At 59.4% G+C, this 66,388-nt stretch overlaps 1 protein-coding gene across 2 annotated transcripts; it reads right to left on the bottom strand.

Annotated features, from left to right (window-relative positions):
* Positions 1-8,234: 8,234 nt before the first annotated feature.
* PDGFB (platelet derived growth factor subunit B) lies at positions 8,235-27,153 on the bottom strand. Of its 2 annotated transcripts, none has more exons than XM_042993301.1 (7): positions 26,015-27,153; positions 18,081-18,177; positions 15,645-15,734; positions 14,015-14,220; positions 12,516-12,660; positions 10,050-10,200; positions 8,235-9,673 (listed from the first exon to the last, which is right to left on the bottom strand). In XM_042993301.1, exons 1-6 carry the CDS (start codon positions 26,075-26,077, stop codon positions 10,076-10,078), a joined length of 726 nt encoding a protein of 241 aa, XP_042849235.1. In that variant the 5' UTR covers positions 26,078-27,153; the 3' UTR covers positions 8,235-9,673; positions 10,050-10,075. The 2 variants fall into 2 exon arrangements, with proteins under 2 accessions (XP_042849235.1, XP_042849234.1); XM_042993300.1 differs by having other exon boundaries at positions 15,633-15,734.
* Positions 27,154-66,388: the final 39,235 nt, after the last annotated feature.

Raw genomic sequence — 66,388 nt, forward strand, 5'->3', positions numbered from 1 at the left:
GTCAGGGCTGGGGTTTCTTTCCTGCAAGATGGCCACTGACCCGCCAAGCATCTAAGGGAGAAGAGGGAAGGGCTCGGTCCCTGTAAGTCTCTGTCCTTTTATTGAGAAGGCGCCTCCAGAGTCGCCCTCCTTCCATGCCCGACAGATTCCCGCTTACATCCCATTAGTCACAACAGGGTCACATGGCCACCCTTGGGCCAACCACGGGTCCAAGGGCACCAGGTGTTCACGGCCAACCGCAGCCCGTCTTCCGATGCTGCCGTCACAGCACTTCGGCTGCCTCCATACACAGATCGGGGTCCCCCTTATCAGGAAAAGGGACTGCCACCGGTCAGGCGAGGCGACAGGCGAGGGGAGACTCCCCCAGACACCATGCCTAGCGGTTGACACACGTCGCCTTTGGCCCTCACACAACTTTGTCAAGCCGGGACTGCTTAAAGCCAGTTTGTCAAAGCCGGTGAGCCCAGAGCTCACGGCTCATGTTCCTAACCATTCTACCAGACTCCCAGGTCGTGAAGGACTCGGACACCAGGAGGGCAGGAAACTGTTGAGTGGGACCACTGGCAGGTCCCGCTCACTACCAGCCCCTCCCACCACACACCTGGCTTCCCTTGGCTTTGAATGTGCAGAGTAGGGGTACCTGCCTGGAAAGGGTGGGCGTGCGTCCCCCCACCCCGCCGTGCTCACTGTGGCCTCTGCGTTCTGGGAAGCTCTGGCCAGAGGCATGGGCTGCCCCCCTACGTCTTTTTTCCTTCATCCATCCCATGTCTGCCTGTGCCAGGCACCCAGTCAGGCCTCAGGGGGATTAGATTGGTGCCTCAGGCACAGATCCTGCCCTCGAGGACAGATCTTGCCACCCAGTGCCCTGGGTGGCTCGGTCAGTTAAGCGTCTGACTCTTGATCTCAGCTCACGTCTTCATTTCAGGGTCGTGGGTTCAGGCCCCGCGTTGGGCTCCACGCCGGGCGTGAAGCCTACTTAAAAAAAAAAAAAAAAAAAAAATGACCATCTTAACCATTTTCAAGCGCGCAGTTCAGCAGTTTTCAGTGCAATATGGTTGTATAGCCATCACCACCGTCCAGCTCCGGAACGCTTTTCGTCTTGCGAAACTAAAACCCTGTGCCCTTTAAACACTTACTCCCCGTCGTCCCCTCCCCCAGCCCCCGGGGAACCACCGTGCTACTTTCTGTCTCTGTGAATGTGACCATACTAGGCACCTCATGTAACTGGCACCGAGCAGGATGTGTCCTTTTGTGTCTGACTTATTTCACTGAGCACGATGTTTCCAAGGGTCATCCGTGTGGTAGCAGGTGCCGGAACATCCTTCCCATTTTAAGGCCATTGCAGGGAGACATTGTGTTTATCCATTCCGCCTTCCGTGGCCCCTTGCGTTTCCACCTTTTGGCTACTGTGAGTTACACGGCTATGAACACAGGGCAGGCAAATAAATCTTTGCCCCTAGGATTTCAGTTACTTTGTGTCTATACCCCCAAGCTGAACTGCTGGGTCATATGGTAATTGTGTTTCATTTTTTGAGGAACTGTTGTACTGTTTTCCCCAGCAGCACCATTTTATATTCCTGCGGGGGAGCAGGGCAGTTTTACAGCAAATATGAGGTCGACTTTCACCGGGGGGGTCAGAGACTTGAGCAGGTCGACCCACCCTGTGCCAGCCTAGAAGAGCTGAACGAAGTGTGTTACAGGATGAGACAGACATTTGGCTTTTTTATTTTTTTGGTTCATTGTTTTGTCCACCCCCTCTAGGTTCCCCACCCCCCCCCCACTTCCTACATCTTGAACCCATGGACCCACCCTCCTGTATAAAAGCTAGAAATATCAGGGGTGCTTGGGTGGCTCAGTTGGATAAGCATCCGACTCTGGCTCAGGTCATGATCTCACGGTTCGTGAGTTCGAGCCCCACGTCAGGCTCCGTGCTGACAGCTCAGAGCCTGGAGCCTGCTTCGGATTCTGTGTCTCCCTCTCTCTCTCTCTCTCTGCCCCTCTCCTGCTCGTACTGTCTCTCTCAAAAATAAATAAACATTCAGCTCCTTGCTGAGCGCCTGGGACCGTGGTGCCCAGAGCAGGGTGTCTGTCGCATGTGGGTCATGCCGTCAGTGGCATCCACAAGTGTTCAGAGTGCTGAACTCATGGGTGAGGGTATTGGTCCCGTTTGCAGACCACAAGCCCAGGTCTTCAGCTCACTTATGATTTACGAGTCCAACATCCTTTAAATAGCCTTGTGAATATCTGTTCTTTAAACATCCTTTTCTGCTTACGTTGACCCAGAGTCAGTTTCTGTTGCCCACAACTGAGTACAGCGTCCCGTAGAGAAATTGGTGCCTGGAGTGGTTGCAGGCAATCGATGTTGAAGGAAATTCAGGGAAGCTGGGGGTGGTTATCTGGACTGCTTGGGACTGAAGACAGTAGAAATTCGGCTGGTCGTTACGAAGGGCCCCTTTAACGACCCTCCCCCCATGCTCCCCAACCCCCGTGTTTTCAGGCCACAGTGGGGTCCCCAGATGTCCAGTGGCACAGGGCAAGACTGAATATCAACCCCAGACCAAAATCTGGGCAAAACCTCGCTATTTCATACGATCAAAACCCTGGAGGCAACGTGTGAGTGGATCAGTTGAGCCGAACTTACTGATACGGCCGTGCCAACCGGCAATTCTGGCTTCAGGGTGCCGGTCTCATCAGCGGGGGGTGGCTCCAATTGCTTCCAGGCTGGTTTACGGCCTGGCAGGTGTGCTGCCGAAGCCTGACTCGGCGGCGGCCCGTGCTCACGGAGGTGGTGATGAGAGAAACGCCGGGGTATAATGCAGAGTCGTGGATTAACTGTGGGTGACCCACTGTGCCTTGACCACCGCCCTTTCACCCGGGACAGCGGGAACCACCTTGTTGATGCAGTTCCAGCAGCTTTCAGAAGGGCCCAGTGTCCCGGTGGGGTCCTGCCGGTGGCCTGACTCCTGATGTCTAGGGTGGAAACCAAGCTGGGAGGCACGGGACCCGTGGCGGCAATGGCTGCCAGGGGCAGAGTGGACACTTTCCGTAAGAGCAGCAGGACCAAGCGGTCATCTCATTGGTCTGACCGGCGGGGGCGGGGGCGGAACTCGTGGGGCTAATGGACCACAGGGTCCCCAAAGCAAGAATGGATCAGCGACCCACAAGGACACGTGGCTTTTATAACCACAGAGGTCTGGGTCCAGTAAACAGAAAAGGGACATGAACCCCTCCCCCCCAACACCACTCCCACTGGGGACAGGGACATGTGATCCCGCCTTCACCCCCAGACTGAGTCTGTTCATAGACCCAGGGCTCCCCTGGATGAGGGAAGAACCTGACATTATGTTCCAAGTCTGTCCACCAATCTCCCTCCCCCTCCCCCCTAGGGGACTGTGGCCATTTGCAGAAGAACCAGGCACTAGAGGGCAGGGGGAGGGGTTTGAACCTCGCTGAGTCCTTGGTTCCTCATCTGTAACACGCGGACAATAACATCTGCCTGAAAGGATTGTCGGGTTAATTGAGCAGAGTAAGGGGACGGTGGCTGGAATATAAACTCGCATTGCCTGCAGCTGAATTCTAATCCCTCTGTCAGTGTGTGTTCATTCTCCCATTTGCCACCACCTTCACTCCGCTGCATGGTCACCAGCCCTTTGCTGGGCACTGAGAGTTCAAAAACATCAACCCCTCTACCATTGACAGAAGGTGAAGTACATGCCAGGGGCAGTGCTTGGCCTCTGTGTCCCAAACCCAGGCCCCAGCTGTGCAAGGTCATGCAGGAGGTAGCAATACTGGGACGGGGACCTACTTGTGTTCCGTTGCCAAACCTGGGTTCTCTCCATGGTGGCACTGAGCTCCTCAGAAGTTAATAAAATGAGGTGGCAGATATGGAGCTTGGGACATGGTGAAAGTGATAAGGAAGGAGATAAATAGTGATGGATGGATGGATGGATGGATGGATGGGGGGGTGGATGGGTGGGTGGATGGATGGATGGATGGGTCGGTGGGTGGGTGGATGGATGGATGGATGGGTGGGTGGATGGATGGATAGGTGGACAAGTGGGTGGATGGATGGATGGATGGATGGATGGATAGGTGGACAAGTGGGTGGATGGATGGATGGATGGATGGGGGGGTGGATGGGTGGGTGGATGGTTGGATGGATGGATGGGTAGGTGGGTGGGTGGATGGATGGATGGATGGATGGGTGGGTGGATGGATGGATAGGTGGACAAGTGGGTGGATGGATGGATGGATGGATGGGGGGGGTGGATGGGTGGATGGATGGATGGATGGATGGGTAGGTGGGTGGGTGGATGGATGGGTGGGTGGATGGATGGATAGGTGGACAAGTGGGTGGATGGATGGATGGATGGATGGGGGGGGTGGATGGGTGGATGGATGGATGGATGGATGGGTAGGTGGGTGGGTGGATGGATGGATGGATGGGTGGGTGGATGGATGGATAGGTGGACAAGTGGGTGGATGGATGGATGGATGGAGGGGGGGTGGATGGATGGATGGATGGATGGGTAGGTGGGTGGGTGGATGGATGGATGGATGGGTGGGTGGATGGATGGATAGGTGGACAAGTGGGTGGATGGATGGATGGATGGATGGGGGGTGGATGGATGGATGGATGGATGGATAGGTGGGTGGGTGGATGGATGGATGGATGGATGGGTGGGTGGATGGATGGATGGATGAGAGAGGGGTAGTGGGATGGATGGATGGGTGGATGGATGGACGGACAGGTAGGTGAGTGGATGAATGGGTAGATGGATGAACAGAGGGATGGGTGGGTGGACAGATGGACAGGTGGGTGAATGGATGGATGGGTAGGGGGTGGAGGGGTGGATGGACAAATGGATGGGCAGGTGAGTGAGTGGATGGAGGGATGGAAGGATGGATGGAGAAGTACAGACACACAGACAGATAATGGCTAGATGGACTTAGAAGATGGATTTGACATGACCTCTAACCCTCAAGGATCTTCCAACAAGGAAGATGCAAAGCCAAGCATGGAGTTAGCTGGGAAATCGGAATATCTTATCTGCAGTTAGTGACACTGCCAGAATCTGCAATTTTCCAGCCACAACCCAGTGTGTGATAAAGATCAGCCAGGCAAGCCGTGACTTGGGGCAGACACGCTTGATCGCCCCAGTCACAGACCTTTATGTTCATTTGTTCAACAGGCATTTATTGAGCACCTAGGTAGCAGGCCACATCCTAGGCTCTGGGTCTAGAGCAGTGAACGAAATACCTCCAGGTGGAGACTCCAGGGAGGGGAGGGGACAAGGAAAGACGGACATGTCGAGTGAGCCAGCCAGCTGAGGATAATCACTATGAAGATAAACGAAGCAGGGTAAGAAAGAGGGGCTCGGGGGGCCGGGGGGCGGCTCTTCCAGAAAGGCTAACACCTGCACGCAGGCCCAGATCTGGAAGGAGCAGGGCTCCACCAGCATCACAGTAACTACGCGGCTGAATCGGGACTACAACCCAGGCGATGCACAGGGGTTGGGGTTCTGGGGCTCCTGATCCGACGCTACACGATGCTGGAAACACACCAGCCATGCTGTTGGCAGAGGAAGGTGTTGTTGGGATCCAGCCAGTCGGGAGCTGCTGTGTGTCACAGATATTTTACTTCGTACCCTGCCAACGTTCACGATTTTGTGATTTTATGGAGGCAGTGAACGCTAAGCCTCTAAAGAGGGCTCCAGTTCTGCTCTGGTTGAGGGAGGCGGGCTGCTGGCAGGGACAGAGAGGGCTCCTTAGAGGAAGCGAGATCTGAGCTGGCCTCAAAGGGAGGAGAAGCGTTCACAAGGTGAGGCCGAGTGCCGGATGCCCAGACCAGCCTGGTGGCCACATCTCCTCTTTCCCAGAAAGAAGGGGGCTGTGTATCAGGATTAGGTTCAATTACAAAGGACAGAAAACCTAAGATAAGAGTAGATCAAACAGAGGGGCGCCTGGGTGGCTCAGCCAGTTCAGCGTCTGACTTCAGCTCAGGTCATGATCTCACAGTTCATGAGTTCAAGCCCCGCATGGGGCTCTGTGCTGACAGTTCAGAGCCTGGAGCCTGGTTCCGATTCTGTGTCTCCCTCTCCCTGCCCTTCCCCCACTTGCACTCTGTCTCTCGCTCTGTCTCAAAAATAAATAAAAGCATTAAAAAAAAAAAAAAGAGGTCAAACAGAAAGAAATGTTTTCCTATCTTATGTAAAAACTCCTGGGGTGCCTGGCTGGCTCAGTCAGTAGAGCAAGCAACTCTTGATCTCAGGGTCATGAGTTCAAGGCCCAGCGGGGCGTTGGGCACAGAGCTTACTTGGAAAAAAAAAAAAAAGAATAAAAACTTCTAAGCTAGGTCGTCAGGTGGCAGGGACCAGACCCCTCTGTCTTCCTCCTCCAATCTCAGTATTTGGCTTGAATCTCATGGCTCAAGATGGCTGCCTGAGTACCGGGCATCACGACTGTATTACAGCCAACAGGGCAGAGGAAGGGATCAAGAAGGGAATGTCATCTCCTCAGCAGAGGGGTTTCTAGAAGAATGCCATCTAACTTGGCAGTTCTAAGACCCACGTCAAATTGCTATAAAAGCCCTTGCTAGACACAGACACATGGTAGGGGCTCAAGAAGGTAAGAACATGAACGAACGAATGAATGAATGAATGGAGTCGGTCAGTCAACCGATCACGCAACCATGGTGTCATTCAGCCTAACCTCTGCCGAGTTGTCACCCAGCTTTCACTTACATACTCCCAGTGACAGGGAGATCACTACTTCCAGGGCAAAATGGTTTTAGTTTTAGACTGTCCTGAGGGTAAGTCAGGTTCCCCACCTCCCGGGTTTCCCCATCAACCCCATCCAGTCTACCTAAATGTGGGACCTAGAGCACATTTAGAATCTTTTTTATGGGATGGTACCCAAGTCTCCGTAGGCAAGGGAAGGCACAGAACCCCACAGCTGGACCTTGGAGACCACAAATCTCCAGGTCATCTTCTTGTGTTTCAGATGAGGCTCTGACCAGAGAAGGGCTATGGCTCAACTAAGGCCACACAGCTGGCTAAGGGCTGAGCCCAGGTCAGACCCCAGATCCACCTCTCAGCTGTGTTCCTTCTGTGTGTTTTTGTTTTTTAATTAATTTTTTTTTTTCTGGGGCGCCTGGGTGGCTCAGTCAGTTAAGCCTCCAACTCGGCTCAGGTCGTGATCTCGCGCTTCGTGGGTTCGAGCCCCGCGTCGGGCTCTGTGCCGACAGCTGGGAGCCTGGAGCCTGCTTCGGATTCTGTGTCTCCCTCTCTCTCTCTGTCCCTCCCCCACTCATGCTCTGGCTCTCCGTCTCTCAAAAACAAATAAACATGAAAAAAGAAAGTTTAAATAAAAATAAATAAATAAATACTTTTTTTCCTCATGTTTATTTATTTTTGAAAGAGAGGGAGAGACAGAATGTGAGCAGGGGGAGGGCAGAGAGAGAGGGAGACACAGAATCCGAAGCAGGCTCCAGGCTCCAAGCCGTCGGCACAGAGCCCGACTCGGGGTCCGAACTCGTTGAGCCGTGAAATCGCGACCGGAGCTGAAGGCGGATGCTTAACCCGCTGAGCCACCCAGGAGCACCTCGGCTGCGTTCCTTCTGAATTAATTCCACGTCTCTTCCAGGACCTCCTCCGGCCTTCCCCACCCTGGGTGTCCCCTCCCCACAGCCAACCCCAGCCTACGATGCAAAGGACCCGGTTCCCTTGCGCGGATGCTCACGCTGGAGAAAACCACCTCTCATCACTGCCAGTGACAGGCACAGGGCTGGGACCTGTGGTCCGCCTGTCAGGGGCTGCCGCAGGACCCAGACCTGCAGGGTGGGCCGAATGGCTCTTACCCACCCCCCAGACGGGGGGCCTCCCTCAGAGCGGCAGACCCACATGTGTATGCACCCGTGCGTGAGTGTGTGCGTAGTGTGTGCCTGAACTTCCCAGAGCGAGAGGAACACAGAACAAGCTGTCCGTAAATCCTGCCGATGCGGGAAGGGTTAACCGTCACGCCCCATGCCAACAGACAGAACGCCGGTGGATTCATTCGTTTGGTTTTGTTTGTGGTTATTTTTTTTTTTTACAACTTTAAATACGGAATATAAATAAATTTACATTTAAAAAATAAAAGGAAAGCCCCCAAAAATATAATCACCAACTTTACAAACTGAAGAGAGCAGATTTTGGAGGGGGGGGGGTAAGGGGGAAAGTGCAGTGGGGTGGAGGGGAGGGAGGTGGGAGCTCAGACCCCACCCCAGGGACCCCTGGGGATCTTTTCCCTTTTCTCCCCCACTCCCAGCCCATGAGCTGGTTTCCTGGGAGGAGCCACCACGGGTGGATCTCAGAAGAATCTACTCTGGGGGGTAGCGTGCCCGGGGAGAGCGAGGGCTACCCCCTCCCTTGGAGATTCTCTCTTGGGTTTTTCACGCCCGCCTGGAAGGGGAACTGCTTGAGCTGAGGACTCAGGAAAACAGAGGCCAGCTGGACAACGCGTGGCCTCCCCACCCAACGTGGGCTCACTCTCCTGTCCAACCACCCCAAGCCATTGGCTGGGTCGGGACACAGCCAGTCCACATGGAACCATCATGTCGATTAGGAACAGGATCCCTTTCCTCAAGACATTTTAGCTCCATCTGCCAGAAAACTGTCCTAACAAATACACCAACGGGCCATGTTCTACGGCGTGAACAACGACCCCTGCACGCGGTGCCCTTGCACAGTGCACACCCTGCACGAACCTACACGGCAGTCTCGGCCGGGCTGGGATCCGAAGCTCAGCCCCCTGCTGCCCTGACCCCTGGTCTTCGGCCTAATGGAGCAGTGAGTGGGGTTATTTACGGTCTCAGCATGGGGTCCAAGGAGTCCCTCGGTGGAGCAGAGGAAGACGCAGGGTGGAGGTAGAGAGATGAAACAGAGGAGGTGAAGGCAGGGGAGTGGAAGGAGGCAGTGAGTGCCCAGATCACCATCCATGGTGGCTCCAGAGCAAACTTCATCTCTAACCCATCTGACGGGGCACTTGGCTGCCGGGTACTCGGGCCACGCCCACCCAGAGGAGTCCACGTCTTCGAAGATTTCATATATAGAAAACGAAAGGAAGCCACTATAAGCAGAGGTGACCGGGGAGAAAGAAGTGACTGGGCCTGGGCGCCGTGGGAGGATTTCTCTCCAGTCTACGGTCCAACGCGTGGTCTCAGCCACAGGAGGACGAGGCACCCTGGCCTGCCTGGGGGTGCTCCCTTCAGAGCGGGCCAGGGGTCCTGGGACCGGGCAGGCCATCCATGCCTAGAGGGCCTCAGGGCCACGCGCAGGGTTTCAGGCCAGTCCACGGCGCTCAGGTGTGACCCGGGCCAGGAGCTGGGGAAGGGAAGCTCCTCCGGTCCCCGAACGGCGATCCCGTGGGTCTCTCTTACACTTCTATGCCAGATTCTCGGGGTCAGCGGAGGAAGACAGCAATGGAGTTCAGGTCCTTCGTGTCCTTCTCGAGCTCCCGGGCAAGGCGCTGGAGGCCAATGAGGGGACCCGCTGGTGGGTGGACAGGCGCGTGGGAGGGGGGGAAGCACCATTGGCCGTCCGAATCAGGCATCGAGACAGACGGACGAGGGGAACAATATTATCACTCCAAGGACCCCATGGGGGCGATACAGCAAATACCATATTAAATAACCCTGTAGGCCAAGCAGAGGGAGACAGGGGGTCAGAGACAGCCTGGGGGCTCTGGCCCATACTCACACGCCTCCCTTGCCAGGGGCAGGGAGCTGAGGCTGACCAGCCATCCCTGGTTTCCAGCAGCGCTCAGGGCTGGGGGAGTTGAAGTTTAGACTTCCCGTTCTCTTAGGGCATGTAGGGACACAGCTGGGCTGGGGTCCCCAAAGACCCTCACCCACCTGCCCCATGAGAAGAGTCAGTCGAAGTTGGGCGGAGGGGATCCAGGCTTAGAGCTCAGATTTTTGTATGGGGAAATACCTCTCTGCAGCCCAAGCCACAGGCCAGGGGAGAAGAAATCCCAGGGGCCTGGACCTCAGGTTCCCCACCTGGCCTCACCTGCCCGCACGCTCTTGCAGATCCCCCTAGGCTCCGAGGGTCTCCTTCAGTGCCTTCTTGTCATGCGTGTGCTTGAACTTCCGGTGCTTCCCCTTGGGGGGCCGGCGGACTCGCACCGTCCGAATGGTCACCCGAGTCTGGGGTGTCCTGGCTGCTCGAGAGAAAGAAAGGGCTTGTCAGCAGGTGGACAGCCTCTGGAGGGAGCCATCTTAGCAGATGAGGAAACCGAGGCAGAGAGACCGGGATTCGAACGTAGGAGTCTGCCTCTGGACTCCATGCTTTCAACCACTGGCCTACGAATCACAGCGCTTGTGAGCCTGGGTCAAGGTTAGCACTTAGGTCTCTTCCTCCTGAGCCCTTAGGTCGACATCCTGGAAGTGAAAGCTTTCTCTGCCAAGCTCAAGGCCGTTTCTTCCTGGGGGGCTTCCCCAGCGATCCCAGCTCTTTGGGGCCGACACCGACCTCCCACCTCACAGACACAGCCCGCCCTGAAGCAGTCAGCCCATCTCTGCAAACAGGCAATGTAAGGATACAGGCAGGTGTCAGATGCCCCTTGGGGGAGGACATCTAGAAGGGCCATTAAGGGGCCCAGGGTCTGGGCTCCAAGGATGGGGTCATCGGCACAGGACGCGGGGCTGGGCAAAGCCTGAGCAAGCGTGAGGTCGTCACGCAGCTCGCGAGTGACAGAGGAGAGTCTCGAGCCCAGGGGGTCTGACACCGGCCACCACACGGGCCACACCACCACACCGTAGCCAAGCCGCGGACAGCTGCCAGCGGTACAGTCGCATGGGGCCAAGTTGCTGAAACGGACATGACAAGACTTTAGGTCATCTATAGATTAGTCAGCTGAACAGGCCTTCGAAAACCTGGTTTGGAAAGTCGCAGGAAGCAAAGGCACGTAATAGAACCACACTCCAAACACAAAGAAGAACATGAAGTTTCCCGAATAGGAACCACGCTACGTCTTATGGCGATTCCGTGTTATTTGATTTTCCGTGTTGTTCCGTGTTAATTGTAGCGATCATTTACAGCAGGTCAGTTTGAAGCTGGCAAATTATTAGTCTTCTCAGGGCGTCCGTGCCTTAGCTCGGCTCTCAGAACAGGACAAAGAGGCTAAGAGACAGCCCTGCCTTCAGGGGGCTTGTCAGATGTCTGTCCTCCAACAACAGTAAGTTACTGAAAATCAACACGTGATTTTTTTTTGAATGCTCATCTAATCCTATTAACTAAAAAATTCTTGATCCTTACTGCAAACGTGCGAGGAAGAAAAGGCAGCAGGACAGTCTAAGGAACCCAGAACTAGACAAGACCTGGGTTCTGGGCTAGACTTTGTCACTGTGCAACCTTCGTTAAGTCCCTTAACCTCTCTGTGTTCCAGCAACCCCTTTAATAAGACTGAAGGACCGACTTAGAAGGTCATCTCTCTGGCTCTCAAAGTTTTGAATTCTTTAACCAAAAGAAAATGATAAGGCAGGTAAAAGCGAGCGACTGGTGTCAGAGTGAGAGAAAAGCCCGGAACAGAACTTGAGGATACCTTGATCCAGCTCTCCCCCTGCCCGGGACTGGCTGTGTGACCTTGGGCAAGACCTCAGCCTCTCTGAGCCTCAGGCACCTCTTCTGCAAAATGTGGACCAGGTATTTGGATCAGATCATTTTTTTGGTCCTTTTCGACTCCAGTCAAACTATGCCCCTGAAATTGTGAATTCACGAAATCGAAAGAGAGGAACACAGCTCCGGTTCCAAACATCCATCAGATGCCTGAGCCCCATCTGTCACTTCACTGCTGCAGGATGGCCCAGTCTCTACCCACACATCTTCAACAACAGAAACTCCCTACCGCACAAGGCATGAGATTCCATCTTGGCCCCCTGACTGACAGCTTTTGGCATATAGAGTTCAAATCCCTCTCCAGGGGCTTTTCCCCCTCTGGTCCTGATCCCCACTGAGGGCCATAAGGAATTAGTTTGACTTCTCACCCCCAGGACAAGTTGCCAAGTATCTGAAGATGATGTGCATGGAATCGTCTCTTGTCCCGCCATTTCATGTGCTCGTTCGACAAAGTAAGGGGCTGTGGTAGCAGGACAGGGATGGGGGCTGCCCTGGACAAGGTAGTCAGGGTAGACCTCTAGGAGGAGGTGACTTCTGAGCTGAGACCCAAACGAAGAGGCTTGTGAAGAGTTGAGAGAAGTGAGTTTCGGAGGGAAAGTGGCATGTGCAAAGGCCCTGAGGCGGAAACACATTTGGCCACGCAAAGAGGTCAGGTTGGCTGGGGGGTGGCCTAAGTGAGGGGGAATGGTTGCCAACAAGGCTGGAAGGCCAACCAGGGGCTAACATCCTCACGTAAAGCTTCGGATGAATTTAAGCAGGGGTATGCCTGGTCCAACCTCCCCCCCACCGGCAGCTGCCACAGGAGAAGCGAGCTGCCCAGCTGAGCCGTTCAGAGGCAGACCCCGGACCAGCGCTTACCTCGCTGCTCTTGGGAGCTCCCCGGGCTTCGGGTCACGGGTCGTGCAGCCACCACCGTCTCACACTTGCACGCCAGGTGGTCCTCCAGGGTCACCGTGGCCTTCTTAAAGACTGGCCTCTTCCGCACGATCTCGATTTTTCTCACCTGGAGGACAGAACCATCGAAGTGCCTCTGGGAGACTACGCGGGCAGGGGCCGAGGGAGCCCGCCTGCCTGCTCTTCCCTCCCCAGTGTCCCCCCGCAAGGATCTTTCCTCGAAAGCGGGGCGTGGAGAGAGGCAGGGCAGACACTCTGGCCCAAACAATAGCAGGACCTTGCCCTCTACCCTTCTTGTAGCTTTTCCATCAAAACAAGCCCTCCCGACCTGGCCTCCAGCTTTGGCTGCAGCCCCCTTGGAGCTCCCAGAGAGGGAGAAAGGCATTTCCGGGTTGAGCGTAGGGCCTGCGGTGTCCCCATTCCCGGAGCGCCAGCCAAGGTCAGGGGCTATGGCAGAGGCGGGAGATGGTTGTCTGGAAGGAAGTGGGGGGGAGGCTTTATCCAGGAGGGAGGCGGGCAGGGGGAGGTCAGCTGTTAGGTGTCCATCCATAGAGCTGGAAGCAGTGGGGACAGGAGATACCGTGACAGTGGGTGGTGCGGTAGAGAGTGACACTTGTGATCTCGGGCACGGGGCCCAGGCCTGGGATGGATGGTGGGCAGGGGGAAAGGCCACAGCTGACCTCAGGGAGGGGAGTATGGTGACGCAGGTGGAGCCTTTGGCAAGAGTGGGGCTCGCCAGCCGGTGCCGAGCCCTGGATGTGCAGCTCGGCCCAGCCCGAGTCGGTGTGCAGGCGAGGCGGACCCGAAGGGCACAGAAACCTCTCCGCATGAATCAGAAGACCGCCGAGGCTTCTCTGGCCCTGCCTTGCCCAGCGTGAGACCCGGAGCTCCCCCGGGCAGCCTCTACTCTAGGATTTGCCTTGAGTCAGAGTGCACACCCAATCTTTCTAGAAAGGAGGCAGGGTTCAGCATTCTGACTCTGCTAGGGGCTGCCCCAGCTCTTGCAACGTCTGCTGCCCGGAGGGCCTCTGCCCCCCCTCCTCGTGAAGGACACGGCAAGGAGCCTCAACAGGTCTGGAGGAAAACTGAGCAGCCCAGAACATTCTGAGTGCCCAACAAATGCTGTAGACCTGTCTCTTCCGGGGACCTCTTGGGATTTCATCCTTGCAAAAGAGGCAGCACCCTTCACTAAATGTCCCACACCTGGCCCTGCCTGGGGGTCCGCCTGTGGCTTTTGGTTACAGCGGCCTGGGTGGCCTCGAGGACTCACAGGTGGCCTCAGAGCACCTGCCCAGAGAGCGCCCTGCAGGTGGCCCTCTCTGGACGGAGCCCGGGGGCCCGCCAGGAATGCCTCTCCGCCCCTACGGAGCGAGCGACGAGCCCCCGAGGGCAGCCCCCGGGGGGCAGCCCAGGGGTGGGGGTGGGGGTAGGGTGGGAGTGGGGTGCGGGCCCCCCCCGCGCACCTGGACAAGCCGCAGCTGCACCTGGGTGGGGCGGCATTGCACGTTGCGGTTGTTACAGCAGCCGGAGCAGCGCTGCACCTCCACGCAGGGCGGCCACACCAGGAAGTTGGCGTTGGTGCGGTCTATGAGGCGCCGGGACACCTCGAACACCTCCGTGCGTGTCTTGCACTCGGCGATCATGGCTGGCTCGGCGACCGTCGGGGAACCTGAAGGGAGAGGGGGCCTCCGTCAGGAAGGTGGGCCTGCCCAGAGCCCCCACCCGGCGGCCAAGCCCAGCGGGGGCACTGCTGTCCCCCAGAAATGGCAGGCTAGGGGCGCCTGGGGGGCTCAGTCGGTTAGGCGTCCGACTTCGGCTCGGGTCACGAACCCACACCTTGAGAGTTCGAGCCCCGCGTCGGGCTCTGTGCTGACGGCTCGGAGCCTGGAGCCTGTTTCAGATGCTGTGTCTCCCTCTCTCTCTGCCCCTCCCCTGCTCACACTCTGTCTCTCAAAAATAAAACATTAAGAAAATTAAAAAATAAAAAAAAAGGGGTTGGGTGATCCCCACTTCCTTCAACCCCAGGGACAGTTTTCGCGTCCTGGCTATTATCAGCCGTGGGACTTGGACAGGCTGCTGATGGGCCCTCAGCCTCAGTTTCCCCATGAGATCTACACCCCAAGAACCGCCTTAAGGATCCAGTGAGATCATTCAGAGAGTGCCGGCCTGTCGTAAATGTCGGCGTCCTTCCACCAGCCCTCGGTTTCATTCGGCTATTTCACAGGTTTATGGGCTTGTCCGACTCCTGGCTCCTACTCACTTATTATTTTGTAACCACTCTTATGTTGCCATTTGACACGGTAATCTATTCTTAAATCCTTGCTTCTTTCAACGCCTGTTCCCTCATCTACGTGTGACACGGGATGACAGAGCCTATATCGCACCTGCGGATCTAAGGGCTAACGTGAGTGGCCTAGAGCAAGCGTCCAGTCGACGCTGGGGCTCTGTCTTCGTTTTCATATAGAGACACTGCCCAAATTCACAGAGGGAGGAGTGGAACTCAGGCCACCGACTCTTATCTGGAGGTCCCCGAGCCACTGTCTACAGTGTTGTGGGGACTTCAGGTGGGCAGAGAGGAGGAAGGGCTTAGAGCACGCACTGGCCTCCCCAGGGAAGGCTCCCACGGGACCCGGGTGGGTCCCAAGCTCTGCCTGCTGACCCAGGAGGCAGCCCTAAGCCGCGGAAGGGACACGCAGCCCACCAGGATGGCACCGGGTCCACATGAGAAGAGCAGCTGGGATCCCAGCCCTAGTTGTTGCTAGCTGTGCGACTTCGGCCCCGTCTACCCCTCTCTGGGCCGCAGTTTCCAACTCGACAAGATGGGGTTAATGATATCTGTCTCCCGGGTTGAAGGAATGAACAAATGCGTTTAAAACCACTATATTTAGGAAACCGTGTGTGTTGGGGGACGGGGCGTGAGGACTCAACTCCTCGATATAGTGTCTTGAAGGACAGTTGTACTCTCTTACAGTTTAAGTCAGTCCTAAGTGCCGGTCGAACGGGCGGCCCAGAGCCGGGGGCGGGGCCCCCGCCCCACGTCTCCTTCTCTGGCTCCCACTGTTGAGAAACCACCATTGTTACCCGCAGCCTCACCTAGGCTCCTTCTCCCTCGGGATAAGCTCTCCAGCTCGCTTCCAGAATGGGATCGAGTCGAATTCAGGTCCAACTCGGCTCTGTCTTCGTCTGCAAGGCAAGGCAAAGCACAGTCGGAATGCACCCTGATAACCGCTGGCCGGTCCGTTGGTGGGGTGGGGGCTCCCCTGGGGGCTCCGGGGTAGGCAGGAAGGTGGCTCCTTACCCGTCACTGGTACCCAACTCGAGACAACAGTCTCCCTTTCCAGCTCCCTGTAAACCCGAGGGTCCTGGCTCTGGAAAGGGGCTCTCCAGGAACCCCGGGGTGGCCGTGGGGCTCAGGAGGGGGGTGAGGCCCTGACTGCATCCCTGGCGGGCCTTCAGCCCCACTCTGGGCTCTTCGGCCACATTTTTGGACAGAACCCATGTCAGTGGAGTTAAAAATAGCCCTTCCCTTTCGCTACTGTAAGCGAACCCTCCTCAGCCTCCAGGGCAGGGCAAGGACCCAGAGCTCGGAAGGCCAGTTTCCAATGCCCCTCCGCCCAGCGTTCCCATAGGAAGTGCTGAATGGAGAAATTCCCAGAATCCCCGGGGGGACCAGCTTGCCCTGGACACAGCCCCTCTGGAGCCCCGGACAATGGCCCAGCTGAGCGGGAGAGAGGGAGGAGGGAGAGGAGCGGGGGTGAGGGCTGAAGGCAGAGAGGGGTGGGGAGCCAGCCTGCTGGGATGGGGGTGCCCGTACCCCGTGCCCTTCCCAGCCTGGGTTTTGCTCCAGCTCCCAGTGTCTCGCTCACTGTGTTTGCCTCTCCCCTCTAACCTTTGGCCCCGGGTCCGCCCTACGGTCTGTTTATTCCTCAGGTGACAGTCTGAGGGGTCAGCCCTACGGTCCGTTTATTCCTCAGGGGACAGTCTACAAACTACAGCCTGGGGCGCCCTCCTCTCGGTGTCATAGCTGCTCCCTCTCTCTAGAGGCGGCCAACTCCACTGTGGGAGGTGAGGGCCAGACAGGAGGACTTTGAGCTCAACACCGAATCCTGGGCAGACCCTTCTAGCTCTCTGACGGCTGAAGAGTCAGCACAGAAACCGAGGGGTGCCAGGGACAAGCTCCCGCCCCCTCCACGCAGCCCCTGGTCGCTCCTGCTGTCTCCCCTTCCTCCTGGCCCCGCCAACGCCAACGCCAACGCCAAGGCTCGTGTGCCCTTCCGTGTGGGCTCCCGGGGGTTCCTGTCTGGAGGAGACCCTCCTACAAATCCTACAACCCGTGCATTTCCATCCGGCCTGCTGCTCCCGCGCGTCAGCGCGTCTGTCTGTCCCTCTCGCTCCCTTCCTTTCTCCCTGCCATCTCTGGAATGTCCCTGGTGGAGAGGAGATGGGGGGAAAGATGTGCTTTGTGGCAAGGTTAAGTTGATTAGGAAAAAATAGCCACATGGTTGCCTCGAAACAGGCCCGCTATTGAAAACCTCCGTCTCCAATCCCGACCCCCACCCGGGGTGTGTAGGGGCTGAACGAGGGTGGGGGCCAAGGGCCTTGGAAAGAAACCGCAGAAAGGCTAAATTTGGAAGTTGCCCCATTGTGTTGGCCAGGGCTGGCCAGTCGGGCATGGGGTGGGGGATGTGGGAGACGTCGGGTGGGGGGCCGAGTGAACAATAGGTGGGCCCAGCTGGGGCCCCCTCCCGCCTGCCTCGCCAGCCCCCGGCACAGGCGGGTTTGAAAGGGCCCGGGAATGCTTTTGAGAGGGAGCCAGGGGCCCAACGGGGAGAGGAAACAAAGACAGGAAATGCTGTCCCCCGTAGATAGGAGTCTGGGCAAGGATTACAAAGTGACAAAGAGACAAAACCCTAGAGGGAAGGAGAGCTGGGGGTGCAGGGGGGGCGCTGACCGGGGCTCCAGGGAACAGGCCAGAGGTTAGAATAGAATGGAATTTGCTCTGAAGACAGCGTTTATAAATACATTCCTGACCCAGCCCGCCAGCCCGGCCACGTGTGTGCCACCAAGCACGTGCCCATTCGCTGAGGGCACTCTCGGGCGAGGGCAGGGTTGCCCGCTGGTCTGGGCCAGGTGTCCCCAGGAGACCTTACAGACCGGGCCCCCGGCCAGAGGGGCAGGGAGATGTCTCCTTCGGCACCACCCTTCCTGGCCGAGGCCACACCTGGATACACATTCGGCGTGTGCCCCAGGCACCTTCTCCCTGCCCCCCTCCTCCTGGCACCCGACCCTGTGCGCCAAGCCAAGGCAGAGCCACACGCGGGTGCTTCTCCCGCCACGCCCCACGTCCCGAGCACCAACCCATCCACCTACTCAGCCCTGCCCTGGACAGGTGTGGCCACGCCCTCCCTGGGCTGCCACAGGCCTCTAGTTACCTGGAAGTCGAGGAAGACAGGACGCCCCATGCCCTGCCCCTCGCGGCTCCCCAGGATTCAGTGGGGGCCCAGAGCACCGAACAAGGATTCAATTTACCTACGGAGTCTCCGTGTAGCAGGCGCTGGAGGTCATCGAAGGAGCGGATTGAGTGGTCACTCAGCATCTTGTAGAGTTCCTCGGGAATGGGGTCCCCCTGCCAGGGAGACACCATGGGGCCAAGTGAGCCAGGAGTGAGGGCTTTCCAGCCACGGCCCTCTTGCCCGCCACACCCACACACCCACACACCCACACGCACACACGCACGCACCCTCCTATGGAAAACTCCCACAAGGCCTCTTGGCCCTGGGCAAGCGGACGGCCAGGATGGGGGCGCGGGCAGGGGGCGGATTCCAAGCCTGACAACCAGAAGCACAAAGGTCTAGGGGCCAGGACCTGCAGAAGCCTCTAAGAGCCAGGTCAGAAGCTCACCCCACACCCCCAGACACGAAGCCCAGCTTGCTCTGACTTAGATCGGACTACGTACACATCTGTCTCCCGCATCACAACCCCTGGAGACTCTCTGCCTCCACACGTGACAGCCAATGACAGCCAGCATTTGTCAGACGAGATCTAATTTACCCCCATTTTACGGATGAGAAAACAGAGTCGTAGCTGCCAATCAGCAGCAGAACCTGCATTCAAACCCAAGGCTTCCTGACGGAAGGACCTGTACTCCAGCCTCCTGGGTCCGTGAGGTATTTCTAAATGCTTGCAGAGTTGGACAGTCTCAGGAGGCCACAGGTACTAATATCTCTATTTAGTCTCTTGCTCACAAGAGGAGAGGAGGGAATCCTCAGTTAGAGACGGGACACCTGAAAGCTAACCCATGCCCCATGCCCAACCAAACCCTATTTTTAGAGCCCCTCTGGCCTGTTACCAAAAACACTTGAAACTTAATAAGTGCTTTAACAGGCCCCACTCGGAGCCGGGCTTCCTCCAGGGAAACCACAGGCCCCACAACAACATGAGAGCAGCCTGATAGGAAGGTCACGGCCACGTCCCTCATGGTCCACGAGGGGCTGAGGGAGACCTGAGGGGCTGGTGTGGCAGGACTTGAGAAGGAATGCATAATCTGGACACCCAGTGTCTTGGGGCAAGGGAGGTGTATGAATGAGACGCTGCTTTGTGTACAAACTCACACCCGTGGAGAAACACACACACACACACATGTGCACACACAGACACAGGAAGGCATGGTCTTGTAGAAGGAGCCCTGGAGGGGGCGCCGGCAGACTTGACTTACTGAGGTTCAACAACTCTGTGCCTCAGTTTCCCTGGATAAGGAAGCGGGAGCTTCTGCACTAGTCAGTTCTTGGAACGTTCCAAGGACTGGAGTCCTCACTGGCTTTGCACAGGCTAAGTCCCTGCCCGACAGGGGGGAGGAGGTCATCTACCCCATGGCCAGCCCCCGGGGGCTCTCCCCACAAGCTCTGTTAGGAGCGTTGCGGTGGATCAGTTTCTGGCTCCCCCAAAGCTCTGTTTCCTCAACAGTTAGCATGATGTCTGGGAACAGCTCCGCCAGGGGTTCTGCCATGCCCATCCAGCTCTGGCCACCCAAGTCGGCCTTGGAGCCAGAAGACGCAGGGTGGAGTGTGGATATGACTGCTTCTAAAACGAATTCCTTGACGGGGCACCTGGTGGCTCAGTCAGTTGAGCTTCCGACTTCAGCTCAGGTCATGATCTCACGGTTCGTGGGTTCGAGCCCCGCGTCAGGGTCTGTGCTGACAGCTCAGAGCCTGGAGACTGCTTCCAATTCCGTGTCTCCCTCTCTCTCCGCCCCTCCCCTGCTCACGATCTGCCTCTCTGTCTCTCAAAAATGAATACATGTTAAAAAAAAGATTTTTAAAATGAATTCCTTGAAACCCCTGAGCTCAGCTTTTTCATGTGAGTGTGGCACTTATAATCCTGCCTGGCGTCTAGGGCTGTTGGGAGGTTCAAAGAGAAGAAAGGTTGGGGGTCTCGAGTAAGCTTGGCCGGGAGCTGGGGTCTTTCCTTCAGGGTCCGCGACTATGAAGCTGGGGCTGCATATGTGAGGGGGGAGAGAGACATCTTACGTGCCTTCCCTACCTCCGCCACGCTCTGCCTCCTCCGACTCCAAGAGAGAGACCCTAGGTGTCTCCAAATGTGGACACAGCGCCCTCCCCACAGTACGGAAGGCAGGTGGCTGGTCCCCACTTACGAGGGAGGCAGACTGCGTCCCCTGAGGGGATTATCAAATGCAGAGAGCTAGATGCTACCCTTGTACCCTACTAACTGCCCCATGACCTCAGGCTGGTCACGGCCCCTCTCTGGTCCTGGCTCTCGTCTGTGAACCAAGGGGTTGAAGACATTTGACTCCGTCCTAATTCTGCCTGGGGTAGCAGGAGAAGCAGCAGAGGAAAGCTGAGGGTGGGGGTGCCCAGCCAGGTCTCCAAGCTGTCTGTGCAGTAACGATGCAATTAACCTCCCAGGAGGGGGGGCCCAAGCACCCCAAGTGCCATGCCGCATTCCTGCCAAGAACTCCTTGTCCACTGGAGAGCACGCACGAAGGACTCTCTCCTTCTCCCTGGGGTTCTCTCCTGTATGATTCTCCCACCTCCTCCCCCAGGAAGACCGCCTGGGATATTTGCCCCCACCCCCTAAGCAAATTGCCTCCTAAAGAAAGAGTCCACTTTATTCTAAGCAGAGAGGCCATCCCTGCACCTGTTTCCAGTAATCTGGCCACTAGATGCCCAGAACTCGCTAAGGGCCCCCTGGATTTGAGAATAATAACACAGCTTTTATTAAGTGGTGACATGAGCCAGGCACTGAGCGGAAATGCTGTGCTAACCACCAATGCCAAGCGGCTGGCCCTGTTGTGATCCCCATCTTCCAGATGAGGAAGCTAAAGGCTTAGAGAAATCCAGTCAGGGGCCACAGGTCTCTACGCAGCGACAGAGCCGCGCCCGTCCCTCCTCGCGCCCACCACGGAGCTTTCTGGCATCAGATGTCGCGGAGCAGCGGTTGGTTCTCAACCAGGGGCTAGAGGGTCCTCAGGAGACACTGGCCGTGGCTGAGGCACTTTTGGTGGTCACCCCTAGAGGGGCACCACTGGCCTCTGGCAGGTGGTGGCCAGGGATGTGGCTGAACATCCTACTACGCACAGGACGGCCTTCCGCAAGAAAGAATGATCTGGCCCGAGATGTCAACGACTCTGTAGTTCAGGAAAGAGCAGGGACTTCAGCTGCCCAGGAGACCTGGCCTCTTGGCATTAAGCCTTTTGACAACCTGAAACCTGAGAAAGCTTCTGTAGCTTTTAAATGGGGCTAAAATAAGACGCGACTGGTGTCACGGGGAGGCGGAGTCGCACCTAGCTGAGCAGCCAGCAAATAACGGGTACTTAATGAAATGTCGCTGTGGCCAATTCCGTCCTTCAGTGCGGCTCCTGTGAGGGCAGCAGCGAGCAGCCCACACACGCCCAGGGCCAGCAATGCGGGGCATTTTTGAGGATGACAATTGGTGGGTGGAGAGCTGCCCTGCCAGGGGGCGAAGCGTATGGCTTCGCATTATCCCCTGTGCTGGGCCCACAGGAAATGGCCCCCAGGCCCCCACTGGCACTGCCTGGGGCCTCGTGAGCTGGCGGGTCCCTTCCGGGGCCGGGGGTGGGGAAATTCAGCCTGTGGTCAGCTCCAGGATGAGACGCCCCGGGGGAGACTCGCAGGGGCACCTGCTTGGGGTCAGAGGCTCCGCTCGGCGGGGGGAGGGCGAGCCACCGGGAGCCCCGTTTTCCTGGGCACAGGTTCGAAAAGCCTGTTTAGGCGGGCAGGGAGGGAAAAGAGGCATGGCATACGGATGAGGCTGCCCCAGATCCCAGGCCTGGGGTTCCTGACAGGGCAAGGGCGTGGTGAGAAGCCGCTGGGGCACAGCCAAGGCAAAGAGCCTCCTCCCCGCCCCGCCCCACCCGCAACACCAGCTGCAGGAGGGCACGAGCTAGCGTGAGGCCAGGTGACTTACCTGCTCCCAACCAGGCTGGCAGATCAAAGGGGCTTGGACCCCACCCTCCCCCAGGGCCGCAGCTGCACACACAGAGACGCAGGCTGCGCTCCACTCCGCTGAGGGAGAGGACACTGGCACAGCCCAAGCAACCAGGGGCGTTGTCTGGGTCTGGCGCAGAGAGAAGCCGACAAGGCCTCGGAGCGCCCGCCTGCCTGACAGTCTCGGGCCTGATTTAGATTCCATGCCAAAGCCAAGCCCTTTGAAGAAGCCTTTTCTGGGCAGACCACAGAAGCCATTTAGAACCAGACTTCCCCACCTAGCATTTCCCTTCTCTATTGCTCCTGGGACACTCCCACCCCTCCTGAAGGTCAGCCCGGGCCCACACTGGAGCAGAAAAACTGTCAGGGCTTCCAGAAGGGCCAGGGCAGCAATTACAACCCCTGGAGCCCGTGGCAGCCACTGCCCCTGGGGCAGGAATCTGCGATTTCCAGAGACGTTAGTTAATTCTGCTGCTCCTGGGGAACCGTGAACCAACCTTCGCGTGTTTGGGGGCGCCCGAAACCGAGGCCTAGCTCAAGATACACGGGATCTCTGCAGTCTGATTTTCCTTCTGTTTCTTCCTCTGGCCTATCCAATCTTGGCAGTCCAAGTCCCAAGAAGAGAAAAGAAAGACAAGCCCCTCTCTCAAGATTGGGGGTGGGGGGTGCTCCAATGAGGATGCCTGTGGGAGGGCAGAGTAGCCGGTGCTGCCCTGGGGGCCAGGACTCAATGAGGGCATGTTTATAAAGCACTTAGCAAGTGCTAGACACATGTCTGGTCCTTCCTCCTCACCGCTCCCCCACTCCCCCCCCCCCCCACTGTCCTTCCCACAAATATTTACAGATTATCCACCTTGGATCAGGCACCGTTCCAAGAATGGGAGACAGTGGTGACTGAGACAAACCCTCTAGTGGAGTTTAGACTAGTGAGGAAAACAGATAATAACTGACTCAACCAGAAAATGAAATAGCTGTCCTAGAAAGGGCATTGGGGGGGGGGAGTGGGGGGCAATGGGCAAGTGAGAGAAGACTGAGAAGGATCTAGGAAGCCCCCGTCAAACACGTCTTTACCACTCTCGCCACTCCCCGAATCAACCTCCCCCCCCATACAAGCACCCCATTCGAGGATCTGCACCAGAGCCTGGAAATTCTGCTTGGTCCTAAACCTGCAGACACTTCTAGGGGTGGGAGATGCCAGCAAGTCGGTCTCCGGGCACCTAAGGCCATTAGCAAACCAGGAAGGAGCTGGGTGGTAAAGGGCTGCCAGGCCCCGTCCCTCCTTCCGGGCAGAAGGGTGCTAAGGCATCACATGACAGCGGAGTGAGCCTCCCGGAAGCCAGATCAGCTGATGGGAGATGGGACCTCCTAGGCCTCCGCAGACCCTCTGCCAGGCCCTGCATCAGAGCGCCCACCCCTCCTCCCCAGCTGCCCAGGCCTCTACCTGAGGCTCAGGCCCCGGACAAGGCCAGCCCCAAGGCCACCTCCACCAGCAAGCTCTCTCGAAGCCTCCCGTCCCCGACTGGCCCTCAAGTGGATGGGTTTTCCCTTTAGGGCTCCTCCCCCAGAGCCTCCTGAGGCCGAAAGACCGGGGCTCAGCAGGAACGTGCTTCGGAAACTGCAAAGCACCACACAATTGTGGGTTCCCCAGGGAGCGCGTGTCCCAAGACGCTGGGAGTCAAGTGAGGAGAAAGGCACCAGCTTCCGTGCCATAGGGTCCCCCCAAACACACTCACCCACGGAGTTGGGGAAAAGGAGGAGGAAGTGCTGGACGAAGCTGGAAATGGCGAGGGCAGGCCCCGGGAAAGCCTCATCCAGCTGTCACCCGGCTTCTCTAGAGCCCGCTGGGGATCAGCAAAGACACAACAGCCAGGGGGGAGCCCCCTCGGCGGCTCAGGGTCCTCCAGTCTTGGAGGTTCAAAGAAAGGCTTATTTGAAGAGAGAAATGCTCCAGACATCAGAGCGCCCCCCCCCCCGCCCCGTTGCGTCAACACCATTTTCTGCCACCTGGGGGGTGGTTGAAAAAAAAAAAAAATCCGCCGAGGGAGAATGCTTGAGGGGCGTCAAGCTGACCCGAGCAGGCAAAAAACAGTGGGTGCTATGGAGCCAGGACCTGCTGGGAGGGTCCCTGTTTCCCCTCCCTGTTAGTGCCCAGCAAGGAAATGGGGTCACCACCGAGGTGATGAGGTTCCAGGGCCCACGGTAGGCCCACCTGTTGCACGGGGGGGTGGGAACCTGCTGCTGGGCGTCTAGGGGCCTTGCGTGCCCGTGTGCGTGCGTGGGTGGGCGCGCACGTGTGTTCAGGCCGCGTGTTCGGGGGCCGTGCGTACGTGTGTGTGCGGTGCGCGCGCGTGTGCCCCGCGTGTGCACGGGCGTGGCGGCGGCGGCGGGCGCGCGACCCGGCCGCGGTAGTGCGTGCCCGTCGCTCTGCGCGCCCGCCCGCCCGCCGGAGCGCAGCATCGCCTCCGGCCAAGAGTGTGCATGCGTGGGGTGAGTGAGCGAGTCCGGGGGCCGGGCGGGGTGGGCTGCGGAGAGCAGCGGCGGGGGCGCCGCCGTTCCCAGGACGCCCTGGCACCGGGCCCAGCCCCCCAGGCCCCGCGGCGAGGCGAGGCGAGGCGAGGCGGCAGCTGGGGCCGGCCGGCGCCCCCCTCCCCAACAGCTGGCCGCGGCCCGGGGGGCTGCGGAGAGGAGGGGAGGGGGCGTCGGGAGGGGCCTGCAGGCGGCCGGGCCGAGAGCCCCGCGGCCTCCCTCCCGGGTGCGGACCGCGGGGGGTTGGCCGCGGAAGGGCGGGGCCCCAGGGCGGGCGGCCGGCGGCCCTCGAGGAGCCCCGAGAACAAAAGGAGACGGCGACGGCTCCTCTGTGGTCAAAACAACCTGCGCTGGCGGCGGCCCAAGGTCTGGCCGCGGCCTCGGAGCCCTTCACCTTAACCCCTTCGCCGCCGCCTCCTCCTTCCTGCGCCTCGCTGGACGCCCGGCGGGGTGGGGGTGGGGGTGGGGGGGGCGGCCCTCCTCGCGAGCGGGCGAGGTGCGGGCTCCCGGTCGCGCGGAGGCGGGACGGGACCCAGGCGCGCCGCGCTCCCGGCCGCGCTCTCCTCCCCTCCACCTAGCGCTTCCTCCCTGCCCCGCCCCCTTTCCCACCTGGATTCCGGGTGGACTTGCCAACTCACTGCTACGTGAGGCTGGGAGGGGTGGGGGGTGGGGGGGTTACAGATCCGACCTAATAGCTCCCGCAGACGTTTTTACACCCCACCTGCCTTGCGGCTACGCTTTCACAGGCGCGCTCCGCACCCTGCAAGCGGGGGAGAGAGGCGCTTGCCCTCGCAGGGCGCGGGCGCAGGTTTGGCGGGGCCTGGGGCACACACCCGCCCCGAGGGCTGGATTCCTTAAAAGCCTCTACTCCTCCCCCAGTTCCCGAGTGCCCGAAACCTCTGTCTCTCGGCACCCCCCGCGCCCAAGACGCCAGCTGCTGCCGGACTCCGCTCCGGGGCGGGCAAGCCCTGCGCTAGCCCGAGGGCGCCCGTCCCGACCGGGAGCCGGAGCCAGGGTGGGGAGGCAACCGCCGGCGCAAGGTTGGCGTGGCTGCCACCGGTGCGCGAGCTCGCACCTCCCGTGCAAGCCGGGTCCTGGACGGAACCTCGGCTGGAACCGAAGTGGGCTTGGGAGAACGCGCTGGCCTCTGCACCCTCGGCACCACCCCCACTCTCTCTCCCTTCAGGTTCCTGAGGGGTGGGGGACAGGGCCACACACACGCTCCCCCGACGCTAAAAGGGCCGGAGATCTGGGATCGCCCATGGGAAAGCAAGCCACCCCCGCCCCCTCCCCTCAGAGCCTGGCACCTCCCGCACCTCGCGTCCCAGCCCTCGGAGGTCACCTAGCGCCCGGCGCTAGGCCCGTGGGCTGCAAGGGTCCAAAGTTCACTGCAGGGAGGGGAGGGGGCGGCCAGGGGGTGAGGGTGGGCGTAATGAATGAAGCGAAGCAGCCCCAGCCGCCGTCGCAACTCACCTCGGGGCTGACCAGACGCAGGTAGCAGCAGAGAGACAGGAAGAGCGCCCAGCAGCGATTCATGCCGACTCCGGGCCCGGCCCCGCGGGGCCCCGGACGCGTGGACCGAGCGCGCCGCCCCCGCGGCCAGGGTGGGGGGCGGGGGCTGGGGAAGGAGGTGGGCTCGGCTCGGGTCTGCGGCGATCAGGCGCTCAGGCCGCTGCAGCCGCCGCCGCGGCTCACCCGCATGGCCCCCGGGCGCCGCCGCCCCCGGCCCCGGCTCCGTCGTTGGGGGGCTGGGGAGGGCCTGGGCGCGGGACCAGGGTCCGCGGCCGCTACCTGGGCGGATCCCGAGCCCGAGCGAGCATCCACGGCCGGGGGTCTGCGTCGCGAACCAGCCGAGGCGTCTAGCCGTGTGGGGGCGCCCAGGGGACTCCAACCTCCAAGAGGAAAAAGAACACGGCAGCCGATGGTTCGTCTTCACTCGCCGACTATAGGCGTTTTCCTCTGCCCGCTGGCTTAGCTTTTTTGCAACATTTTCTAGAAAGGCCCCCGAAGTCGGAAAGTGCAGAGCCGGGCACCTCAAGGCCAAAGTCTCCCCCAAAAAACTTTTTCCAAAGTTGGCTTTGCAGCGGCGGCCCGAGTACCCGGGCAGGGAGAGGTGCAAACTCCCGCCCGGGCCGGGTGGGGGGGGCCGGAGCGTGTGCGCCTTGGCGCGGGGCCCGGGCGGCGGGCACGGCTGCTCTGCGCTCGCGGCGTGCCCGCTGCGCGCAGTGCCGGGCGCGGCAGACAGGTGGACGCGGCGCGAGTCCGTCGGTCCGTCTGTCTGCGCGCTCGCCGCTCTGGGCGTCCTCTGCGGGCTGTGAGCTGCGGCTGCTCCGGCTTCTCTTTGCAGCGAGGCTGGAGGGTGGGCCTTTTTTTTTTCCCCCCCTTTTTGCGCGTGTGTGTATGCGTGTGTGCGCAAAATATCGCAATCTCGGAAATGAAAGATGGGCGCTGGCGGCCAGAGGGGAGCCCTCAGGGAGGCAGCGGGGGAGGCTGCGGGCGCGCGGGGAGACAGGCGGGCTGCTCCCGGCGGCAGGAGGAGAAGTTGCCACCCTTTCAGCTGTTCCGGCCTTTATAAAGGAGAAGGGAGAGTGCTAGAGGTGGGTGGAGACTGCCTTTCCTCTTCTGGCCGAGAGTCAGCACCGGGAAGAGGGGGGGGAGCTCCGGGAGGGCCTGAGGCGGGGGCGGGGCGCTCAGGGGTCTCTGAGAGCTCCGCAGCCCCTGCGGCCGGGAGCCCGGCCCTCGCGAAGGGAGAAGTAGGGGCGACTGAGCGCCCCGCCCCTTAGCACAGTGACCGTGGCCTGATTTCTAGCCCACGTGGTTGGGGAGTCGTCTGCAGGGCCGCCGCCAGGACTCCAGACCCGCAGCCCCAAGGACGGCATTTGCATCCCGGCACAGGCATAGGGGGCGAAGGACTCCGGCTCTGCAGCTCGGTTCGCATCCCGGCCCTGGCGCTGAGTAGCTGGGTCACCTTGGGCAAGTCACTTCCTCTCGGTGCTCTTCCATCTAGTGTCCAAGCGGGGTAGGGTTATCGTGAGGACTTCACGCCAGAGAGGCCAAAAGGCACCCAGCCCCGAGCCAGCCGCACCAACCCCACAGCCGGCACCATTCAGCTGAAAGCTGGGCCCGTGTCTCCGCCTCCTAGCTGGTTGCCTGGCACACCACGGGCGCTGCCAGCATTGGCTGGATTTGAATTTGTTGAACTGCAAAGTCACACAAATCCCCACAACCCTGCCGCATCCTTGCAGGGCGGCCATCACGGCTCCTGCAGCCACCCTGATGTTTACTACCGCCCTCGGCCCCCAGGTTTGGGGCCCCGGGGAGGGGGGGGGGCGGGGCACCCACGCCAGCATTCACACAGTTAACGCCTTCCGCCCCCAGCTCCTCCGAGAGCTGCCTGCCGTGTCCCTGCCTTCAGCAGTCACACGGTCACAGTCACAGAGTCACACGCGCGCACGCCAAGCCCCGCACCCACCACGGGACCCGCAGGCTCCCTGCATCGCCCGGGCCCTGGCTCTAGGACACCTTTATCCGGTCCCCTTGCAATGTCCCCGTCGCCTGCCCTTTGGACCCCACACATCCCTTTGGGATGCCAGCCTGCTCCTCGCACCTCAGACACGGAGACAGGCACCCCGCTGTCTCTTCATAAGCCATCTTCTTGGACCTAAGCGAGGGTGGCGCAGAGGAGGGAGGACTTCCCAGACGGGCCTCTTTACAGACAGCCACCAGCACCCACCCTCCGCCCGGTACCACCTAGGCAGCAGTGGCCGAGAGGTAGGCTGCGGGCAGGTCACCTTGGTTCAAATCCCGGTGTGGCCCCTTGCTGGCCAAGTGTCCCTGGGAAGCTTAACCTCTTGCTACCGTGGTTGCCTCCCCTATAAACTGGAAATAAATCTCTACTTGGAGGGAGAGAAGGATTTCAAGGAGGCATGGGGAGATTTTAGTGGCAATAGGAACGTTTGTCAGCTTTGCTGGTAATGATGAGTTTACGGGGATGTACGCATGTCAGAACTGATACGTGCAGAGTTTATTGTACCTCGATACGGTTGCAGAATTTTTAACTACCTCATACAGTGGTCTGGAGGCTCCGATGAGATAATCCATCTGGAAGGACTGAGCACGACGCCTGGCACATGGAGTGCATCATTCCTTCAACGCAGATTTTTGACTGTTCCCTGGTAGCCGGGCGCTGTTCCAGGCATGGGGGGGGGGGGGGACAGCGCAATGCTAACGCGGGGCTTCTGGCCTGGAGGAGTCCCGATCCAGAAGATCATAGAAGTCCCGATCCAGAAGATCATAGAAGATCTGTCTGATCATCCAGACAGATGCATAAGCAGATAAATTAGGAGACAGGGTGACAAGGGAGATTGGGGGGTGGGGTGCGAAGATAATCCCAGAACACAAAACGGGAAGCCTAAAGACTTAGAGATAAAACCACGGGCTGCTAGGTGATGTTGCCCTTGATCTTCTGTATCCTTGTCTATAAAAGAAGTGAGAACGGCTACCATTATTATTGAGGTGACTGTGTGGCAGGCAGTGTTCTTACGCTGCACGTAGCGTCTCAGTGCTCCCGCGAGGGATGTTACTCCTCTCTTACAAATGGGGAGGTTGAAGCCCAGAGACGTTAAGCAGTTTGTTCAAGGTCACACAGCCAGTAAGCAATAGAGCCTGGACCTAAACCCACGTGTTCCAGCTGCAGAGCCCTCACGCCTAAGCCACCATGCTGTGCTGCCTCCTGGCAGGTGACGGCTGACGATGATAATCATGACACATCTTACACAGGGCTGTTGTGAACACCAAATGCGTTAATATACGTACAAGGGCTTTGCCGGCTGACGGGGCTGTGCCGATAGGAGCTCTGACTGATACGCGAAGGGCCGTAGGGGCACAAAGGAGGGAGCGCACAGCTCAGCCTCAGGGAAGGGAGGCAAAGCGGGCTGGCTCCTGGGAGCAGCATCACTGAGCGCCTACTGTATGCCAGCCCTGTGTGGAAATGTAATAAAGGAGACCCGGAGCTGGCACTCTGGGACCTCCCAGGCTCTCGAGTGAGATGGACATACCCGGGACAATCCAGATGTCTTTGTGCACTGTTAGAAGTGGCAGGACAGGACAGGATAGCAGAGGCCGCAGGGACCACATGGCACCTGGTCTGAATGCCATGTACCCTTTCCTGTACCTTCTCCTTGCAGCCGCCATGACCGCGTGGGCGTCTTTCCACACAAGCGGTTCTCTAAAGAACACCTCCTCCTCTTCTTCCTATGAGACTCCACTTAGCACCTCCTCCAGGAAGCCCCCTGGGCTTGGTGCTGGCGTTGGGTTCCCACAGCACGTGCCCCGGGGTATTGTCACTGCCCGTTTATCGATCTAGCACTAGACTGAGATCCAGGTGAACAAGGACCTCATTCCAGCTCCCACAATACAGCAGTTGTTCAATAAATGTCTGCGAAAGGAATGGGTCAGTGAGTAAGAATCTTGCCTCTTTCTTCCTCTTGAGTCCTGGCCTTTTGGTGCAAAGATGCCAGGCCCTGCCTGAGGGGTGGAAAGAGTTGGGGAGGGGGCTTGTAAGATGAGCCCCTAAGCCCGAATGCACAGACCTGGGAAGATCCCAGCCCATCTTTGGCACTGGGGCCCTGAGGTATCAGGCTTTCCGGGAGGTCTGGGAGCTGGTCATGTGGGCAGAGGGCCACACCCCGTAACTCTCACCGCCCCCCCCACACCCCCTTGAAATGTCTGAGCCGAGCAGAAAACCTCAGCTAATTGCTGAGGGGTCTGCCCAAGGCCAGGGCTTTTTAGACTGTGTGTCTAGAACAATCTAAGTTCTCCTCCATTGAAAGCATCTCATACCCTGGGAGCAGGGGCCCAGGGCCAAGGAAGGAGCTGGCTTCCTTCCCGGGGACAGACTTGGGCCCTCAAGTGCAGAGTGGGCATCCCCGTTCTCCCGAGAGAGCCCTGGAGGACCTGTGCCAGGCCAGTTTGCTTTCCCAGCTTGATGGTGGGGCAAGTCAGGCTCCAAACTGGGGATAGTCCAAGGCCAAGCCACAAATGGCCTTAAGGCCCCAGCCCCAGGCCGTATGATGGCAGAGTACACGATCTACCCCCACACCATGTAGCTGTAGTCAGCTCCCCCAGACCCCCTCCCTGTCCTGCCCTTGGCCTGCTGCCACCCCCACCCTCACCCGGGGAAGGGAGGTACGTGGGTGCTCATTTTATGGGTGAGGAAACTGAGGCTTGCAGGGGACAAGGGACTCGCCTTCCCATCAAAGACTGCCTGGGTTCGAACCCTGCTGTAACCATTTCCTAGCCCGTGACCTTGAACGAGTTACTTCACCTTTCTGAGCCTCCGTGTCCTCATCTGTAAGATGTGGATACCAATAGCGATTACCTCCTGGAGTTAACACATCCTCAGTGTTGAAAGCATGGAGTGAGCACTGCACGCACGTTGGTTAGTTACCAGGATGATCATTGTTAATACGCCAAGCCTCAGGCGCATGCGCACGCACACACCCACCTGTGAGCTCCAGAGACAGGGCTAGGGGAGGGGCCCAGGGCTGGGACGGCTGCGGGCACGTCACGTGGAGGGGAGGAGGTCCTCACACAGAGCCCCGGCCACTTCTGTTGGAGACCCCCACACACTGGTGAGCCTCTGGCCACTGTGGCTGTACCCGGGGAGGCAAGAGAGACCCAGGAAGGCAGACAGACAGACAGACAGACCCCCCCAGGCCTGGGGCTGCCTGGAGGATCCCTCCACACTGCCTCTGCCGCCTTGGGCCTCGTGTCCTGTATACAAAGGCAAGGGAAGCTCAGTGTTTGTTTTCCTGGGGCTGAGTGATGCATTTTTAGCTCCTCTAGTCTCCAGACGAGGAAGAGGATGTTTGGACGGGGCAGCTCAGATCTACCTGTCCTGGAAGCTGGCTGGAAATGGAGCAAAGCGCCCCCCCGCCCCCGAAACGGGCTGGGAGGTGACCCCACCCGGGATCTGGTACTGGTCGGCTTTCCCCAGAGAAGGTTCGTCCTTACCGCACCCTTTGCTGCCCACATGCTGGGCCTCGGGTAACCGTGAACCTCACTTACAGAGCATCCGCCCTGGGCCAAGCGCTCCGCCTGAGCCAACTGCAACGAGGAAAATGTAGCAAGTGTCAGCAACGGAACAAAGGCACTGCCTGGAGGGCTGGTGCTCTTATCGTGTAGGGCACTGAGGCTCAGAGAGGGATACCAGCTTGCCCGGCGTCACACAGCAAGGAAGCAGCCGTGCCGGGATTTGAATCCAGAGCTGTGATGCCGAAGCCCACGCTTTTGCCGCCTCCCCGTTACGTGATGCCTCCCTGCGTGGCCTGGATGAGAGCTGCCCAGCGCTTCGTGTCGCTCTCCTTGCAGAAAATTAAACAGATTAAGTGAGCTACGTGGAGGAAGCCGGCAGGGCTGGAGGCGGTGGGCCCGGAGGACCCACAGACGGGAGGATGTGTACCAGATCTGGGTTAGCCAGCCCTTTCCAAATCGGGATGTCCTTGCCGCTGTGTTCCAAAGATTTGACTGGAGTAGGGCAGGAGGGAGAGGGGCAGGCAGGTAGCGGGCAGTGCCCCTCGATGGGGGTACCACAGCACACAGATCCCCCCCCCCCCCGCCCCGCCAGCTTTCCGGAGGAAGGTATTTGTAACTGCAGGAAACACGACGGGCCTGTCCAAAGGATGGGAAGCTAATCACGGTGTAAGAGTCACAGATTTGTCCTCGTTATTCCCAAGAGAAAATGAGCCCAGGCCTTGAGGTGCATTCAACCAGTCAAGCCACACAACGTGCCTACAAGAGAGGAGCTGTTTCACCCCCACTTTACAGATGGAAAAACCAAGGTCCAGAACAGCTTTGCGTGGTCGTGGATGAGTGAGGGCAGAGGTGGAATTCGAACCTGGGCAGACATGACACGCAGCCGCCCAGTTCATCTGGGCCCTGCCCTCACTCACCTACAGATTTTGGCCTCGCTCCACCCCCATCTGGCCAGGGCCCTCTGGTGGGCGCTGAGCCGGACCCCTGGCTGTAGGAGCCTCCTCGCTCTGTCACTCACCGTGGCAGGCTGACGCTGGGCAGGGGAGGCCGCTAGAAAGGAGACACAGGTGGCAGGTTATGGATGGTCATTGCCCCCCGCCCTTCCTTCAGCTTGCCACCCGAGTCCCCGTCTCCTCCCACCGCCATTAGACAGCCCTCTTTTGGGAGAAAGTCTGACACGGCATCAGTGTTCAAGACCATGCCGCTGCAGAACAAGCCAAGGGTGCTCAGAGGGGACATCTGAGGTTCAGAGACATCACGTGACCCGCCCGAGATCACACAGTGAGTCGGGGACAGAAATGAGGGACGGTTCTGCCAACTCCAGGGACTCCTGGCCCTCTTCTGCTTGGGGGCTGGGGGCCGGAGGAAGGACACCGGGGCAGTGACCACGGAAGTGTGTTCGGTGGGAAAGGAAGGGAAGCGGGTGGGTATGAGAGAAGGGTCTGGGCGAGGCTGGGGTTCACAGAGATGGCTAATTTTTACCCCAGGCCACACCTTTACTTGTGATGTTCCCCCTCCGTGTGCGCCCTTCCTTCTCCTCTCCAACCACATCTCACCCACTCTCTCTTTTTTTTAGTTTACTTATTTATTTTGAGAGAGAGCGAGAGAGCACTTGCACAAGTAGGGGAGGGGCAGAGAGAGAGGGGGGTGGAGACAGGATCCCAAACAGACTCTGCCCTGACAGCACAGAGCCCGATGCAGGGCTTGACCCACCAACTTCAAGGTCGTGGCCTGAGCTGAGATCAAGAGTCAGACGCTTAACCAATTGAGCCACCCAGGCGCCCCTGTCACCCACTTTCTTACCGGTCCTGCCTGGGTCAGACTCTGCATTTTAAGAAGACTCCCAGTGACCCACGTGCACAGTAGTTTGAGAAGCACTGATCTAAAAGGTAGGTCTAGGGACGCCTCGTTCGCTCAGGCTGTTAAGCATCCGACTCTTGATTTGCTCCCCTGCTTGCTCTCTCTGTCTCTCAAAATAAATAAACTTAAAAAACAAAATAAAAATAAGGAGTAGGTCAAAATGGTCAAGCAGTGTGATTTCATGCAGCTCAAACTAATACACCAACTCCCTTGAACCACCCAACAATCTAAGGAGAACAAAGTGTATTATCCCCATTTTAAAGACCGGAGAACTGAGTCCCGGGGAGATCACATGACTTCCCTAACTCCCATGATCAGGGGTTAGCCAAGCCGGATTTGAACCAGTGCCATGGGCTTCAGAGCTCCAGCCCCTGGAGTGGCCATCCTGGGCCTGTGCAGCATTGAGCTTGGGGGATCTCAGTGTCCTCATCTGTACAATGGGGTCCCGGCCCAACCTGCGTGTGGGGAGTATGCGCAGACATGCCCTGCATGGGACCCCGGACTTGTCCTCACAAAGAATCGGGTGTTACGCTGCCAGCTCACCTCTCTGGAGCCCCCGACCCTTGAGGGGCATACAGGCTGAGGCAGGCAGGTGGAAGACAGACAGAAAGACGGAGACAACTGTACAAACAGCCTCGGGCGGTGCTTACATAAGTCAATAAGCAAACAGGGCAGCCCAGTGGGAGTGACTAATCGTCTTAACCAGCGCAACAGTGGGCATAATGCTCCCCGGCCACCGGGGCACATCCCTGCTGAAGACATGGACCGAAGACAGTGGTCCCAGGTGGGAACACTAGGCCAGGGAAGCTAGATCTCTCTCTCTCTCTCTCTCTTCCCCCTCCTCCTTCTCTTTCTTGGGACTCTGAGGGCACCTCTTTCATTCTTTCTTGGATGGAACAGTACAGAGGAGCCCAGAGTTCAAAACCAACCTCCACCACACCCCGGCTGTGTAACCCTGGGTGAGTCCCTGCCCTCTGGGCTCGACATGAGGGTAATTCTGGAACCGGCACATTTGGTGATGGCATTAATCTAGCGATTAATCGTGGATGCTCCGCAAACAGAGAGCTCTCAGTAAATGGGAGCTCCAGTTCCAATCCCCCTCCCTTGGACGAGGCCGTTTCCATCGTTTGCCCCAGAGGGAAGCAGCATAGGAATGACCATACCCGTATTACAGATGGGAAACTGAGGCCCAGAGAGGAGAAGCGGCTTCCCTAAGTCACCCTGTTGGTCGTTGTTAGAGCAAAGTCAGACGTGAGCTTAAGTTTTAGGACTCCCAGAACAGTGCTCAAGGAGAGGGAAGCACAAACAAGTCAGGAGGGCAGACTTCCCAAGTCCCAGCCTCCCAGAGTGAGATCTTTTCTCCTGTGGGATCTGGCGAGGGCGTGTGGGGGTGAGCGAGCGGGTCTGTGTGCGGTGTGTGTGAATGTGTCCGTGAACCTACACAGGCCCGGGAGGGAGCGGATGAAAACGCCCCTGGGCGTCCAGGGATGCCCGCCGCGGGCCGGTGGGCCCTGTGTGCAGGCGCCCCGGGCCTTCCCCTCCCTGAAGACCACCACAGGGCGGAGGGTGTATCTCAGCCCCCCCACCCGTCATCATCTCCCCATCCACCACCACCAACCCCCCCCCCCCCGCCTCCCCTGGCTCCTTCCTGTTTTGATGGAAGGAAAAAATTTCAGCTTTTTCCTTCTTTATTTTTCCAGCGCGGTGACTCGCTCGGGAAAGGAACTCCCCCCTCCCCAAACCATCGTAACACCTGTACATCGATGCCATAGATCTAGGCCCATCCTGTTGTGCTGGGAGAGTCACGGTTATTTTTGGGTGCTTTACGGGGGTGGTACCCCAGGGGAGGTGATATGGGGGGGGTGCTCAGCTGCCTTCTCCCAGTCCGCATTCCCCCCCCCTCCCAGATTCCTCCCCGCCCCCCTCCCAGTCCTCCCTGCCTGAGCTCTGGGAGGAGGGAAGGAAGCCTGCTAAGCCAGGGTATAAATAACTCAGGTGGTTACTCAGCTCCTGAGAACATGATAACATGAGTCATGATGTGAAATCAAGAGGAGCCCTGAGCAGCCTTGGGCCACCGCCCGGGGCAGGGCAGCGGGGCTCCAGGGAGAGGGGGGCGGTCTGGTGCGTGGGGACCGGCCGGGGGCAGGGCCGGGGAGGACGGGAGAAGCTGCAGCCCCACGAACGGTGTCCGACAAGCCTCATCCCGGCTGGGACCCTCAAGTTACTCACCTGGAACTGGGGGGGGGGGGGGGGGCTGGGCTTCGTTCCCTAGGCCCTCCCGGAGCTGGGCAGAGGAAAGAGGACAGGGCCCACCGTGAGCATCGCCGGCCTTCTCCCCGTGCCTGTTAACACATCAGTGGGAAGGTCGGGTCCGTTGGGACTTCGAGTCCCGTCCCCCATTTCCAAGGCAGGTGCCCCAAGGAGTCCCCTGGGCTCCCGTGGGACTGGCGGGAAGGAGTCGCAGCATGCGAGGTGGGGGAAAAGGTGCCTTCTCCCTCCGGGGTGGCCCTCAGTGGAGGACGATCCCCACCCTCCTTTGGCTGCCTGGCCACAGCGTGGGCATGAGGTGGGGCATACGGAAGCAGGACACCGTTAGGGACCACTGGCCTAGCCCGTGTGCGGGGCCGGTCCCCGGGGCGCCGGCAGGCAGGGTCAGAAGCGAGCTCCAGCCCCTGCCCGCTCGCCCCGGGGAAATCCTGGGCTTCGGGCTCCCCTCCAGAGCCGGGCAGGCTTGGACCCTGGGTTGCCATGGCAACGGGTTCTGGAGCCTGCGCACGCACGCGGAGCCACCCTCCTCTCGTGTCCCCCCGCAGCTGCCCGGCCTCGCGGGGAGCGAGGGCTTTGCCGGGATGAGGGCCCACAGCACCTGTCCCGGTGTCCTGGTGTCCCGGTGTCGTGGTGTCCCGGCGGCAGGGCAGCGGGCTCGGGCTCAGGTGACTGCCGCGGACCCAGGCTGCGAGTCAGGACACCCGGCGTCTGTGTGGCCTTGGGCAGCTCGGTTCCTGGGTCTGAGCCTCAGGCTCCCGGACTGTATAAGGGTAGAATAGGGACAGGGGCTAATGGCTGTCCGTTAGTGGGACCCTCGGGTGTGAGGGTCCCCCAGCTGAGCGGTGATCACGCAGAGCCCCCTCCCTCATCTATCAGGCGTCTCCCTTCCCGCCTCGGGCCTTAATCCCAAGGGCAGCGGCTCCAGAGCCTGGCCTGGGACCCTTGGCCTGGCTTCTCCCCCAGCAAGGGGCAGGTCACCCCCCCCCCCCCACCTCTGCCTGCCCAGACAGCCTGGCATGGCTCAGACCCAGCCATTCAACGGACAGCCTGCCCTCTGGCCCCTCGCAAACAATGAGGACTCCAGGAATATTGTCCCGCCTGAGCTGAATCAAACGCTCTAAATTTAGCCCATCTGATGCGTCCTCTGCTTCCTGCCCCTGCTGCCCTCCTTTCAAGGCGATGAGGTCACCCCGGAACTGCCTGCCCCAGCAGCCGGGCCCGGGGGTTTCCAGGTCCAGGGCTCCCCTCTTGTTCCTGGGGAGCGGACTGCCAGGGGGAAGGGGCCATGGGTCTACCCTCCCTCCCTGCCTGTCCTGCCGCCTCGCCTCTCGGGCTGCTGGGCCCAGAGCTGAGTCTGCAGGAACTTTTAGCAGCGACCCCCTGAGGGAGGGGCGGGAGAGCTTCCGGGCAAGAAGCACATGGCCAGGCACCAGGGGCCTGGGCATGTTGGAAGACACACGACATGGCCTGGTTGTCCCACGGGCCGAGCGCTGGCTGCAGGCTGGGCCCAGCGCCCGGGAAAAAGGGGACCCTGCCCTCTCGGAGAGGGCAGGATAGAGGAAGGAGGACGATCAGCTTGTGAATGACCAAGATCATTTTCGTCCTGCCAGATGCTCTGAAGGAAATAAACTGGAGAGGACCTGATGGCGAAACCCCGGTGGGGTGGATGGCCCCGATTTAGAGAAAGGGTCAAGGGAGGCCTCTCTCGGAGAGGTGACATTTGAGCCGAGTCTTGGATGACCAGAAAGAACTATTCGAAGAGCTGGGTGGGGCTGAGCCCTCCGGGCCAGAAGAGGGTAAGGGCAGACTCCAAGGAGAGAAGACACTTAGGTGGTTTGGGGCAGTCTGGAGGCCAGGGGTCCACTCCCAGGAGGGAGTCAGGAGGCAGCAGGGGCCAGGTGGGGAAGAAGTCGGGGTCGCTAATATTCCCCGAGTGAGAGGAGGTGCCCTTCCCCAGGGTGATGAGCAGGGGAGCCGGTGCCTGACTCAGATTTAAGAGGGTTTGTGGGCTGCTGTGTGGCCAGGGGTCAGCAGACAGCCCGGGGAGGAGGCTGAAGTCACAGTACCTTGGGGTACTAAACACCGGTTGCTGGAGGGCACCTTCAAGGTTTACCTGCTTTGGCCCTCTCCCGAGGCTCTGAGGCCCAGAGAGCCTGTGCCTGCCCAAGGTCACACAGCAAATGGGAAGTCTGCCTGGAAAACCTTTTATAGAAGGTAGAAGAGGAACTTTGCCACCTGAAGACGATGTGTCTTTTCGCCAACCCCACGTCTGATGAGACACCGCCCTCAGCCCAGGCTCCTGTTGCCGGGCCAGTGAGCCGGCCAGAGAGGCACAGTTCCTGGGGGACGGGGCCGGGTCTGGCCCCTCTCTGGCCCGCTTCCTCCCACATCCTGTGGACAGGTGTTCCGACTCTGGCCCCTCCCACAATCCTCCCCAACCGCAGCCCTCCCCCCCTGCTCTGCCAAGAATCCAAGGTTGGCAGGGAGTTGGGGGGGGGGGGGGGCTCTGGAATGTCGCTTTCCGGTGCCAACACCGGTGTGCCAACCTCAGCAGAGGCCTCGGGGGCGGACGGGGGAACACCGGATCTCGTCTGGAATGGGGAGGCTGGCAGCCATGAGCCACCACCGGGGAAGGGCAGGGCCCTGCCTGTCACATCTCAGGTGGGGGCATCTACACTACACTAGAGCCCCCCCTCAGGTCTCCCCGAACTACTCGCCTGCCGGCTCATCTCTCCTGGAGTGGGGGAGCTGTTTCCCTAGCGACCGTGCCCCCCATCACGCCCTTCCCCTCCAGCTACCTACACCCTCAGCGCTTCTTGGTTTGTACTTGAACCCTGTTGGGGTGGGGGGAGGCAGCGCTCTGTGTTGGAGATTCCTATTAACCTTTCAGATGCGGAGTGTGGAGAAAAGGGTTTGGGGCTGAGGCTGATCTGGGTTCAAATCCCATCTCGACAGCGACTGCCTCTCTGGGCCTCAGTTTCCTCATCTACACAATGGAGACAATCCCCCCTATGTAAGAATTGAATATGGTTGGGGCACCTGGGTGGCTCAGTCGGTTGAGCGTAGTACGACTTTTTTTTTTAATTTTTTAAATGTTTATTTATGTTTGAGAGAGAGAGAGCACAAGCAGGGGAGGGGCAGAGAGAGAGAGACGGAGACAGAATACGAAGCAGGCTCCAGGCTCTGAGCGGTCAGCACAGAGCCCGACACGGGGCTCGAACCCACGAACCGCGAGATGGTGACCGGAGCCGAAGCTGGACGCGGAACCAACAGAGCCACCCAGGCGCCCCGCAGTACAACTCTTGATTTCGGCTCAGGTCATGATCTCATGGTGAATTCAAGCGCCACCACCGTGATGATCTCTGCACTGAGCACGGAGCCTGCTTGGGATTCTCTCTCTCCCTCTCTCTGCCCCTTCCCCGCTTGCACAAGCACGCGTGTTCTCTCTCTCTCTCAAAAGTAAATAAATAAACATTTAAAAAGAAAGAGTTGAATATGGTAACAGCAGCACCAGCCCGCCCCCACCACCGCCCCAGGCCTTGGCACACTCCAGCTCCTTATCCGTTTCTTGCCTCCCTCCCTGACCACCTAGGAGAAGTAGACTGCTTCTCACCTCTGCTGGCCAGGGGAAGGGCCTGGGACCTGGTGAGGATCCTGGCTCAGGAGTCAGACCCAGCTGGGTCTGAGCCCTGGCTCTTCCACTGGCCGGCTCTGTGGCCCTGGGCAAGTTACTAAACCTCTCTGAGCCTTCATTTTCCCATTTGCTTAAGGGTACTAAAAACAGTACCATAGTAGCAATCCCTTCCCCACCCGGGGCTGTTGGGACACTGCGGTCACTGTTAGTATTATCAGCCGGTGGGGGAAAGAGGATGCTGTGGGGGAGCCTCGTGTCTCCCCAGTGGCCCGAGGTTGTTGGAAGCTTCTGGTGAGGGGGCCGGGCAGCCTTGAGTGGCGGGAGCGAGGACGGGGCGCCCGGCACCCACAGCCCCCTTGGCCTGCCTCTCTCAAGGCAGAAGCCGAGGGGCTGGCGATTCTCTGGGGACCCCCCACACTCCCAGCCATGCTGGTGGTGAAGCTGGGTGAGGCCTCTTTTTCCAGCCAGATGCCCTTTAGGCCTGGGGCAGGGCCACCCCCTCCGCCCCTCTGCCAGCAGGGCCCAGGCCAAGACGCCTTTATTTTTAAACCTGCGAACAATGCCTGGCCCGGCACAGCCTCCTACGGAGGACGGGGAGAGCGAGGATGGGCTGGGAGCCACACTTCCTGGGCCGACACTCCTCATCCCAGACAGGTACCCTGCTTACTTCCCCTCGTCCCTGGCCTTGACACTGCTGTCCCTCTGGGAGGTGGGGCACGGTCCAGATTCTAGAGTGCCTGTCCTCTGGCTGGCATGAGCCGCCCGCATCAGACAGACACGGATGAGACACGCTTGCGGTGCTCGGCCCCTCCTCCCCTGCAGGGGGCGGGTCCGAAGAGTGGCTTCGGAACCCAGAACATCTGGCCCTTTCAGACTCCCCCTCTGCCCCCATAACCCCCCCCCCCCAAAACCAGGCCAGACATTCTGCCTCCTCGAGAGGGCTCCCGTCCTGCCCGGTGCCAGGGATGTGCTGACACCTCCCCTTGCTCACAGCTCGTCAGAAAAGTCCTGAGTCTGTGCAGCGGGAGGCCGGTGCACCTGGCAGTGACCAGCAGCTGAACACTCCTGGAGGGCAGGACAAGGTCAAGAGACCAGGGATGTGGAATCTAGTCCTGGATCTGCCATCGGCCCCCCGTGTGACCTTGAGCAAGACCATCACTGCCCTTCCTCCCTCTATTTCCTCTTCCATGAACCCGGGAGCATTACCCCGCCCTACTCCCCGCTCAGGATGGGAGAGGGCTTGGTAACCTCTGAGCTGCTGTGCACACGTGGGGCACAGGGGCCCCTGACGAGCCGGAGACACTGCAAACAGGTGTCCCCAACACCTGGTGGTCTCCACGGAGAGCCTCACACACCAGACCCCAGAGCCAGAGACGGCCTGGCTTCAGATCCCAGCTCTCTGCTCTCAGTCGCAGAGTTGGGGCACGGTAACTACCCCTTAGCACCCCTGTTTCCCCACCAGTAAAATGTGAGCCTGATCGTACCTGCCTCACAGGGCTGCTGGGAAGCTCGAGACAGAATACTTGAGAGTAAGCACTCAGTAAACACTCGCTCTTACCATGTGCCCGGCGGAGCCGCGATGGACGTGTGTGTTCTCACAGAGGGTGCGTCCTGGAGAATTTGCACGAAAAGAAAACAGGCACCTGAGTCGGGGTGTGGATTTACACGCCGGCCCGAGTCCAGTGGCCCGGTACGGGCACCGAAGTCCGAGGACAGTGTGTGTGCCCAAGCCTGGGGCACGTGTGTGCCGAGGACGTGCTCCCAAGGACCTGAAACCCTTTATGTCCCCTCATCCTGCTGTTGAAATGAGAGCACGAGTGTGTCCCCCTGTCCTCACCTGGTCACGTGGAAGCACAGGCCATCAGCCCCGCCTCCCACCCCACCCCATCCCAGAGCCTGGCCCCACCTGGGCTGCTGAGGAACAGCCTCAAGGGGAGACCTCTGGGAGGGGACTGTAGGGAGGGGACTGGTCACTGAGGACCTCGAAACGGGCTTGGTCTCCCCTGGCCCCTAGGCTGCTTTGCTTTTCCCCAGAGCATCGCCGCCTGTGAGGTTTCCCGTAGGTGCTTCGTCTGCCCCTGCCACGTGGTTTTGTCTGCTTTGCCCACGCGGCTCTGGAGAGGGGGCCCGAGGAGGGTGGAGGGACCCGGCGACCCAGCAGGGCAGAGGACACCATGACAGGCGTGGCCGAGAAAAGTCAAGGGGGTGGGGGGCATCCCGATAACTAGGTTGGAGGGGAATTCTCGGGACCAGATGACCTTCCGGCTGTGGTGGGCAAGGCAAGGTTTCCTGCTGGAGCAGCTGGCTGGAGGCTGGGACGCCCCTCACGGCTTGGTCGGGGGAGGGATGCGCCCACAGGCACTGAGCACACGGGTGCGCGCACACGAGCGCACGTGACCCCACGCACGCACACGGGCACACGCAGGGACGGCAGCCCGGGCCCGGGCAGGTGGCGTGTGGTTGACGGACGCCACGAGGCGGGGCCGCTCAGTGCCTGTTTCCAAGTCCCCCGCGGAAGACAGCCTCTCCGGGCTGCACCGAGTGGGGCAAACACGGCTGGCGAGGAGAGTGGGCAGGGGAAGTTCACGCTCACGGAGCCCCTCCCGTGCTCCTCTTCTTGAATCTGGATACATTTGAATTTGCAAAAGCAGCGCTCTGTGGCTTCCGGGCTAGGTCAGAAAATGCAGCGTGGCTTCTGCTTGGTTCTCTTGGGACACTCGCTTCCGGAGCGCTGGGCCGCCATGCTGTGAGGAAGCGCAATGAGCCCCACAGACCAAATGGAGAGGCCCTGGCAGTACCGGAGGGGGAGAAAGACACCCAGCCAGCTCACACGGCTCCCCCCCCCCACTGCCGTCCCAGCTCACACCGCTCCCCCCCCCCCCCGCCCCCCACCGTCCCAGCTCCAGCCAGCAACAGCAATGCACAGGAGATCCTAAGCCAGGCCACCAAGCCAAACGCAGCCCAAATCCCCGAGCTGCGGAAACCATGACAAATATTAAAATGATTCTGATTGTCCTAAGCTGCCCAGTTTGGGTTTGTTACACGCCAGTAGCTCCCTGGAACACAACCCGCTGCCAGTCGCGTTGGGTTGATGCTCAAAACAATCCAGAATCCAACTGCTTCTCACGCCTCCGTGAGCCTTCTCGCTCTCATGCAGGCCACCATGATCTCTTGCTTGGACGCTTGCAGTAGCTTCCTGACCGGTCTCCCTCCTTCTGCCCTCAAGCCTGCAGTCCCTTCTCCACGCGGCAGCCAGAGCGAGCCTGTGGAGCAGAGACACCTCCGCTCAAAGCCCTCCGGTGGCTCCCATCTCCCCCCAAGTCCCGACAGTGACCCACAGGCCCTACACCGTCTGCCCCCTGACCTCAGCTCTCCCCCCTCCCCTCGCTCGCTGCATCTAGCTGGTCCCCAAACTCAGCCAGCGATGACTTCCTCAGGGCCACTGCTGATGCTGTTCCTTCTGCCTCAGGTTCCTTTTCCCTACGCGTCCGCCCAGCGCGCTTTCACACCCCTGAGCGTTCAGCTCAGCTGTCACCGATTCGGTGAGGCCTCCCCGCCAGCACCGTGCCCCCGAAACTCCCCATTCTCTCCCTGCTCTATTTTTCTCCACTGGCTCTCCCGCCTCCTGGTCCATTGTATCTCGATGCTCCGTTGGCTGCCCTCCTCCACTGTCATCTGCCAGCCGCGACTTTGTTCTTTACCGCTCTGTCCTCAGGGGCAGGGCACGTGGTCGCGCTTCAGCTGTCTCTGGAATGAATGGATGAGTGGCTGAATGAACGAATGAGTCCAGAATCCTTCCACTCAACCCAAACCCCTGACGGGCGAGCGGAGGGGCATCGAGCCCCTCGAAATGGGCCACCCTCCTGCCCGTTCAGGGCGCATCCTCGTGCTCCAAATGAGGAGACTAAGGCCCGGAGAGGGTAACTCGTTTGTTGAAAGCAGACATGCACCGCTCCTGTGCACAGCACCTCCAAGGCACGCGGAAAATTCCTATTTTATATTCCTAACCGTGTGTGTTTTCCTGACAGGTCCCAAGATTATTCAGCTTCAGGCCCCACCAGCCCAGGACTAGCCCCTGCCTCCCCACGGGGTTTTCAGCATTAAATACGTTACTCCCCGTAGGGCCGTGTGTTGGTGCTGTGCTGCTGAGGGCCTGATGCGTGCCAGGCGCTGTGCTTGGAGCTGGGGATTCAGTGATGAACGGATCGTCCAAGCCCCTGTCCTCCCGGAGCTTATCTCCCAAGATGGGAAACAGAGGATGAACAAGGGAGCACACAGGCACGGAGTGGCGCATGGTGATAAGGGCAATAATGAACGATCGAGTGGTGTTGGGGCAGGAAAGATGGGTGGGGAGGGGGCAGTGCCGGTTAGAGGTGTCGGGAGACTTCTCTGAGGAGGTGATGTTTGAAGAGGTACCTGATTAAAACAAGAGGGCCATTATGAGGCGGTGGGAAGAGCAGGTGCAAAGGCCCTGTGGCAGGAATGAGCTGGATACTTGGAGAAACAGCAAGGCCAGTGAGGACGTGAGTGAGGAAGACAGCCGGGGGCTGTGGTCAGAGAAGGCCCGGGGGGCCGGGTCCACTTCCCTCTCCCCCTTCCCGCCTCTGGGAGATGAGTACTTGCAGAACAGCCTCCCCGGACCACGGCTGGGGTGCTACGGCTGGGGCGCTGCTGGGACGGTGGCCCCTCCTGCCTTGTGACCTCAGCCCCACCCAGCCCAACCCCCACTTCCCCTTCCCGTTGTGACCCAGGAAGTCAGGAACCACATCCTTTCCTCAACTGGATCTCCCCTCCCCCGGCGGGGTGGGCCTCAGTCTCCCAGCGCGGACTGGCAGTCAGTGGCCGACCCCCTGTGGACTCCCCGCCTGCCCCCCCACCCACCCACCGGCCCCGGCAGCGTCGGACCCTCGTAGCCTCCTCTCCTTCCCCTTTGCCAACCTCCCAGAAACCTCGGGGCTTCCCCCGCGCATCAGCCGTCCCCCGGGCCCAGAACACCCTTTCTTCCCTCCTCCCTCTGACCAAATCTCAGCTGTCACCTCCTCCTGGAAGTCCCTGAGTTATAAGCAGCAGATGGGTCTTGCTCACCCCTATCCCGCAGGGCCAGGCGTAGGACCTGGCACCGAGAAGGATCTCAGTAGATGGATGGACGAGTGAAGAGTTATTTGGGTCCCTCAGCCAATCATCCCCCGGCTTGTGCGGGGAACACCGCGCAGCGCCCAGCAGCCGGGGATGACAGACAGGCCCCCTCGCATTCGTGTGCAAAGAGCTCTTTCCCCAAATCCAGGGGTCTGAAGCAGGTCGGGGCTCTGGGAAAGAAATGAGACCCCGGTCACCCAGGGGAGGCTCTGGGGACCCCAGGCTGTAAGGGGCTGCCTCTCAGACTCCAGGGTCCCTGCCCTTATGGCCTGGGTTCAACAGCGAGAGTTTAGCAGTTTTAGGGATCTCTGTGTCCAGAGCCCGTGGCATCAGGGAAGCCGAGGCCAGGAGGGTTGGGAGAGTCGTCCAACATCACACGGCTGTAAGGGAAGAGCGGGGACCAGATCCCAGGACTCCAACCCCCAGCTGTGCTCCTCCTCTGCCTGGTGATACATTTCTGGAAATCACCCCAGCTCTACTTTGCAAAGTGAGTCAGGAACATCTGTACCTCGCGGGGGGGGGGGGGCAAAATACTCCCAGGGGCTTCCTGACAAGAATGCTGACATCTTTCTGAGGTACCTGAAAGGCCACTGGCCTTCCCGGGAACTGGGAATGAACTGGTAAATTCTGTGCATTCGGTCGGAATTCCCGAAGGCCTTCCAGGGCCTGGTTCCTGTCCTGTTCTTGCCACAGCCCCGTGAAATAGGGGACGAGGCCCCATTTGACAGGTAACACCACTGGGGTGCCAAGGGCCAGAGAGATCTGCCCGGGGTCACGCGGGCACCGTGGCTCTGACACCCGGGCTGCCAATTCCAAGCCCAGAAACTTCCCGGCTGCCCAGGAGGCAAGTCTGACCTCCTAAGAGCCCCGGGCAGATCTTAGCGTCAACACTCACCCCCACATTCTAATTCTTTCTCCTGCTTAACGTCCTCACTATAAGAGCAACAATGCACGTTCACTTACGAAAATCTGAAAAATGCAGAAAAGTCAAAATAAGGAAGAGAAATCACCACCCACGGCCCCGCCATCCAGAGACAATCATTGTTAGGGTTTGATGTATTTCCTTCCATAGTTTTTTGTTTCGGGACTTTTTTTAAACATGGCTGAGATCATACTGTGTAATAAAAGAAAAACAAAACGGTGGTATCCTGCCTTTTTTGACCTGCTGTTAGAGCACGGGCCCTTCTCTGGTTGGTTCTCTGTCTGGCACCTCGTTTCTTTTTCCTCTTCTCTGAGCTCCATTTTCATTGGCTGCCTGATATCTGGTCAAGTGGCAGTTCCATAGTTTATGTAGCCAGTCCCTTATTGTTGGACATCTCGGCTATTTCCAGTTTTCCAACATCATCAATAATATATTTTGGTAGATCTAGGTACCAAAAGCTGTTCTCGCTTCCATATTTAGGGATATCTCCTGCACTGGAATGGAATGACCGGGTCAGCGAGTCATACACGTTTGTGGCGCACTCGGTCAAGTTGCTTTCCAAAGCTCCTGAGTCGCACCCACTCTCCGGATGAACAAAGAGAGGTCCCAAGAGGCGACCTGGACTGTCCACGGTCGCTGAGCCGGTCGGGGACACCGGCCGTCCTTCCTCTGTGCCTCGTCTACCTCCGTCTTTACGCGCCCCTCTAACCATTCACTTATTCATTCCACAGGTCAGGTGCACCCGCTGTGTGCCAGGGGCAGGTGTAGGCCCTGGAGATACTCTAGCGAGCAAAACAGACAAAACCCCCTCCCTCAAGACGAGTCCACCCCAAAGGCATGGAGGGAAGGAGCAAGTAGGGGGAGGGCAGGCTGTACTCTCCCCTGCCTCTGGACTTGGCCGTCCGCAAATCGAGGTGCTTATTTACATATCAGAATCTTGGGCTGGGGAGAAGGCGGGGGGGGGGGGACATCCGGCAGCCCCTACTGCCCAGTTTTCCTCGACCCCAAGTCGTTTTCTAAAATTTGGCCTTCCCCGGGGCGCCTGGGGGGCTCAGTCAGCTAAGCGTCCAACTCTTTATTTCAGCTCGGGTCATGATCTCACAGGTCGTGAGTTCGAGCCCCACGCCCGGCTCCGCACTGACCGCGCGCGGAGCCTGCTTGGGCTTCTGCGTCTCCCTCGCTCTCTGCCCCTCCCCCGCTCGCTCTGGCTCAACAATGAGCATTTAAAAAATAAAATAAAATATAAAATAATCAAATAAAATGTGGCCTCCCCTTAAAACTTGGGAGAATTTTAACGTGGCCATGCCGGGGGACCCCCCGCTACCCAGACCCCACCTGGCCACCTCACCCCACATTGCGCTCAGCGCCCTGGTTATGTTTCCCGCACACATGCAGTCCGTGAGCCTTTTGTGACGCGCGCCGGGCTGGAAGGAGTCAACTCGACGACCAGTGGCGGTAGGAACACGGAGACAAGTTGCAAGAGGGTAGAGTCACTGGGGCCAGGTGACGGAGCCGAGAGTGACAGAGGCAGGATTTGAGCGGGACGGTCGGGCGCCTGAGTGCAAGTCCTTGACCGCATGTGGCTGACAGTCCAGTGGGGAAGACTGGCCCCAAGAGGCCCCCCCCCCAGGCCAACAGACAGCCCTGCCAGGGAAGGTCCGACAGGCCCCCCCGCAAGCAGTTTTTCCCAGCGGCACCTGGGAGCTGGAAGTGAAACGTCAGGCTGGAGGTTTTCCGTTTCTTTGAACTTGAGGTTCCCCCCCGCACCGCCCAGAATGCCCTCTCCCCCTTCCTCTACCTGTTTAATGCTTACGCTTTGTCCACTGAGCCGCCACCTCTTCCAAGAAGCCCCCCTGACCCAGGGCAGGGTTGGCAGCTGGCTCCGGCACCCTCGTCCGGACAAGGAGAGACGAGAGCGTCGGCAACGTCCGCGTTCTCAGTTCCCACAAGAAGACCCTCGCTCCCCAAGCCCCAACCGCTGATCCAGCACCCTCCTACCCTCTGCTACTGGAGCGGGGGTGTTGGGGGGCGGGTAGGAGAGAAAGGGAGAATGCACCCCGACCCAGGGCAGCGAGCGTGGCTGGCGTCTTGGGCTGCCGAGCAGTCTGACTCCCAGGCACATCCCAGCTTCACGCTCACCGGCTGGCTGAGCTCGGGCATTCCTTAACCTCTCTGTGCCTCAGTTTCCTCACCTCTGAAGCACACGGGAGTGGAGGGCTTGGCTCACCATCACTGTGAGACTTAGCAGAAGCAGGCCTGGCGCGGACGCCCCAGTAAGCATTCACTGTGTCGTGAAGGGGCAAGGGAACACGCACCCAGGGGGTCGCGGGCTCACAGGACGCGGGGGGCATAGAGAGCCCCTGCCCCTCTGTCTCACTATACAGCAGAGAAAACCGAGCCCAGAGAGGGAGGAGGCCATACCCTAAACAAGAGCCCCTTAGCCCCACCCCAGTTGCTGTCACCAGCCTCCTTGGTCCTGGGTCCACCCCTGTCCCCCAGAAAGGGTTTCTCATAAGAAAAGACCCTGGCTTGAAGCCCCCACCCCCGCTCCTCCCTTAAAGGACCAGCGTGTGTCTTCTGTCCTGGGCCCAACCAGGGTCTGCTCCCCGGGCCTTCGCCTCTCTGGGAAGGAACTTTCCCCCCAGAGACCGCCTCCCTTGGCCATTGAGGAAGGGGGTAGCTTCCTGGCCCGAACAATGGGTCCGGGATGTCCCTCAGCCTCTGGCACACAGAGATGTGGGGACATTTGACAAGAGGATGCCATTTCCATTCTGGAAGCACAGGGAATGTGGAGTTGAGGCAGGAGAGCGGCCCAGGCCCCAGCTGGAAGCGGCAGCCTCGTTCGTGGGGGACCCCTCTCCAGCCTGGCCCTTGTGACTTCAGGCAAGGGCCCCCATCTCACTGGGCCTCAGTTTCCCCACATGTAAAATGGAGAATGACAAAAACATCTTAGCCCCTAAGGGTAGTTATGAAGGGAACCAAATCCTTTCTGTAAAGGGTCTAACATCGACCGGGTGGGGTCAGAATTCACACACAAGGCAAAGCCGGGCAGTGAGGGCAGCGGCTACACAGGCAAGGGGCCGGCACCTGCCTGGCTGAGAATCCCACCCTGCCACTTCCAGTTGTGTGGCCTTGGTCAGGTTCCTTAACCTCTCTGTGCCTTGTTTCCCCATCTAAAATGGGAGTGGTAATAATCCCTCTGCAGAGGGGTGTTTGAAGATGAACTGAGTTAACGTCCGTAAAGCTCTTCAAGAACACGCCGTGCCCTTTCTAAGGCCCATCAGTGGTGCCCCCTTACCTTCTGTAGGGGTCTCCTGTGGCCGCTGCGTCTAATTACCACAAGCGTGGCCGCTTAGAACAACACAAATTTGGGGGCGCCTGGGTGGCTCAGTTGGTTGAGCATCCGACTTCGGCTCGGGTCATGATCTCACGGTTCGTGGGTGCAAATCCCGCGTCGGGCTCTGTGCTGACAGCTCAGAGCCTGGAGCCTGCTTCTGGCTCTGTGTCTCCCTCTCTCTCTGCCCCTCCCCTGCTCACACTCTGTCTCTCTCTCTCTCTCTCTCTCTCTCTCTCTCTCTCTCTCTCAAAAATAAATAAAATTAAAAAAAATTAAAGAAGTCATAAATATCATTCGGAGAGCTCCCATACACTCCATCCCGCGTAACTGCCCTGCATTTATCAGAATGAAGACGTGAACAGGGATACAACCCTGTAAAGCACAGACTTTATTCAGATGTCACCAGCTTTGTCGCCGATGTCCTTTCCCTGTTCCAGAATGCGTCTAGGATCCCACAGGGCATTTGGCCTTCATGACACCTCTGTTGCTCCCATAGGGGACGTTCTTTAGGCTTTCCTGACCCTGACACTCGAGGGGTGCGGCTTGGGTGTTTTGTAGAACGTCTCTCCACTTGGTTTTTTCAAACAGCTTTCTTGAGACACTATTCATATGCCATCCAATTCCGCCATTTAAAGTGTGCAAGTCTCTGGTTTGGGGTTGATCGCGTTAGTAACTTTCTAAATTGTAATAAAATACATCTAACGTAACATTTGTCATTTTAAACCCGCCTGGGTGCCTCGGTCAGTTAAGCGCCCGACTCTCGGGGTTTGGGCTCAGGTCACGAGCTCACGGTTTGCGAGTTCGAGCCCCACATGGGGCTCTGTGCTGACACTGGGGAGCCTGCTTAGGATTCTCTCTTTCCCTCTCTCTCTGCTTCTCCCCCGCTTGTTCTCTCTCTCTCCCTCTTTCTCTCAAAAACAAATAAACTTAGAAAAATTTTTAAAACTTAAAATTTTTTTTCTTTAACGTTTACTCATTTTTGAGAGACAGACCATGAGCAGGGGAGGGGCAGAGAGAGAGAGAGAGGGAGAGAGGGAGACCCAGAATCTGAAGCAGGCTCCAGGTTCCCAGCGGTCAGCACAGAGCCTGACGCGGGGCCCGAAACCACGAACTGTGACATCACGACCTGAGCCAAAGTCGGACGCTCAACCGACTGAGCCACCCGGGGAACCCCTGTCATTTTAACCATTTTTAAGTGTAGAGTTCAATGTGTCTCTTTTATAAAGACCCTGTGATGACATTGGGCCCACCTGGATAATCCATCACAAGATCCTCAGCTGCAAAGTCCCTCTCGCCCTGTGTGGTGACACAGTCACAGGTTCCAGGGCTCAGGCTACGCGGTCATCCTTGGGGGGAGGGGGGGGGAGGGGAGCTGTTGTCCTGTGTGTCACGCTTCCTCGGAGCCACCAGCCACCACACGCCCGCGGTGGCCCGTCTTCCCACTGGACGTGGGCCCCCAGCCAATCTTGCTCCCTGCTGTGTCCCCAGCACCTAGAAGGAGGCTCAGGAAACGTGAATTCCTACATTCATCGGCACTCACTGCGGCCTGAGCCTGGGAAATTGTCGTTTTTGTCACAGACGGGCCCAGAGCAGCGATTTCATCGGGTCAGCCCGATGGGCACGGGCCGTGGGGCCTGCAGCAGCCAGCGTGAAGGACCTTGCGTCCACCGCAACTGTCCTTACAGAGCCAGCCCCGCCCAGACCCATTTTACAGCCCAGAACTCCAGGGGTCTCCGCCCCGCCCCTGGCTCCTCCCCCTGACGCTGCCGGCTGGGAGTCACCAGGACTTAGAGGCGGCGAAAATCCTGAAATACACCCAAATCAACACATCTAGCCTCTGCTGCAGGCCTCGACGTGGCCCCCACCTGCCCGAACCCCCCTGAGAACCCCCGGACCTCCTCAGGAACTAGCACCTAGTGGGCACCCCCTGTCCCAGAAGGGGGTCCCCGGTCCTGCACCGCCCCCCTCCTCCCCCGCTCCCAGTCACCTGATTGGCCAGTGCCTGGGCCACGCTGGATGTGAACCACTTTAACTCTCTCCCCTGCTCGGGCACATAGTAGGTGCTCAGTGAGTATGGGGTGAATGAGTGAAGGAGGGGCTTGAAAACCCCCGAGGCTCCCTCCCGGGGCTCAGTCCGCTCAGCAGCCCCCGCCGAGGCCTCGGTGCGGCAACGGTGCCTCCCCGCTTTCCCCGGGGGGCCAGTGGGTGTGAGGGGGCCAGAACAAGAGCGCTTTGAGGCAGCCCTATCTCCGGAGGGAAGTGGAGGAGATAATACAGCTTCTCACTTTCCCAGCCCGTCCCAGACCGGAGATAACCCAGGGGAGACGGGGTGCCGGAGCCCTACGAGCCGCGAGGCCACCCACCTTCCCCCCCCCCCGGGTCCCCCCACGATCCCACTATCACAAACTCCAGGCTGAAATCTGAGGAGCCGCTCGGAAGAACCGCCTGAGACAGACGATGATAAGCCGGCCAGAGCTGGCGGGGAGGGGGACAAGACTCCAGTGTCCCCTGGGAAATGACCCATAGGCTGCAGCCACCCTTCCCCAAGGCTGCCTCGACCCAGGCCCTGCCAGGGAGCCCACCCTGACCCACCCCACGCTCTCCAGAGCCGCCCTAGACAGAGCTCCTTCCAAAGGCCCATCGAAGAACCTGGAACCAGAGAGGGTGGAGGTCTTGCCCAGGTCACAGTGAGGACTTCAGCCCAGATCCCCAGGCTGCTGCAAGTTTCTCTTCAGCACACCGGACCACCTTCTCGAATACCGGTCAGATACTGGGGGGAAGGGGCGGGGGGAGGGGTGCCGAGCACCAGGTCTAAGTTCTAGAAGGTCGGGTGGGGAAAAGAGGAAGGAGCTGCACGGTGGGGAGGGAACCCAGACCTGGGAGCAGGACACCGGGTCTCTGCCCCCAGCTCTGCAGCTCACTCACTGGGACCCCTTGACCCAGTCCCTGCGCCTCTCCAAGCCTCAGTTTCCCCATGCAGAAACAGAGATTATAACGATTTTGCCATACGAGTGTTGCACAGGGAATTGAGAGACTCCACTTGTTCGAGCGCCTTGGGGCGGCGCCTGGACCCTAGCAAACACTCTAAGGAATTGACGTGATTCTGCGGTTTTCTTCTCCTGCTCAAACAGAGCACTGTGGGGGGCAGGGCAGCCCCGGTCCCAGGCTTCCGCGTCCACCCTCTCGGCAAGTCTGCTGAGCCAGTGACCGTCCTGCGGTCGGCACGTCCATCCAGAAGGCACAGCAGGCCGGCCCAGGGCTGGGGGAACAACTGATGGATGAATGTGTGAGCGCCGGAGCCGATCCGCCCCGTTGCTTGCCAGAGGAGGGGCTCTCAGGCCGGCTTCCTCCCCAGCCTGACCCTCCTCTTCCCCCGTTTTAGCTTCTGCGTCACCCCCGCCCCCAGGTGGAAGCAACAGGTGGACAGAGGAGAGGAGCACTCAGCCAAGAGACAAATGTGCTGCTTCCCACGGGCTGGCAGCCCAGGGACTGACCACCTGCTCTCCGCTCACCACCAGCCCGAGCAAGGCCTTCCCGCAGACCCACGCTTCCCGGCATTTGATGCCTAAGAGCGCGGGCTCTTAGGACACGGAGAGGCCCCTGTGCACGGAGAGCCCTTGCAGCCCAGTGACTGGAGGTGAGCCACCCCCGGAGGCGGGGAGGGGGGTGTGGAAGCTCCAAGCCCCTCATCTTGGCTTTCAGTGAAGTCACCTGTAGCACCGGCTCTGGCTCTCACAGCAGAATAAACGTTAGATAGGGAAACTGAGGCCCAGAGCAGGACGTGTCTTTTCCAAGGTCACAGAATGAAACAGAGGCAGGCAGAAGTGGAACTCAGGGCTCAGTTCTGTGCTCCTGCAGCCCCAGGGCGGGGCTCCTAATACCTCCTCATCCCCACCGTCGCCCATGCCCTGGAACAGACGCTGCTCCAAAGACGTACATGAAAGAAAGACGAACACCGTGATTCGTGAGTCGCAATGCGCGCCACGAACAACATGACGCTCCGCGAACGAAGCGGGTCGCCAAGGCCACGTGCTCCGTATGGTTTCATTTATGCGAAACGTCCAGAGGAGAAGACACATCCACTCAGGGTATGTCTGTAGCTCTGGGGCCTGGGGAAAGGGTAATGAGGCGTGACTGCTGGGGGAATATCGGGTTTCTTTCCGAGACAATCTAAAAGGAGGGGGCGCCAAGGTGGCTCAGTCGGTTCAGGGTCTGACTCTTGATCTCAGTTCCCACCTTGATCCCAGGGCCACGAGTTCAAGCCTCGTGTTGGGCTCCACACTGGGCCAGGAGCCTGCTGTAAATGAATGAATGAATGAATGCCAGGCTCTGTTGTAGACCGGGGAGGGGGGGAGCTGGGGGGGAGGACCACAAGGGTCCCCAAGGTCTGACCCTCCCACCCTTCCTCACTCCAGGCCTCTGTTTGCCATCTGTCAAAAGGGCTCCATCAGTGGTTTTCAAACTGCGTTTCAAGGCACCCCGGGGGCCAAGAAGAGATTTCCACCGCCCTGGAGAAAGGATGCCACTGAGGTTCCCCTGGGAACCCACCCACGTCCTGCCTCCCCTTTAGGCCTGGCCCAACCTACAGGATGCGGCTGCCAAATGTAGGTGAGGAAGAGGAAGGCGTGGGGGGTGGTGAGCAGGAATTCGCATCCTGGGGACCAGGAGATGGAAACTCCAGGTGCCTGCGGACTAGCTTCCGGCTCCAGCCTAGGGAAGAAGACTTAGCCACTGCCTCTTGGGACGCAGCTGCCTGGCTCAGAGCCCGGAGCCCTTCCCAGACGTGGTGCCAGCACTCCCTCTTCCCTTCTGGGAGGGGAGACTCTCTGGAGCCTCCTGCTCGGGGCCCCAGGTCTGCACTAGCCGGGCTCCGGCCACCGAATCCCAGACACTTTGGAGGGTGAAGCTGGGCCCCGGGCAGGGTGCTGGGGACCCTGACCCTGGGGAGTTCACAAAGCCCCCATTATGCTTGCCCAAGTCTTAACGCCAGCAGCCCGAGAGCCCCCTGAGGACGAGGCCGATAAGATCAGGCAGGAGCACATTCGAATGGTCACTGCGGCATGGTGGGGCCTGTGGCCTTGCGCCGTCCAAAGGGCTGTGAGCCGCCTCTTGCCAGACTTGAATTTTCCAAAGCCGGGGTTTCACCGTGAACTCTCCAGATTTTGGAAAACTCGGGGGGAGCAAAACGCATCCAGGAGCAGGGTACAGGCAGCCCGCGGGCTACCAGTTAGCAAAATGTCTTGGGGCCCGGATACAATGACCCTCTTCCGGGCAAGAAACCTGGGGCTGGGAGAGAAGCAGCAAGTCGCGAGGCCCCCCACGTGGCACGTGGTGGCGTCCAGACGCAAAGCCACCGCAGATGCGAGGAAGGACGCTCTCGTTAAGCCCTTCCCTTGCTTTTCCAAATAAATAAATTACACTTCCGCCCGCGGTCTCCTTAAAGAAGCCGTGGGACGCCACACACCTCAGCCGTGGGAAAGGGTGAGGAAGCCCTGTGTGTGTCGATGTGGGTCGCTCTCCAAGGTGCGGACGTGTGCTTAAGGTGTAGAGAAAAAAGGAAATATATATTTGAGTGTTTCTGCCTAGGCCATCTCTGGGACAATCCTCCAGAAACGGACTGAAGAGGTTGGGGGGGGGGGGGGACGTTTCACTCCACACTCTTTGATGTATCTTGATTGTGAGCCTGTTAGCAAGTATATAGGGGTTTTGTTTGTTTTAATTGTCCCTTCTTCCCCCCCCCCTTTGTGTCATTCTCTGAGCCTGGGAACGAGGGGGGATTTGCAGGTGCCTGGGAGCTAGAGAGGGTGCGGGAGGGGAGATGCCCCAGGTGAGGCCTACTGTGTGCCAGGCCCCTGGGCCCACGAGCCACTCAGTCCTCACAACAACTTTGCGAGGTGAGGCAGTTATAACCGCGTTTTGCAGATGAGGAAACTGAGTCACACAACCAGGAAGTAGGGAAGCTGGCTCAGAGCACCGGGGCCAGGTCTCAGGGTGTCCTTGCTCCTCCTCCACATCTGCCCCTTTCTCAGCGGAGGATCCAAGCCCGGGGTCTGTCACCACCCGACCCAGGCCCCAGGCCAAAGGCACTTTCTCCATGTTCTTCCCAAGAGCTAATGGGGCAGTTCCGGGGCCCCCCATCCACAACACCCTCCCACTCCCATCCATCCAGCTGGACTCAGAGCAGCTGCTGGCTTACTTCCGGGAATAGCTCAACCCCAGGGCCAAAGACCACCTGGGTTCCAGCTAGAATCATTTCCACCCCTGAACCTCTGGTCCAGCTGGGGGCTGCACAGCCCCCAGTAGAGCCTGTGCCTGGGAATCCCCCGGTAAGTCCTGCCCAAGGTGGCATTTGCAGTAGGCCTCAAGAATTCACGGCGTCCGTCCCCTTACACAGCACACAGCATCACCAGGAGGAGATTAGTGCCCCGTTGATCCCTCTGATAAGGAAACCAGAGAGGTTAGGCCAGTAGCCTAAAGTCACACAGCAAATGAGGACTTTGGGCCAGTCACATCCCAGTGGGGCCTTGGCTTCGTCCGCTGTAGAAGAGGACAGAATGACACCTCCCAGGCTGTGATGGAGAAGCACTGAGGGACCCGATGTGAACACAGGGACGGAGAAGATACTCTTCCCTGCTGAGAGTGAGGGGCTCCCAGGGAGGGAGCTGGCGCTCAGAAGATGCCCCAGCACAGCCTGCGGGTCAGCAAGGACTTCCCCTAGGAGGGGGTGTATGCAAGGCCCTAGGGCAGTGCAGCTAATCCAGGAAGCGCCCATCTGCAGGGTGGGCGTCAGCACTCTGAATGCTAGGGGATATGGCCAGGCCAGGCCAGGGAGCCCACCGGGGGCCTGGGAGAGGGGCTTTCTGGGTGGAAGAGAAGGCGGCGTTCCTCAAGATGGAGAATGAGGTCAGGGCTCGGCCGACGCCAGCAGGTGATTCCTCCTGGCTAGTTCCTGCCCTGCCCAGGGGGGAGAGCCCACCCCCAGGCCTTCCCTGCCACCAGCCAGTGGTCAGGCCTGCGCTGCCCGATGCCCCCTGTGCTGACTCATGTCCGTCCGGCTGGCCCTGGCTGGAGCGAGGGGGCGGACCCCACTCCATGCTTGACCTTATCAGGCCTTGCTCGAGTCCAGCCGCCTGGACATGGGCAGGGCCTCGGCACCTCCCCACCCCCTCCCTGCCCTGGCTGATCAGGGCCTGCAGGAGCTCATGGGAGCCCGCGGCCGGGACAGGCAAGGAGGACGGTGGCCCAAGAAGGCAGGAGGGCAAGAGCCTGGCCAGGGTGCCCTGTGGGGCTGCCCGGCGGCCCCCTGCCCGCGGGGACAGAGCTGGGCATGGGCTATTTTTAGTTCTCAAATGAGGAATAGTGACAGGTAGCAGCTGCTACAAGGAGGCTTTTCACGGCAGCAACCTGCCCCCGGAAGCAACGCACGCGCACGCATGCACGGACGCACCCATGCACGGACACACCCATGCACACGGCACTCGTGCAAATACATGAGTGCGTGCAAATGACCATGCGCACCCACAGAGGCGGGTACACAGGTATGCAGCCACGCACTCGCACAGGGACATGCCCACGTTTACCTACAGACACGCACACAAGCATTCACGTGCACACAGATACGCACACACGCACATGGCACGGGCCTGCCAAAACACTGAAGGCTGTACCCAGGACCCACCCAAGTGCACACCCAGGCTGCATTCAACTGCAGAAGCCCCCCCGCAGCCCCCACAGGTGTGCACACATACTTTGGACACTTCAACCACTTGCTGGCCCGTCTACTGATGCCCTCGAGGAGCTCCCAGTCCGGGAGCTATAAACAAGCCGTGACTACACAGCGGGACCCACATTGTGGTGGGGGTGGTAGGGGGCTATAGCTGCACAGAGGGGGCCCCGGTCCCATCTCCTCTGCTTTCTCCTACCCCAGGGGACAGAAACCCACAGAGGGCTTGGGACAGGTTACTCAAGGCTCCCCCTGAGTGAGACCCCAGCACAGATGTCCTTTCCAGGATCCTCTCCCAATGCCTTCCAGTCATCTGATTCCGGGTTTGGGAATATCCAACACTATGAAATCCAAAAGCCTATTTCCATGCTTCTCTCCTTCTCAAGAGTCTACATATTTTTTTTTTAAGAGAGAGAGAGCAAGTGTGAGTGGGGAGGAACAGAGAGAAAGGGAAACAGAGGCTCTGAAGCGGGCTCTGCACTGACAGCAGTGAGCCCGACGCGGGGCTCGAACTCACGAACCGTGAGATCATGACCTGAGCCGAAGTCGGACGCTTCACCGACTGAGCCACCCAGGTCATGTCATTTAAAAGCACAATCTCGGGGCACCTGGGTGGCTCAGTCAGTTGAGTGCCTGACTTCGGCCCAGGTCATGATCTCACAGTTTGTGAGTTCGAGCCCCTTGTCGGGCTCTGTGCTGACAGCTTGGAGCCTGGAGCCTGCTTCCGATTCTTTGCCTCATTTTCTCTCTCTGCCCCTCCCCCACTCCTGCTGTCTCCCTCCCTCCCTCTCTCTCTCTCTCAAAAATACACATTTAAAAATAATTTTTAAAGCATAATCCCTGTATAAGATTCCGACATGTGTGGAGAGTGGAGAGAAGCTCCAGGGGGACGGACAGACAGGGGAGGGCCCTGGGACCCGGGTATGTATCCTGCGGCTGCCGAAACAGATCATCACAAACTGGGTGGCCTAAAACAACAGACAAATATTTATTCTCTTTGTCCTGGAGGCCAGAAGTCTGAAATCAAGGTGTCACCAAGGCCACACTCCCTCCAAAGGCTCCAAGGGATAATCCTTGCTGCCTCTTCCAACTTCTGGTGGCTCTGGGCAGTGTGATTTGTGGCTGGTCCCCCCCCCCCCCGGTCTCTGCCTCTGTCTCAAGTGACCCCTTTGCCCCTGTGTCTCTATTTTCAACTATTCCTCTCCTTTCTCGTGTAAAGACACTCTTGGTGGATTTAGGACCCACCGAGTCCCACTATGATCTTAATTTGAAATCCTTTCTCTAATTACATCTGCAGAAAACTTCATTCCAAACAAGGTCACCTTCTGAGGTTCTGGGTGGACATGAATGGGGGGGGGGGGGAGGACTCTATTTAACCCTGACAGGGTGTGAAGGCAAATATATGCCTTCCTTTTTTTTTTTTTTTTTTAATGTTTATTTGTTTTCAGAGAGAGACAGAGTGTGAGCAGGGGAGGGGCAGAGAGAGAGGAAGACACAGAATCCGAGGCAGGCTCCAGGCTCCGAGCTGTCAGCACAGAGCCCGACGCGGGGCTCGAACCCACAAGCCGTGAGATCGTGACCTGAGCCGAAGCCGGGCGCTCAACCGACGAAGCCACCCAGGCGCCCTGAATATATGCCTTCCTATGATGAGAGTGTGTTTATGGATTTCTGTATTATCTGTGTTGTTTCCTTTTAATTTTCAAAAATTCTAAAACCCCCGATGACCACAAGTATTCAGAGACCCCCTGCCTCCCCAGGGTCAGCGTCTCAGGCTGTCTGGGAGGCCAGGCCCCTCAGACATGAGGTAAAAATGGTCACCATGCGCAAGGCTGGAGATTCTCCTACACGGCCTGGCAGACCCGGCTGGAAGTGACTTGGGGTCCTTAGAGCTCTAGATAATGTACCTTCACCGGGTCCATGGAGAGAGGGCCTGCTGACATTCACAACCCAGCACCTCCTGAGGGGGTGGTGAGGTGCACGCCCTGGGGCGTGGTGGGGACAGGGGGAAGGGGGGGCAGTAGGAAGGGGGATCTTCATGGCGCCAATGACCCACTCACCCATTAGAGGTCCCCCCAAGGTCCTGGGCATTCGCTGAGGCCGTATTGTTTTATAGACGGGGAAACTGAGGCTGAGAGAGAAGAAAGGATTTGGCCAAAGTCACTCCCTGTGTTAGGAGTCCTGTGCCCTGTCCTACTGCTTCTCGGCAAGAACCCTGCCCCCAAGTCTCTTCCACACCCACCAGCTGCCCCCAGTGTTTCCACTAGAGAATCCTTCAGCTCAGTTCACCCTGGGAGGCAGGCAGGACAGGCAGGCAGATGAGGGAAACCGAGGCTCAGGCTGGCGAAGGGGTAGAGGGGTCAGAACCCACACTGGTTCAGACGGTCCTCGGAGCCTTGCGGTGAGGACGCAAAGATTCGGGACGCTCCCGGTGTGCCCTGTGGAATTCAAATAGACCCCATGGAAGCGAGGCTAAGAGGAGGCCCCAGCAGCCCTCCTCGCCCTGTCTGGCCTCTTGGGCTCTGTCATCCTTCCTCTGGCGGCTCTCGCTCTGCCTGTCGCCCCGTCCCCTGCCAGCCGCGGGCCGTGCTGTGACCAGGGCCCAGGACAGAGCAGGGTTTGCCCACAGTGGTGACAGTGCTGCCCCCGTCTGCGTCTGAGTCTCCTGGCCCTCACCCGTGTGTCTCTCTGGGCACGCTGGTGGCTGGGGAACAGGGCGCCGGGGAGAGGGCGCCCTGGTCACCGGCACCAGGTGCACTCAAGCGAGCCCGCGTGGGTCTTGGTAATTAATTAATCATCAGGCCGCTTAACGATTAACAACAGCAGAATGTTGGGGGAAAGACTTAACCCGTGATGGGGGCACAGAGGAGGGGTCCACCGTTTCCCTGGCGGCCCCTGGACCCTGTGACACAGGTGGGGGGTGCGAACCCCCAGCTCCCCCTGCCTCGGCCCCTCCCAGCCGGGGCGAGGGGCGAACTCACAGCGTAGGGCTGGGGGGTGTAAGATGGGGCAAGAAGGTTCCTCCAAAAACGAAAATCCCAGGCTTGGGTCAGATCTCCGTCCACAGGCACTTACCCAGGCAGCGTGACCTTAGGTGAGTGACCCCCCACACTGGGCCTCAGCCTCCCTAACTGAGAGTACTTACCAACAGGTGGCTCGAGGATCCTCTAAGGTCATGTCTGCCAAGTGGATGCCAGGAGCCCAGCACTTGGTATTTTCCTCCAAGGACCTGACATCCCCAAGTCTTTGCATTGTAGCCGCCCCCACCCGCCGCCAACGCGTCAGAGTCACTCTCTTCTGGAAGTTAACAGTCAAGTTCAAGTTTGATTCCAACCCCGGGGAAGGGAAAGTGGCCCTTTCTCCAGGGCCAGGTGGGAAGGTGAGTCAGTTTCCTCACCTGGGCTGATTCACACCTGCGTTGGGGGCAGGGCAGGGAAGAAACAGGGACACTTTCCTCCCTTCACTCTGGGACAGCTACATCCACAGCCCCAAGCTGGCCAGTTCTAGCAGGCCCAAGCTGGAATGGGGGGCTTCGATGCCCCCCCCCCGGAGGGGGTGATGTTGTCCCTGAGGCCCAGAGAGGGGCAGAGAAGCCCCCTAATTCGCACAGCAGAGGTAATATCACAGCCTGCTTTCCCCCACCGCCCCCCTGCACTGTTAGGTAACACGGCCCTGCCCTGCCCACCAGCCCCGCCGCCCACTCTCCTCCCTCCAAAGGTGCCCAAGGGGTCAGCGAGTGAGTTGTGGTGACTCAGGAGTGGGAAAGGCCCATGAAGTCATCCAGTGGCCACCTCGGGAGTTCACGAGGCTGTCTGGACCCTGGGCTCACCGGCCGGTCAGGGAGTTCCCCGGGGAGGGGCTGTCTGCTCTCCTGGCCTCACCGACAGAGAAGGCCCGCCGACAGATGGAGACGGTCCGGCACCCTCCCCGCCCCCCACTCTCCCTGCCCTGGCCGCAGGCCTTGGCAGAGCGGTCCCCTGGCCTACCTAGCCTCTTTTCCCCACAGCTCTGCCACGGGGAGCAGTGGAGGAGTGCCTCTAACAAGCCACTGGCCCGGGGCCCAGGGCCTGGCCAGAGTGAGTTAGGGAACAGGACTGATCACTTTTTTTTTTTTTTTTTTTTTTAATGTTTATTTATTTTTGAGACAGAGGGAGACAGAGCATGAATGGGGGAGGGTCAGAGAGAGGGAGACACAGAATCTGAAACAGGCTCCAGGCTCTGAGCTGGCAGCACAGACCCTGACGCGGGGCTCGAACTCACGGACCGCGAGATCGTGACCTGAGCCGAAGTCGGACGCTTAACCGACTGAGCCACCCAGGCGCCCCAGGACTGATCACCTTTATTACTTGCCAGGCCTTCTACCTGAGCATCGTAAGCTTTTAACGCTTCGACTGTCAGAAAAGCTGAAAATCAAGTGTGGCCCAGGACCGAAGGCCCCAGGCACCAGAGTCACAGAGACCTGGGTTCAGAATCTGATACTCTCCGGCCAGAAGGCTTAGAGTCACTCACAGCGCCTCTCCGGGCCTCAGTTTTCTCATCTGTAAGATGGGGATCACGGAAGCCACCTGGCCACTGGCCCAGTGGCTAGGATAAAATGAGCACCCGCGGCAGCGCCCTGGCAGGAAGCAGATATGAGGGGCTTTCGAAGAAGCAACCTTGCACAAAGTCCGCTCTGAGCTGGCCAGCTGAGCTGGGCAGAGACACAGTGGAGTTGCTGGGAGCGTTCCCAGGGCTCCTGAGAGAAAAGCCAGTGAGAGGACAGGCAGGGAGGAAGGCCACACACACAGGAGCTCCAGCATCCCTGGCTGGACCAAGGAGGAGAGCAGGGGAGAAATACCCCTCCTCGCTTGTCCCCCCGCCCCCTCTTCTGGTGCCTCCCATTGGCTGAACCCCCAAGTGCCGCTGAGAGGGGAGCCCGAAAACCCTCCGGGCGGGGCGGCCGATGGACAGGATGAGAAGGGCAGAGAAAGGACCTGGGACCAGCAAGGAGAAAACGATGCAAATAATAATGAAAATGCCTTCATCCGGCAAACGCTTACTGAGCATAGCCAAGGCCAAGCTATGTTCTGGGCCAAGGGACCGAGTGGTTGGTGAGACCAGACCAAGTCCCCACCCCGTGGAAGGAGAGTGGGGCAGAGTGAGGGAGGTGATCGGGACACGAGAGATGTTGTCACCCAAGGAAGTCCCTACGGGGCCACCAGAGACCATTTACACAGATGGGGACGCTGAGGCCTCGACGGAGGCAGGGACCTGCCCAAGGCCACCCGGCAAAGCCAGCGGCTTGGGGAAGCTCCGTGCGCCCGCCCCCATCATTCTTCCAAGACCCGGGAGGTTGCTCAGGCTTGCAGAGACCCAGGAATTCCTAATCTGCCACTGCCTCCCTCGGCCATCCTGGGCTCTGAACCACGTGCGGCAGGGTGGGCGCGAGGCCACGGTGGTGAGGGGGGCGGCGGGGGGGCAGGCCACGAGGGAAGCGATGCGCTCCCATTCCCAGACAGGCCAGCACATTCCTGCTGGGGTGCCACTGTGCCACCCACACCGCCCCGCCCGGCTCCCCCCTGCACACAGTGCCCATTGTCTGCCCCAGACACTTTGAGCTGCCGCTGCCCCCGGCCTCCGACACCGCCCCACACCCTCCTATCGCCGGGTGGGGCTCCACGAGCCGGAGCGCCCCGTCCCAGTCCCCAGCCCCAAAGCGCCGCCATGCCAGTTATCTTGGAGCCGAGCAGTGATCAGAGAGGGAAGGCGACCTGCCCCAAGTCACACAGGCCAAACTCCAAATCCCTGGACACCACCCCCGCCGTAAGAACTCCTCTTCTGCACCCCTATACGCAGGGAGCCACTGGACACCCCAGCTCGCCCCCCCTGGGCCAGACCCCTGCCCGGGTGTGAATATCCCCATTTTACAGTCCAGGAAGCCAACGCAGGAAGGAAGGAGCCTGCCAAGGCCACCCAGGGAGGAGCAACTGAGATGAGGCCAGGCCGTGAGTCCCAGCCCACGCCCTCCACCTCCTGCAGGGAACAGCCCGGAACAGAGCAGGCCTGGTGGGCGGCACGGGGAGAACACCCAGGGGCAACGCGGCGTCCAAACAAATCCCCGCAGCGAGGGTGTGTTCCTGGCCCACAGAGGCAGGGCCGGCTGTCAAAGTCTGTTCACTCATCCGGGTACTCAGGCCGAGGTCCTGGCGAGGCCGCTGGGAGCTGGGAGGCCGGGCGAGGACAGCCCTCCGGGAGCTGGGAGCGTGTTCCAGAGAGAACGGCGGACGCAGATGGGGTAGATAAGGGCTCTGATGGCAAAACAAAAAAACAAAAAGAAACAAAACAACCCAGGGCTACGTTATCCGAAAGAGCAACCCCTCAGCGTGTCAACTTTCGATACCGACCCCTAAAACGACAGCTTCCAAACCCCGTTTTCTGGTTTCTGTTTCTCACGAGTGCTCACAGCGACCTCTTCTAACCCACAACAGTACATATCCGTATATGTGTCCTGATTTCTCTCCTGAGAGCATCGGGACGTGCCGTCCCTCCCTGGGACACCGGGCAAGAGACTCGTGGCTCCTTCCCTCGCTTGCTCCGGGGCTCACCTCCCTGGCCTTATCCTTTTACTTCCTTTCCTACCTCTTCCTGCCCTCCGATCTACAACATATTTGCCTGTTTTTCTTGCTTACCGGCTGCCCCCCACGCCGCCCCTGGAGACTGGAATGCGCATGGCCGTTGGGATCTTTTCCCCTGCCGCGGAAAATAGACGAATCAAGACTGATGATTAGATTTTTTGAGATCTCAGCATACCCGTAAGATTGGCTCCCAGATGGAGACCCAGATCATTTCTGGACCCAGAAGCTCCCTTCTTCTCCTTCGGGCCGGTACCCACCCACCCCACCTCCAAGGGGAACCACCCTCCTGTTCCGCCCCTTCTTGACCCTCGCGTATACGGAGTCACAACACAAGCTCCTTTGCGAGATGTAGGTAGACTTTGGCTCCCGACGCGAGATTCGTCCGTGTCGCTGTGGGCCGCCAGGGGCACCCGTGGGTTTTTAGCTTAAGAAACTGGGTGAACAGTGGCTCCATTTCCAGGGCTGGAGATGGCCAGGGAGGAGCAGTTAGGGGGGATCCAGTGTTTTCTTTGGGGCCATGGAAGAGGCAGCCGGCACAGGGCTGAGGTGGTTACGAAAGGCAACATCGGCTTGTTGGTGCCATTAAAGCTGGAGGGTAGGGGGATGTTTGAATTGCCCGTGTTACTGACGGAATCATCTCTCACTGCCTCAGAGTCAGGGCCATCTTGGGCTGGGTCAGGCCTCCCACCTGCTCTCCACTGGGGGGTCCCTGGAGGACCCTGTTTGGAAACTGACCCGTATTTCAGGAGAGGAGTTGAGGCCCAGCACGAGAGAGTAACGTGTCCAAGGTCACACAGCTGGTTAGGCTTGAGCCACAAATCCTTCCTCTGCCCAGGAGGCCCCTGCCCGGCCCTCCGCCTGGACCAGATTGGCTTGGAGAGACCCGACTCAATCCAAATGAGGGTCTAGACCATGGTGACGGTCCAGGTTGGCTGGGGGGGGTGAGCAGAGCGCCAGGGTGATCCGTGAAGCCTCCCCGTGGGAAGCAGATCTGGCACCAGGCCAGACGAGCCCGGGGCAGGGTAACCCCCACCTGAAGTCACCGTCTCCCCAGCAGTGACATCACTGCTCTGGGCTGCACAGCTGGAGGACCAGGCAAGCCGAAGCGGGGCCAGGTAGGCAGCTGGAAGCGCGTCACCCACCCTGGGGCAACCCCCATCAGCGGCCAAAGCCCCCTGGCAGATGGCAGTCCCCCGTGTGCCTTGAGAACCAGAGCGAGAGGCCGTTGGGGTGGGGAAGGTGCCCACTACCTCTGGTCCCAGTGCCGCATTTTGCAAGGGAAACTGAGGCCCAGAGAGGGCAGCACCTCGCCCAAGGTTACGCAGCAAGTGAAGAACAAATCCTGGGAGGAACCCAGCACAGCGCTCCGCCCTCTGACTGTGTTCCCTGGGACGCTGTGCCCAGCCAAGGGCCGTGGTCCCGGGTACCCGGTTGGATGAGGGCCGGAGGGGAGGCCCGAGCGGTGGAAGAGGGCTATGCTCGGGAGAGACACCCAGAGCCTGCAAGGCCGGGTGGCCCATGCCCCCAGGGGCTCACAGGAGCCCAACACAGATGGCCTCTGTGTTTATCAGCTGTCCTTGCACGGAATGGAAGCCCCGTGTGGGTGGTACTTGTCTCTGTCCCGCTCGTGGCTGTGTCCCCCGCACCTCACGGGATGCCTGGCACCTAGTAGGTGCTCAGGAAACATCTGAACCAGTGAACAAATCTATATAAGGGCAGGGGAAGACTTAACAACTGCCGTCATTGGCACACATGATGGGACCGCAGGCAAGGTGGGAGGACGTGGTCACAACTCACCCACATCCCGCCTCTCCGCCCCCCTGCCCTGTCCCACCTTGGGTGTCTGTAGGCCGGGACCGCCTCCCAGCCCCCCACTCAGTCCTGACTTCCAGTATGTTCCCTGCCCCTTCCCACAGCTCCTCCTTCCCCAGGGGCTTGTTGGGAGCAAGCGGGAGGAATTCCTGGCCCCTAGTCAGGGGAGGCGCCCCGGCAGGCGGGAGGCAGTGCGCACACGCCAGGGACGGCTCCGAATTCCAGCTCCCACGAGCCTGCTGGGAGCGTGCCAAAGCGGGGCCGGGGAGGGGTGGGGAGCCCCTCCCCAGAAGCCAGGAGGGCACAGGGGAGCCCGGGGAAGGGCTGGGGGTGGGGGGTGAGGAAGTGGACCGTCAGAGTGGACACAGGCGGTCGGGGCCCCAGGGCAGATAGCTCACCTCCTCCAGTGTCCAGATGGGAAGACTGAGGCCCCCTGGTGTCAGGCTCTGAGATCCTGACTCTTCGCAGCCCAAAGATCTGGGACTGACGGCCGCTGTTGTTGGGGCGCAAGCTGGGGGTGGGCGTGGGGGGGTCAGTCTGTGACTAGACACCATACATCCAGGGAAGAAGAGGGGTGTCTGAGGGGCTGGTTAACATGAGACCGGCAGGGAGAGGTGGGGGGTATCTTAGGCTGCCCCTGACCTTGGTGGGACCCGGAAAGCCCCGCCCTCCCTAGCTGCGTCCGGAGTCTCCCCTCATGCAGTGAGGGGCTGCCCTAGGTGGGCTTGGCACTCTCGGCACCTGTGAGGTCAGTGGGTGACAGGAGGAGGGCCCAGGGAGGGAAGGAGGTGGCCGAGCTTGTGGAAGGCCGTCAGCCTGACCTCCCCTGGGTCCCCCTCCCGTCCCATCCCCTCCCGGTCCTGGGTCAAGGCCAGGTGCCATGAGCTCAGGCAGCGGCCCCTGCCCAGCTGTCAGCACCGGAGCTGCCGCCAACGCCCACATGGGTGCACCTGGCCCGCCACTGTGCCACCCGTCACCACCCCCCTGCCCAGTCCCTCCTCCCGTCCCCCCCCCCCCCCCGTGGCACCCTCGACCTACAGCGCCGTGTTGGGACTGCAGACACCTGGATCCAGACTTCCAGAAGCACAAAACCTTTGAACTAGAGCATTCTAGCACCACAGGTTCTCGCAACCAGAGAAGTCCAGGGCCATCGAGTAGTGGAACATTTTCCATTCCAGGCCCAAGGCTCTGATAACCAAATCGTTTCAGGCCCAAGACTCTTATAACCCAATAATTTCAGAAATGCAGCATCTTGCAACCGAAGATCAGAACCGCGGAAATGGATTTACGGAATGCTGGGAGCAAGGGTCCTTCGTAGCCGAAAATTCCCGAGTAAAAATCCCATTGCCCCAGAGGTCACGAGCCCGTGTTCCTCCTACCACCCGGACTGAACAGACATCCAGGAGCAGAACGAGCCAGGCCTTGGTGGGGGTCATTCCGCACGGCCCCCGCCTTGGGCCCGTGTCTCTGGGCGAATGGCCAAAGTAGGAAAGGAGAAGGGAAGAGAGA

The sequence above is a fragment of the Panthera tigris genome, chromosome B4 (assembly GCF_018350195.1).
Source record: "Panthera tigris isolate Pti1 chromosome B4, P.tigris_Pti1_mat1.1, whole genome shotgun sequence".
Lineage (NCBI taxonomy): Eukaryota > Metazoa > Chordata > Mammalia > Carnivora > Felidae > Panthera > Panthera tigris.

Bases quoted from the DNA above. Each gene is read 5' to 3' on its own strand.
- PDGFB (XM_042993300.1), bottom strand. From the start codon at position 26,077: ATGAATCGCTGCTGGGCGCTCTTCCTGTCTCTCTGCTGCTACCTGCGT. The intron at 18,178-26,014 runs GTGAGTTGCGAC...TCTCCCTGGCAG, and splicing joins TGCGTCTGGTCAGCCCCGAG to GGGGACCCCATTCCCGAGGA. The intron at 14,221-15,632 runs GTAACAATGGTG...CTCTCCCTTCAG, and splicing joins GAGCCTAGGTGAGGCTGCGG to GTTCCCCGACGGTCGCCGAG.